Genomic DNA, 70982 nt, shown 5'->3' on the forward strand with positions numbered 1-70982 from the left:
TCTTAATTCACAAATAATCAGGAAAATTTTCAAAAATTAATTGTATCCCCTAAGCATAGTTTATCTAAACAAAGCATAACCTATCTAATTGAATCACAACTAATGAATAAAATTTTTCAAACAATTAAAAACTCTGCAAAAGCAGTATTGAGTGAATTATAAATTAGAGAAAGTAAATGATTACCAATTATTCATGCGTAAATATCTTCCCCATTTCCTTGGTTGTGAGAGAATTAGCCGCTCATCATGTTGGAAACACGCTCAAAAATCTTTATTATTGCTCAAAGGGTTTACAAATGATGAAAATTGGAGAAATATAATAAAAACCGGGTTTGTAACAGTTATAAGTGTTACAAACCGAGCTGTTACAAAGAACGATATAAGCTTTCTGTCACTGTTACTGTTGCTTTAAGACTGTCTCCTGAACTACGACCCCGGATATGGGTCGTTATCGTTGTAGCGTAAACGACTGTCCTTAGGCGTCCAATGAGTGTGGGTCGATGTTCTTCGTTTTCTTCACAACAACATAAATGGTGGTTTCCTTCCACTTGATTATCTCGACTTTCTGATGCTCTGCAACTCTCCCAATCTCTCTGTATCCTCTTCTTTGACTCCCAGCGTCTATTTATAATCAAACAGCACAAAAATATCACATCATAATTGCATATAGTTCTCCCATTACTCGGAAATGAAGAAAGAATATTTTCTCCCCTTTTTTATCTCCTCCACGAGTTCTGCCAGCTGAAAACTCTCCATATTTATCTCTTACACACTCGAAATTGTTGCTCGAGTCAACAGACATGCACAAAACACGTTCAAACTCTTCCAAAACTCAAGCAGACCCGTGAAAAACCTCTCTCGTGTACGTGTTTCTTTGAGTGTTTCAATCCCACGATGCAGCCATACTTTGACGAATCTAAGAGGATTACAAGCCCTGTTTGTTGTTAACAAGCCCAAACCAAGCTAAAACTTCGATTGAATTCCCACAAAATCTTCCCAAACTCGATTCAGCAGTTACGCAGGTGACAACATATTTCTCCCGTGCACGAAATGCCCTGGATTGATCCCTTGGATTATCTATACAAAGTCAAAACAGACAATCATACCACGCCTGTGACGCACAAACAACTCATCCCAAAGAATCTCAGCCATTGAATCTCTCTAAAACAACTCTAAATCACGAACCCTAATTCTGATAATAGTCTGCCACATTTTTACCGCCAATTTCAAATTTGAATTGTTGAAGATGAAGTGCCCCGATCCAAAACACGGGCGCCTTTAACAACTGGGGGGTGCCTGGGGTGCCCTTATCCAAAATGAGGGTGCCTTTAACACTTTATCTGAGGTCCAAAAACCACTTTTCGAGGAACTTTTTCCAACAATATTTATTTGCCAAAAATACCTAGAAACACACAAAACACCATAATGAGTACAAAAACGAGTACTAACAATATGGAACATTGAGGACAAATTAGACACATAAATGCGTCCATCAAATATCCGCAAACTTATTATTTGCTAGTCCTCGAGCAAAACTAAAAAAATAGAACCGAGTTAATCTCGGGAGGGTTTACCAGAGGTGTACCCGCAAAACCTTTACTCCAGACCCTAGTTATCTATGCGGAACCTTGGAAAGCACTAAAGAATCTCCTTGGTTGGCATACTTATTGACTACATGAGAGAAGTACCCTGATGCGAAATTCCAATTGATGTACACGAGTTTGCACTCAAGCATACTAAAATTCATATAAAGTGACAGAGCTCTACTCAGATAGTTTCTGGACATCATAAATCGGAGTCAACCAATCACATGGATAAATTAAGAAGATGGATGTAGAGAAAAACGTGGATGATGTTGACTAAGGTGAACCTATCCTAATGGACTAAGATACTGGTCTGGACTAATATCAACACACTGGCATATACAAGGGAACCAGTGGTCGATAATCCTAACTCTAGGTCAACTCAGCTGGCATATACAAGGGTACCAGTGGTCGACTTTATTGCATTTATTCCGGTTGGTCTGGTGTTCTGGTCTCCAATTTTTTTTTTTTTTGTATCTCAGTCACTCTATTTCACCCTAGCAATGGTAAGAAAAATAAAAAGAAGTGATCAGGATTCTTTCGATGTTTCCATCACGAGGATATGGCGAAACTACCATGTTTTTTTTTCTAACACCTGAGCTTTGTGCTTTTATGAATAGACTCTTCTAAATGTTTCCATTTAATCAGATTGGTTCCTAAACTCCAACAACCAAGATGTTCTCATCCACTTAGATTGGTTAGTGCCAACCTTAATAAGCATAAATTCATAGGCTCCGGAGTTTATTTATTGCAGCAAAAAGTTTCTTCCCCACCCCCAAACTTAAATCTAACATTGTCCTCAATGTTTCTAATCAAAGAGAAATACCAAAAAGTAAAGTAACATGAGGAATCAGTAAAGAGAGAAGTCGGAAAGATAGTACCTGGGTGAAAAGAGAAATCAAAGACTAATATACAACATACAATCGCCTCAATGGTCAATCAAGGGTAAACAGGATCCTCCAGAGGGACCTCCTCAACATCACCTGTAGGAAAGGGCTCTAAAAAGGGTTTCAATCTCTGACTGTTAACCTTCGAAGAACTAATACAATCCGGTGTCTCAATTTCAACAGCTCCATAAGGAAAGACAGTGCGAACAATAAAAGGACTCGTCCACCGAGAACGTAACTTCCCAGGGAAAAGATGCAAGCGGGTATCATACAGAAGAACTTTTGGACCTAGAGAAAATGATTTCCGTAAAGTATTTATATCATGCACAAGTTTCATTTTGTTCTTATATTCCTTCGCACTATCGTAAGCATCTATACGAATCTCGTCCAACTCATTGAGTTGGAGTTTCCTATGGGCTCCTGCCTTGTCAAGTGAAACATTTAGCTGCTTAACATCCCAATAAGCTCTATGTTCTAACTCAACAGGTAAATGACATGCCATTCCATACACAATCCGATAAGGAGACATTCCAATGGGGGTCTTAAACGCAGTACGGTAAGCCCATAAGGCATCAGTAAGCCTAGACGACCAGTCTTTCCGATTAGGATTAAATGTTTTCTCTAATATATGTTTTATCTTCCTATTGGAAACCTCAACCTGACCACTAGTCTTTGGATGATATGGGGTAGCTACCTTATGTGGAATACCATATTTCTTCATCAAAAGCTTAAAAGGTTCATTACAAAAGTGCGACCCTCCATCACTAATTATATCTCGCGGTGTACCAAAACGTGTAATTATATTATTTTTCAAGAACTCAATCACAACCCTATGGTCATTGTTTTTACACGCAACCGCCTCAGTCCACTTAGAGACATAGTTTACGGCGACAAGGATGTATAGGTTACCAAAAGAATTAGGAAACAGACCCATAAAGTCAATACCCCACACATCAAAGACCTCAACAACTAAAATAGGGTTCAAGGGAATCATGTTCCTACGGGAAATGGTTCCTAATTTCTGGCAACGCTCACAAGTAACACAGTAATTGTGGGAGTCTTTAAACAACGAAGGCCAATAGAATACACACTGCAATATATTAGCAGCAGTCTTCTTAGCACTAAAGTGACCTCCACAAGCATGATTATGACAAAAGGAAATAATACTGGACTGGTCACTCTCAGGTATACATCTCCTAATAATCTGTTCTGAGAAATACTTAAATAAATAAGGATCATCCCAAAAGAAGTGATTAACCTCGGCTAAAAACCTAGAACGATCTTGTTTACCGCAATGTTGGGGCATTCGACCAGTAACAAGATAATTCACTATATGCGCATACCAAGGTGTTTGGGTAACAAAGAACAGTTGTTCATCAGGAAAGCTATCCCTTATAGGAAGGGAATCATCAGGGAAATCGACAACTAATCTAGACAAGTGGTCTGCTACTACATTTTATGCACCCTTTTTGTCTCTAATGTCCGGAGAAAACTCTTGCAACAAAAGGATCCACCTAATAAATCTAGGTTTCGTATCCTTCTTAGACAAAAGATATTTCAAAGAAGCATGATCAGTATATATGACGATCTCAGAACCTAAGAGATAGGGTCTAAACTTGTCTAAGGCAAACACAATGGCTAACAGTTCCTTCTCGGTAGTGGTATAGTTCAACTGGGCATCATTCAGAGTTTTTCTAGCATAGTAAATCACATGAAGTAATTTGTTTTCTCGCTGACCTAGCACAACACCAATAGCATAATCTGAAGCATCACACATGATCTCGAAGGGTAGGTTCCAGTTGGGTGCCTGGACTATGGGGGCGGTAGTGAGTAAAGTTTTAAGCTTCTCAAAATCCTCTAAACAAGCATCATCAAAGACAAACTTAACATCTTTTGCAAGAAAATTGCAAAGAGGTCTAGCAATCAAGCTAAAATCCTTAATGAATCGACGATAAAAACCAGCATGCCCTAAGAATGACCTAATATCTCTTACGGTTTTTGGGACAAGTAAAGTTTTAATAAGGTCAACTTTGGCTCTATCTACCTCTATACCCTTCGAATATACGATATGCCCTAGAACAATTCCTGAACGAACCATGAAGTGCATTTCTCCCAATTAAGCACTAAATTCTTTTCCTTACACCTAGTCAAAACTAATGACAAATGATGCGAGCACTCATCGAAAGACGAACCAAACACTGAAAAATAATCCATAAAGACCTCTAAGAACCGTTCTACCATGTCAGAAAATATGTTCAACATACAACGCTGAAAGGTCGCAGGGGCATTACATAGCCCGAAAGGCATGCGTCTATACGCAAAGGTACCAAAGGGACAGGTAAAAGTGGTTTTTTCTTGGTCTTCTAGGGCAATAGGAACCTGATTATAACCGCATTATCCATCTAAAAATCAATAATGGCTACGTCCAGCTAATATTTCTAGCATTTGGTCGATGAAGGGAAGGGGAAAGTGGTCCTTCCTAGTGACCTTGTTCAATTTTCTATAGTCAATATAGACACGCCAACCCGTTGTCATTCGGGTTGGGATTAACTCATTGTTATCATTCTTGACTACAATAATACCAGATTTCTTGGGAACAACCTGAACGGGGATGACTCACTTACTGTATGAAATGGGGTAGATAATGCCTGCATCTAACAACTTTAGAACCTCGGTTCGAACTACTTCTTTCATATTAGGGTTCAGTCGACGTTGCATCTCCCTAGAAGGTTTGGTGTCATTTTCTAAATAGATATGATGCGTACAATCAATAGGACTTATACCCTTAATGTCTGCTATGGTCCCCCTAAAGCTTCTTTGTTATTCTGAAGGAAGGTTACTAGCCTACTTTCCTGATCACTATCTAAGTCGGATGCTATACTCACAGGTAAAGTTTCAGATGGGCCTAAAAACACATACTTCAAGGTATCTGGTAATGGTTTAAGGTCCAATTTAGGAAGCTTTTCCAACGAAGGAACTAGGGTAGACTCATAAACGGGTAGAGGTTCGAACTTAGGTTTCCATCCATTACTAGTGTCTATCAAAGGGGTTGAATCTAACATAGCATTCACCTCATTAATCACATTATCATCATCAAAATCAATCCCAAAGTGAGCTAGGCATTTCTCTAATGGATCTTCTATCAACGTGTTTGGTAATGATTCCTCGACTAATGTTCCTATCATGTTCACTTCTTCTATGATCGAATCATCCAGTTCAGAGGGTAGCTTACTAATATGAAACACGTTCAGCTCAATAGTCATATTACCAAAAGACAAATTCATAATACCAGTTCGACAATTAATGATTGCATTGGATGTTACTAAAAATGGGCGACCTAAAATCACCGGTATCTGGTTCTCTGGGTCAGGGATAGGTTGGGTATCTAGGATAACAAAATCCACTGGAAAAATAAACTTTTCGACCTCTATAACAACATCCTTGATCACACCACGAGGAATTTTAACTGACCTATCAGCTAACTGAAGTGTCATCTGGGTAGGTTTCATCTCACCAAGTCCTAGCTTAAGGTACACATGGTATGGAAGTAAATTCACACCGGTTCCTAAGTCAAGCAAACCTTTCTTAACACAGTATTTACCTATTGTGCAAGAAATAGTACCCTGGGTCTTTATACTTAGGAGTAGTGGTATTTTGAATAATGGAACTCACGTGACTAGCTAGGAAGGCTTTCTTTTGTACAGTAAGTTTACGCTTTCGTGTACACGAGTCCTTAAGAATGTTGGCATAAGCGGGAATATGCTTAATCGCATCCAACAATGGTAGGTTGATAGTTACCTCCTTAAAAACCTCCAATATATCATTAAAGTTGGACTCCCTCTTAGTTGGAACTAGCAGCTGGGGGAACGGGGCTCTGGGAACAAAGTCGGGCTCAACAGGACCCTCATTGGTCTCTTTAGAGACTCTATCAGTCTCCTCATTTTCTGGCTCAGAAGGGTGAACTACAACATGTTCACTTTCAGGCATGGTGACCTTATTGTCAACTTTCTTCCCACTCCTAAGGGTTGTAACAGAATTCACATGATTGTACGATTTCTCTCCTTTTGGATTAGGATCAATATGACTAGGGAACCTTCCATCTTCTCTCTCAGTGAGAAACTTAGCTATTTGGTCAACTTGAAGTTCTAATTTAGCAAGAGACTGAGAATTATTCTTAAAATTCTGCTTGGTTTCCTCTTGAAAATTAACCTGGCTCTTTATTAACATTTCCTGGCTTTGTGATAGCATATCGTGGCTCTTTTTTAATATACTAAGAGATTCCTCTAAGCTAGTCATTCTATTCTCAGAAGGGTTCTGGATCTGGGCCTGACCTGAAGAGTTCTTAGCATGACCAAAACCTGGGGGAGGCTGAGAACTACTAGACTGACCTTGATTCTGGCCCTTAGACCAAGAAAAATTAGGATGGTTTCTCCAACCAGGATTGTAGGTCTCTGAGTATGGGTCAAACTTCTGACGGTTCTCAAACCTAGCATTGTTATAGACAGCATGGGTTTGCTCTTTACTAACCTGACCTTACCAAATGAGTTATCGGTCTCTATTCCACAACTAGAGATTTGAGAGGCTTTATTGGGTTCAACAAGAGACCTATGTTTAGGCTGATTTAATTCCAAAGCTTCTAACCTTCTAGACAAAGCAGCAAACTTAGCATCTGACCCGATGCTTGTATCTACTACATTGGTGCTACTTTTGTTGACCAAGAATCTTTTAGGGGGTTCAACACAAGACTCCCACTGTTAGGATTTTTCAGCAATAGCTCCTAAGAAGGTAAAAGCATCATCAGCATTTTTACTGGTGAACTCACCAGCGCACATAGACTCGACCATGGCTTTGGTCGAATAGTCTAAATCATTATAAATAATCTCTACAAGTTTCATCTTATCAAATCCATGGTGAGGACACTGGGATAGGAGATCATTGAATCTCTCTAAAAACCTATAAAGAGACTCTCCCTCTTGTTGCACACTAGCACTAATTTTCTGCCTAACAGCTACAGTTTTATGCTTAGGGTAGAATTTCATATAAAAAGCAGCAACAAGTTCCTTCCATGTTTCAATGGACTCAGGTGGTAGGTTGTTCAGCCAGGTCTTGGCTTTATCTCTCAAGGAAAAGGGAAACATCTTAAGTTTCAAAACTTCATCAGTAAGGTCTTTTATTCTAATTGTCCCAAAGATTTCCTCAAAGTCCCAAATATGAAAATAAGGGTTCTCATCATCTTTCCCTAAGAATATAGGGATCATCTGAAGAATACTAGGTTTTATCTCGAAATTAGCCGTAGTGGCTGGCAATTTAATGCACGAGGCTCGGTTGTTCCTAGTTGGGAACATGTAATCTTTCAAAGTTGCCATCGCTGGCACAACTGAAGTACTAGGTGTACTTTCCTCACCAAGAGACATATTTTCAAAACTGAAGTTTCCAAAAGCAGGGCTCTCAAAAGAAGAGTCTTCGAGCTCCCCGCTTCCACAAGAATAAATACTAGGTTTTCCACTAATCAATCGACTTAGATTGTCTCTTTTCCAAGCCCGTTCTCTAATGACCTCGGGCATACACTAAAAAAAGAAAAGAAAAAAAAAATCCTAAAAGGAAGGGAAGTTTTAAGAAAACACAAAGCAGGCTGACTCCACCAAAACAAACCTAAAGATTTCTAGCAAACAAAAGGCATGATGGATCCACTTAGATTGTTTCTAGACCAGCTTTTAATCCTTCGAAAGGGAATTCTTTACAATTTAAGCAAACCCCTCTGGAATCAATCCGAGTCAAAGTAAGTTGAATAGAGGCGAGGGAAGCTCAGTGGAGCTTTGATACCCAAGGCATCACCGACATTATAAGGCGGCGCAGTCATGCATTCAACTCAAAGAAACCATCATGAACTTCGAAGTATGCTTAAAATAGTAACCAATATTTCTCGAATGACTTTCCTATTAAGATCGTTACCCTATCGGTCTCGTTCTAATCAAAATTTTAGGCTTAGGTCCACGTAGGTTACGTGTTCTTAAGGCGGCCAATAAGGAACCGGTGATGAAATCCGAGTCTTTATCTTGATTTGTCCAGGCCTTGCCTTTACTAGAAAATTAAATCCGATTTCAGGTCCTCAACATATAGGCATACAAAATCATCCAGTAAACCCGCTGACAGGGGATGAACCATTAAAGTCGACTCGGTCCACAACTCCAATGTCGTGTACGAACCCGAGGGGCCGAGACGATATTGTAATCGTCGTCCTTCTCTGCACACAGTTTATATTTAAAACTACCCTTCCGTAGGGTTTAAAAAAATAAAGTCCCAAAGTTCAATGTCCGAAAATAAAAAAATGTCCAAAAATAAAAGATTACAAAAATAAAAACCTTAATTACAGTTTCTAAATAAAATAAAATAAAATAAAATATCTATAAAAATAAAACCTAAAAACAAATCTATACACAAATCCGCGTCGGCGGCGCCAAAAATTGATGTCATTTTCAATTGAGTTGTAGTAAAAAGGTTCGTTGAAACTTGTGAAAGCAAAAGAATTTAGACTTAAAAATTAAAGAAAACTTAACTCAAAATTTGGTTTCAAGATATTGGGAATGACCAAGACACTGATTCCACTATTACACATGAATAAATTATGGTAAAAAAATCCAAACCTCTAATTATCTTTTAAGTCCCTTATTTCTTAATTCACAAATAATCAGGAAAATTTTCAAAAATTAATTGTATCCCCTAAGCATAGATTATCTAAACAAAGCATAACCTATCTAATTGAATCACAACTAATAAAGAAATTTTTTCAAACAATTAAAAACTCTGCAAAAGCAGTATTGAGTGATTTATAAATTATAAATTAGAGAAAGTAAATGATTACCAATTATTCATGCGTAAATAGCTTCCTCATTGCCTTGGTTGTGAGAGAATTAGCCGCTCATCATGTTGGAAACACGCTCAAAAATATTTATTATTGCTCAAAGGGTTTACAAATGATGAAAATTGGAGAAATATAATAAAAACCGGGTTTGTAACAGTTATAAGTGTTACAAACCGAGCTGTTACAAAGAACGATATAAGCTTTCTGTCACTGTTACTGTTGCTTTAAGACTGTCTCCTGATCTACGACCCTGACTGTGGGTCGTTTCCGCTGTAGCGTAAACGACTGTCCTTAGGCGTCCAATGAGTGTGGGTCGATGTTCTTCGTTTTCTTCACAGCAGCAGAAATGGTGGTTTCCTGCCACTTGATTATCTCGACTTTCTGATGCTATGCAACTCTCCCAATCTCTCTATATCCTTTTCTTCGACTCCCAGCGTCTATTTATAATCAAACAGCACAAAAATATCACATCATAATTGCATATAGTTCTCCCATTACTCGGAAATGAAGAAAGAATATTTTCTCCCCTTTTTTATCTCCTCCACGAGTTCTGCCAGCTGAAAACTCTCCATATTTATCTCTTACACACTCCAAACTGTTGCTCGAGTCAACAGACATGCACAAAACACGTTCAAACGCTTCCAAAACTCAAGCAGACCCGTGAAAAACCTCTCTCGTGTACGTGTTGCTCTGTGTGCTTCAATCCCACGATGCAGCCATACTTTGACGAATCTAAGAGGATTACCAGCCCTGTTTGCGGTTAACAGGCCCAAACCAAGCTAAAACTTCGATTGAATTCCCACAAAATCTTCTCAAACTCGATTCAGCAGTTACGCAGGTGACAACATATTTCTCCCATGCACGAACTTCCTTGGATTGATCCCTTGGATTATCTAGACAAATTCAGTCAAAACAGACAATCATACCACGCCTGTGACGCACAAACAACTCATCCCAAAGAATCTCAGCCATTGAATCTCTCTAAAACAACTCTAAATCAGGAACCCTAATTCTGATAATAGTCTGCCACATTTTTACCGCCAATTTCAAATTTGAATTGTTGAAGATGAAGTGCCCCGATCCAAAACACAGGCGCCTTTAACAACTGGGATGTCTGGGGTGCCCTTATCCAAAATGAGGGTGCCTTTAACACTTTTCTGAGGTCCAAAAACCACTTTTCGAGCAACTTTTTCCAATAATATTTATTTTCCAAAAATACCTAGAAACACACAAAACACCATAATAAGTACAAAAACGAGTACTAACAATATGGAACATTGAGGACAAATTAGACACATAAATGCGTCCTTCAGGTTTTTATAGGAAGAAAAAACTAGTCGTTAGAAAAATCTAGTCGTTTGGAAAGTTTATTAATTTTTTTTTATTTTTTTTAATATAAGCAGGTTTTATTATATGCTTCTAGTTCAGTAATGGTTTAAGTTTTCTAACCTAATTTGAGAGATCAAGAGTGATTGTTATTTTGATTCCACATTTGAACATATATTTCAAAACTTTTCACTTCAAAGAAAAGGAATAATATTACATTGAAACACCAATTATATCTGTGTTTTTCCTCAAACGACCTCCATATCAAAGGATGAGAGGCAAATTACAATACCACTAGGGTTATCTACCAAACAAGGAAGTTGAAAAGGGAAGAAAAATCCAAAGCCTAAACAAAACAAGACCAGGGGATCTATGGAGGATCAAATAATAGAGATTTCCAATTTGAGATGATGATGTCTTCAATATAAAGATTAGAAGTGTTGGTCTTGACAACATCTGAATGATAAGATGCAACTTTAGCATCTGTTGTGAAAAACGGGGGTCTAACAACCACACCCAATATTTTGCTTAGCAATCTTATGGACTAACTCCAATATACTTTCAAGAGAATCAACTAGACAGTCAGACTCAATCTTAAGAAAAGTATATCCAAGAGTTATATCTCAATTTCTCAATCCAATCTGCAATCAAACAAATAGGAATTTGCGAGCCCGATTGAATATAAGAAATAACTTGGACGGTATCAAAAACAAATATCCAAGTGTCAATCAATTTAATCAACAACCCAAAGCTCGGATTCACAAACTGATTGAACTTACGCATAACCTGTGATATTTCAATTATATAGAAAATATAATGCGAAAAAGAAATAACACAGACACCAGAAATTTTGTTAACGAGGAAACCGCAAATACAGAAAAAAAACCCGGGACCTAGTCCATATTTGAACACCACACTGTGTTAATCCGCTACAGACACTAGCCTACTCCAAGTTAACTTCGGATTGGAATGTAGTTGAGCCCTAACCAATCTCACATTGATCAAGGTACAGCCGCGTTCCTTACGCCTCTAGAACCACGCCGGATTCTGCGCACTTGATTCCCTTAGCTGATCTCGCCCACAACTAAGAGTTGCTATGACCCAAAGTCGAAGACTTGATAAATCAATCTGTCTCACACAGAAAAGTTTATCGAATAGATAAATTTGTCTCCCACAGATATACCTATGAGTTTTGTTCCGTGTTTTGATAAATCAAGGTAAACATGAACCAATTGATATACCGGACTTATATTCCCGAAGAACAGCCTAGAAATATCAATCGCCTCACGATAATCTTAATTGTATGGTAACGAAACAAGATATTGTGGAATCACAAACGATGAGACGAATATGTTTGTGACTACTTTTTATCTTGCCTATCGGAGATTAAATCTCGAGCAAATATTAGAGAAGATAGTACTCAACACAATAGAAAACGGCAAGATCAGAACATGCAAATACAGAGAAATAGTTGGATCTGGCTTCACAATCCCAATGAAGTCTTTAAGTCGTTAACCTACTATGTTTTGGAAAAACCTAAGGTTAAAGGAGAATCGACTCTAATCGCAACTAGTATCACACAAGAGGTGTGGAGATTAGGTTTCCTAGTTGCTAGAGTTCTTCCTTATATAGTCTTCAAATCAGGGTTTGCAATCAATGTTACCTTGGTAACGAAGCATTCAATATTCACTGTTAGATGAAAACCTTATTAGACTCAAGCTAATATCTTACAACCGTTAGATCGAACTTAGCTTGTTAGACAAAAATGAAAAGTGACTTCATTTAGATATCGGTAACCGTACCTAAATGTGCACACCTTTGTTGGCTTAACAATAGTTAACCGAAGCTATCCATATGAACACTTTCATATCAACCATATTCATCTTAAACATAACTAGTTCAAATGACTCAAACGAAACTAGTTCTAGAGTTGTTCAATTGTTTATATTCTCATAGAAGTATACAAGACACGATTGAAGAAAAATCGATTTTGATTCACTCAAATCAACTCATGAATGTTATAGCCACGGTTTGCAAATATTGCATTCCTTATTATATACAAGTACGCATACTGTGCTATATCCAATCATGGTTATTTGTTCTAAACTTCCATTTCAATCACTGAAACATTCTTAGAAGACGACAATAGTTGTCTCACACAAACTATTAGCTTCAAAGCAATTTTCAAGTGATTGAATAATCAATACAAAACATTCCGAGTCTACATCAAATGACTGTCTCACACAAATTATGTAAGATGTTACAAGGCGATTTTCACATGATCATCTTTTGGCTTTCGTCAAGAATATAAGATGAAATTGGTTAAAGCGAAAGATTACCAACACATATTTCGAGAAATATGTAAGCGAGTTAAACTCAGCTCGAAATATCAAATATGTATAATCGAAGTCTATATAGGTATACTAGTTTTGTCTCAAATAGGAGATATAGTAGATAGACTTTTGAGTGATGGATGAGTTCAAGTCTTCACATAACTTTTGTTGATGAAGTTCCACAAGCTCCCCTTGGTAGTTCTTTGTCTTCAATTAATGAACTCCGTGAAGTCTAAATCTCAACTACACTTTCTATCCTAATCCGAGTCTTAGCTACAAGTTGACTAGAAATTAAGACTGTAGATGGTGGATTTTCGACAAGGGATAAATTCGTAAACTCATAATTATACGAAGTTCTGATCCAGGAATCAGACGTGAGTATTGAGACACGGGTCTCTCATCGAATTCTCAACGGAGAGTACTTTCTCTCAGAGTACATGTAGATATGTAGTCTCACGACTAGACAACGGCATATCTCATGAATACTGAACACTTTCAGTGATTATTTCTATATAGTATCACGAGATGGACGGCTCCTAGACAGCTTGCTCTGCTAGTATAGAGTGATAACGTCTTCAGGAACAAACAACGAGTTTACCCTGACTATATAAAGGATATGACTTACCGACAAGCTCATATCGGGATAATTAATGCTCCTAGACAGCTTGCTCTGCTAGTATAGAGCCACAAAGTTAATTATTCCTAATTAAGATTAATTCTGTCGTGACGTTCACTACCGAATTCCCAGAATAATCTATTATTGCTCCTATTCCATGGTCGAATCCACGATTGGTCCCATGGAATGACAATAAACAATTGTTCTGATTCTATGATCGAATCCACGGCTTGATCTCATAGAATAGCAATAACTATATTATCTCATTTTTCATGATCGAATCCACAACTGGTCTCATAAATGGTAATAGATAAATCTTAATTACTCTGATTCTATGGTCGAATCTACGATCCCATGGAATGGTAATGCTCACTTTATTATTCTGAATTCGTATTCGAATCCTCAGATGATCATATGAATTAATAATAAACATCTTATTACTCAGTTTTGTGAATTATTCTCCACCGAATTCCACAATTAGTAATAAATAACCAACAACTGGGCGTCTGAGCTACCTCTAAGTAAGCCCCGATTCAAATGGTGAAGGTGTATTCAACGACGATACACTAACAGTCACCGCAAGAAAGAGTATTTCAAAATACAATGAAACGATGAACCTATGCAAAATAGGGAAGAAAATAATAAATAATTAAAAATATTGACCAGGGTGCTGGGAGCACGGACACACGACCGATCGACCGTGTCGTGGTTAATCCCACGCAAGTTTTATATTTTTAATGCATTTTTATTATTTTCCATGATTTGATGAAAATTCTCTCATTTTATCAAATCTCCTTCGTCTCGAGGAAACTCCTCGGTTTCATGGTATTTTCATAAATTCGTAAAAAATAATATAAAATTAAGAAAAGAAGTGTGGGGCATGACCGTTGGCCAACAGCCATGCCTTGGTCCCAGCCGGCCCCACACCTCACGGTTCCTCATTATTTTATTATTATTATTACTTCTCTAATTTCATGAAAAACTCCTTGATTTCATGGTATTTTGCACAAATCATCAAATAATAAATAAAATTATGAAAACTTGTGGGACCGGGCCACTAGCCGGCCGGCCATGCCCTAGACGGTCCCACACGCCCCTTATTTTATTATTTTATTTTATTTTTCCTTGAATTCATCAAATTCCTTGATTTCATGGTATTTCTCTCAAATTAGGAAAAATTCCCTCAAATCATGAAAAATACTTAAAAAATATAAAAAATTATGAAAACTCGTGGGACCGGGCCCCTAGCCGGACGGCCACGCCCCCACGGTCCCATATGCCCTGTTTTTATTATTTTAATATTTTTTGCTTCCTTGAACTCATGAAAACTCCTTCAATTCATGGAAACTCCCTAAATTCATCAAATTTCTTAAAATTCATGAATTCTTCATAAAATCATCAAAAATATTATAAAATTAAGGAAAATGGCATCACGGGACCGTGGTCACGACCGGCCGACCACGTCTTGGCCTCGGCGGTCTCACGCCTCCTTATTCCTTATTTTATAATTATTTTCCATCATCTCATGGTGTTTTCCTCAGTTTCGTCGAAACCCTAATTTTGGCATATTTTCTCGAATGAATGCTCAATTGCACACCAGAAAATATCAAAATTCTCAGGACTGAGACGCGGACGCCTTGGGGACACGAGCACGCTATCTTGACCGACCAAGATTGGTTCTTTGGCTTACAGAAGCCGGTCCCATCAAGTTTCACAGTTTTGACCTAATTTGCACAATTGCACGTATTAGGTCCAAGACTCTTCCAAACACTTTGGATTTTCATGAAGTGATCATCAGGAGGTCACGTGACTACCCAGGGCCGGTTTCATGACCCCATGGTCGGTCCCTCACTCCGTCATAATTAATTAGGTTTGCTCACCTAAGGCTCAGACGAACATTTTCGAATAAATGATTAAACCAGCATTTAATCATTCTTTCACCAACAAATCGTCAACTCTTCAGGAGTTCTTTGTATTTGCTCACGTGAGCATATGGAAACTACATGGTTGATCCACGGTCCCATATAGTCGTTCCCTCCTTCGTCCCATGGTTAAACTTCTGAGGAACCATGAATTGATCATCAATTAATCAAATTAGGGTTTCTGAATCCAAGGATCATCATTCCAGATTCCAACCTTAATAATTTTACGACAACCTCATGGTCATTAATTTTATTAATTATGCTCGGTTCAGCGACCAGTATTCTAATTAATATTTTTGGTACGCTTCCAATAATCCATCAGATGAGCAACACATGCTCAGACGATCAAATATTCAACAATTCATCACATGAGCAACACTTGCTCAGATGAGGAATATTCGCTCAATATTGGTTCAAAAATCAATATTCAACGATCCATCGAATGAGCAATACTTGCTCACTCCATCGTAAGAACTATACCTCTGTCTCATGACATGTTCAATTCATGAGTTTCAGAACATCATGTTCAACTCAACGACTACATGGACTCATCGTCCCATCAAACCACGAAGTCATCAATTGACTAACATATCACGTATCACTTAGGATTTTGGTCTGGCGGTTTACGACACGTGTATTCAAACACACGATGGAATGTGAGCAAGTCGTGCAATCAGTTGAAGGAATTCACGAGGTAGTGGGTGAAAAATCGACCAAGTCTCCACACGTTGAGCAACTGGTTTCAAACACGATCTCCACTTCCCCACTCCTTGATTCCATCAACTGTCACACTTCATGGGGTCATGGTGTCTAAAATTCCAGCAATATAAATAAGTCTTTGAATCATGATTGAAGGATCAGCATCAACAGTATCATCAATCTCACGTCTCATCGACAACACGAGATCATCAACTCATCAATTGAGCAATTACTCTCAATTGAGCAATTTCAATCATTCAGAGCTTATCATATTTAGAATTCACACACCCACAATCTTTGATTACCATTGATTCCACACATTTCCCAGCTTCTCTCCTACAGATCAACCCATCCTCTCTTGTGACCGAATTTACTCTGGAACGGTCATTGTCTTGATTTAGGGCGGAGTACTACAGATTGATCTCTCGAATCTAAAGAACCCCTTTTGCAGCGGTGCATCTGTGTGAGGTTTAACATTTCGCTCGGTTCGAGGAGTCTCCTCCGTACGGTCGTCTCCTCAATTCCTTAAAAACCAACAAATCATTTTTCCCCATCTACAAATACTTATAGTTTTGGAAACTAAACTTGACAAACAAGCTTGAGATAGCAACGCTTGCGAGTTCGAGCAGTGCTCTAACACGTTGAAACGACGTCCAACACTCTTTTCTTACTATCGAAACAATGAGCATCCCTTTCAAGCCAAATACTCCAACATATACTTGCAGGTAAGCATTTCCAAACAGCTTTTTAGACAGAGAAGAGCCATGAAAAGAAGGCCAATTTTTGAACAGCTCGAGCATACAACTGAAGGAAGGCACATGGGTGTTAGCCTGCACACAAAAAAGAGTCCATATTCGCGATTCCTGCGCCACGTTACAAAGAGAACATAAAGTATATATGACTGGTTGCCACCAAATTTCGTAGCTGCACAATCTCGCCTTTGAAGATTATCAATTGTTAGAAACCTATTAAGCACCAGTTCCTTAGGGGAAAAACCCACCTTATGAGGTCATAAAGTCAGTGACGGAGCTATGAGATCTCAGGGATGGCCCCCGCCTCCCCTGTTTTAGTTTAATTCCTTAGTGATCCTTTAAAATTCTTTCTAATTAAAAGAAAAATCTCCTAATAAGCCTCCCTAAATAATTTATTTTGTCAATCAGCCTCCCTGTATTAAATTTCTGGCTCCGTCCCTGCATAAAGTCGACTAGATTTTCTCACGATGAAAATTAGCAGTAGAAGTATCATGAACATCATTCAGATATGCTGACTTGACAGAAAATTCCAGACTTGTCACCTGCCCAAACCAAACTCTCTTTCGCATATACTTCAACAAGCTCAACCTCAAATTCTCTTTCGTGCTACTCTGAGAACATGCTCACCTGTGTGCAGATCAAAGAAATCTTTAATTAGCCAAGCCAAAACCAGATAAGATGCATACAAACAAAAAATTAAAAAAAAAAAAGTAAATCAATATAGAAACTTCCAGAAACAAACACAGAAATAAAAGCACCTTTTGGTGGCGCTCTATGACGCTTGGTTTTCTCATTGCACTTTTATACTTTTGAGTTTTTGAGACTTTGGGTTCTCCACGATGTGGTTACTCATTGAAGTTCTTTATCTCGGATAGTTGTACTGTGTTTCTGTTCCATGCCATTTGCTGTCCTTGGTGTTTCTGTTACGTTCTAGTCGGAGACTTTGGTCATTGAATCTGTAATGTGCTCTTTTCGGAATTTTTATCAATGAATGACCTTTCTATCTTAAAAAAAACAAATAATTATTCTGTTTTTCTCCCAACAAAAAGTTGTCACCGGAACCCACAAAGGATCGGCAAATGTCTCGATCGCCGTATGGTCTCGCATGCATCGTATTTTACTTCTACTAGCCCTGACGAACCATATTTTGTGTTATGGTGTCCAAGCAACGCAATATTAGTATTTTATGGCAGCTATTTTGGTATATGGGCGGTAAAAAATTTTAAATTATTTTTTCCAAATTTCACACAACGCCAAAGCCACCTGAAACGAGAGAGAAAGTTGGTATCAACAATCGAATGGCTAGCTTCATAATATTTTATTTTATTTTAATGCAAATGAAAAATATATCAACACTAAGAGACAGTTGGTTGAAGTTTTTCATCCAGTAATTTGGACATCCTAACATTAGGAGGTCTAGTATGCCAGTTCTTACTAGTCCCATGTTTCTAAATTTGGCTAATTTGCCTGCCACTTTACTTTTTTCCACCTAGTAAAGTTGTAACATTATGGCCAACTTTATGTGTGACAGTGTGCCCAAGGTGCGTCAATACCGAAAGATCTTATTCAGCGTGCGGGATGAGGGCACGAATAGCTATTATTACATCAAAGCGATGGGTCGATGGCGGAATTTTTCTGGACCTCGTGATTGTTTTGTTTGAGTCGTGTACAAAAACCTTAAGCGTACAAGATAGGGCTTAACTCCATCCCGAGAGTAGTTGTATGAGGCGAAAGATCCACGTACGGTTTTGAAGCCGAGCCTTTCCAGCAATTGGGCTTAGGGAATGATATGATGATTGGTTTAGATAGGGTTCTCGGCCTACTAAGGGCACCTGTAAAGATTAGTGCGTGAAACCCCGATCCACAATATTCACTTACGCATGGGACTCACCCATTAGTGTCAATCAATGGGAAACATAGCATATCACGAGACAGAGGTGAGTGGGATATTCCCTACTGCGAGAGGGACGCCTCGCGAGCCAGGCTTCTAGAGATGAGGTCTACGTTGTTACACCCTTTCCTTCCAAATGTGCCTAGAGAGCGGGCCAGATGCAGCAGAACGACGACTTGGGAGCGAATTCTCCACCGGCAGGGGGACAGAAGACGACCATATCAAGACGCGTCACAACCTACATGCAAGACCCGCGAGACTCGAGAAGGCAACCTGATTAGGAGTCAGAGGATCCATAGTACCTGCAGCCTCCTGGACATGATACCCATCATTTTATAGAGCGGGCAGAGGTAAGGGATCTCTTTTCTGCAATGTAAAAAAGGCGGAGCAGATTTGACTCGACCACAACCAAAGATACATCCAATGCCAATGATATGTACCTAGAATGTGTTGCTTTAAAGACAGGAAAGAACGAATGTGACTCGGGACTTTCCTTTCATTACTTCTTTCACGACGAGGGAACCACGTCCGCGTCAGTCAAAGTAAGGCCCTCCCTGAGTCACTTCCGCCCCGTAACTCACATGCCTTTCTTGATCGGACTAACCGAACCGGCGATTTCCGACAAGTCTTTCTGCATTTGGAAAGTGGAACTACAAGAAAGCGTTTTATGGATAACCAATCCATTTTCCAATATAGTTGGGAGACTTTACCCCAAGAAATGGGTATATCAAATGGAAAAATCAGAACATGGGAATAGATCTGAGACCAATACAGACTACTCATTTCCATTGTTATGCTTTCTCAGATTGCATATCTATGATTTTCAATACATATTTGCAGAGTTGATCATCCCCCTCGAAAACGAAGATTTGAAGTGGTCCACAATTTGCCGAGTACTCGGTATAACTCATGCATTCGTTTACAAACTAGTGTAGACGAAGTAACATGAATATCTCCGGTTAGTCAGTCAATTTCCATCAGTCGTCCAGTTGGAACGAGAAGTATGAGATATGTTTGGTGTTTCTTACATCAATCATCCGGATCTTCTACGTATATCGACGGTCATGGTTTCGAGGGTCATCCATTACGAAAAGACCTTCCTCTGAGTGGATATGTGAAAATACATTATGATGATCCAGAGAAATGCGTGGTTTCTGAACCCATTGAGATTACCTAAGAATTTCGCTATTTCGATTATGTGGGTCCTTGGGAAGAGCGCAGCGATTCTAATTTAGAATAGGTTAGAACTAAAAAAAATTATCTCCAGAACAATTAAGAACAAATGAAGTTTCATCCAAAATGTTACAATTCTACCCCCCACATTGGATTCCTTACACTATTAATAAAGAGAGCAATACTTTTCGTGTTAGTCATCATTGAAGAGTCTCATTATCTTACAAGAAAGCTTCCTAGAAAGCAAAACTCCCAGCTTGATTTGCTATTGGGCATTCTTTTAGGAACCTGGTTCTGCCTCCTTCACAATCTCATATGATCACGAGCAACCACAACAATGACACTTAAGTTAGCATCAATATCAAAAGATGCATCACTGTTAATTTGATGTATGGGTGTTCATATAATGTCCAATATTGTTTGTATTATGAGTATCCACAATAATTTCGACATGAACTTGACCTATGTAACTTATACAAATAAGATGCAAAGGTCATGATCAGCTTGATAACTACAACAGGTTCACATCTCTTTTCTTGAGATATTAGGTCGCATCTCACTTTCCAGATATACAAGATATTTGTTATAGTAAGACTCATCCAATCTTGGCCCTCAATGTCATCATCTTAATTGCTACCCTCAAACCATGCAGAACAAAAATGTTTTGAATAGCAACTTGAGTTGAATATAAGTCTCTGTTAGTCCTTGGAATACAAGGGGAAACTGTTTTTGCAAAATAAAATCGAATAGCAAATGCCACAAACACTCCTTGTGTTATTCACAGACATATCTGATTTATTTCTTGAACGAACTTAACCAATTCCATAATCAGGATGACTTCGTTGATTCTCACATAACTCCGAGGGTTTTTTTATATCATTTGTAAAGAAATGCTTTTGCTTCTGGATTTCTAGTGGATAAATTAATTTCTGACTTTTCGACTTAGAAGGTAAAAAACATTTTTTCAAGTAGTGCCCAAACTGGAAGTCTATCTTGTAAGTTGAGAAGTTAAAAGTTAATTTTGGGATTGAATCTCAAAAGAATATATTAAAAGCAAATTTGTGAAGTTAAGTTCTGATCGAAACTCTAAAACAGAGACAACTAACATAGTCCACATCTAAGACAATCAATTCAGACCTTTCATCATTCTCATCTTCACCCCACTACGTCATTCCCTCTTCACCGTTAAGATTATGACACGTCATGTTCCAAATATGAACTAACGCCTGCTAGATAAGGTGCAGCAAGGTCGAGTTTTGACCCCCCAAACAGGCTCCTGATAGGCAGTCTCGATGTCAGTTCGACGTGTCATACATGTGACACACTTCCGTACTTCCGTCCAAATACGTCTCCACTTCCCAACAGGTAGGTCCCACCTTCTTACATTATTACTCAGTTAGATTCTCCACAACCTTATCATCCAACTTAAGCTAGCACACCCCACCATACTCCTTATACCCAAACCCGTTGATATCCCTCAAAATCCACATCAAAACCTATAAATTCCAAGAGTCAAACAAATCAACAGCTCTAATATCCTAATCTGAGAGTTTAGTAGAATTTACTTGCGATGTACATTATCAAACTAAAACATTCTTGACTTTTTCCCACAACACATCACCTTTTTAAAAATTAAAAATTCCCTTCCCCAGATGTCAACTCTGCGCCACTGACTTATGCAGGGGAGGGTAGTTCTAAAAATGAATCTAGCTAAAAAACGAAAGAACTTCTCCTAAAACCCTTTTAACCATTTCATCTCTACAAATCTCTAAATTGAAGTGATTCTTTCTGGACAGTGGAGAAGAACCATGAATATGGATCCAGCTTTTGTTGAGTTCTTGAAAGGAATGGTGAAACCATTAGCAGCTACTGCTGTGGTTTTGGTGGCAGTTGTTTTATCATTTGTTCAGAATCTAGGATTAGAGAAAGAAATGTTTGTTGCAATTGTCAGAGCTTTTCTTCAGTTATCTGTCATTGGATTTGTTTTGCAGTTTATTTTCACTCAGAAAAACTCTGGATGGATTGTTCTTGCTTACTTATTCATGGTTTGCCTTTCCTTCCCCCCCTCCTCTATTGACTTTATTTGTAAACTTGTGAATTTTATTTCTGGGTTGTCCTATTGTCTTTAGCTGGTAGTTATATGATCTTGATTCCTTCAACAAAACAAAACAAAAATGATCTTGATTTATGGTCCCATGGGACTCAAATTGCTGACCTCCGACCAACTGAGCTAATTGCAGCCAGTTATGGTGTTTCTTAGTTAGATTTGTCTTTGAATTGTGCTTCATGGAATGAAAATTTTTGGTGTGCCTGCAGGTTACAATTGCTGGTTATACAGCGGGTCAACGTGCAAAACATGTTCCGCGGGGGAAGTATATTGCTGGATTATCCATTTTGGCAGGAACGGCTGTGACCATGTTCTTGCTAGTAATCTTGAATGTGTTCCCTTTTACTCCCCGGTATATAATCCCGGTGGCAGGAATGATGGTTGGTAATTCAATGACAGTTACTGGAGTTACCATGAAAAGGCTGCGGGATGATCTCAAGATTCAAAAAGCTCTGGTGCGTTGAAATTTGCTTACTTGTCCCAATTTAGCTGGAATTATTTGTGTGCTTACTCACCTTATAATCGACGTCTACGAATGTGTTTGTGCAGGTAGAGACAGCATTGGCACTTGGGGCAACGCCTACACAAGCAACGGTTGAGCAAGTAAAAAGGTCTTTGATTTTGGCGTTGTCTCCAATTCTGGATAATGCAAAAACAGTAGGATTAATATCACTTCCTGGCGCAATGACTGGACTTATAATGGGAGGAGCATCACCTATGGAAGCCATTCAATTGCAGATTGTTGTAATGAACATGTTGATTGGGGCTTCTACTATGAGTAGTATCATGTCAGTATACCTATGCCGGCCTGCTTTCTTTACTAAAGCGTACCAGTTGGAAAGCACCGTATTCCTTTCAGACTAGACACTTCTTGAATGAATGTGAGACTAACTCTGATGCTTATGAAATAGCAAATGTAATGCATAAACTCTGATGCTTATGAAATAGCAAATGTAATGCATAAACTCTGATGCTTATGAAATAGCAAATGTAATGCATAAACTTACTTGTGCAAGGCTCTGCTTGTAATAACTGTAATGAGGGTTATAAGAGTTTTTTACAACTTGGAAGCCAAGATTTGCAGTAGTTATGGTATAGAATTTGAATCACACTCACACGGTAGATTTCCACCTTGTTTGTCTGGGTCTGACTCGATAATTTGGCATCTGACTCACTCCAAGTTATAGAATAGATGCATTTATTTTTCCGTTTTTTGATATCTGATTCGAAATCTGACTCGGCACAAAAATCTGATTCGAAGACATCTGAAACAAACAACTTATTCGAGGCAACAGAATTCAGAGCACACTGCCCAACCCCAACTTTAATAAGAGTCCAGCCGAATCCAGACCAGACATAACAAAACGGTCAAAACCATTCGAAAACAGGTCAACAGTGGACGCCAATTTCAAAAAGTCGTTGTGTCCAATACAAACACTGTTTTTAAAATTCAGTTAATGGGTGACTCACGCGTTAAAACAATTGCTTCGTGACGACTCAAATTGCTAGTTGGAAACATAACGGAAGCTGCTGCTGTAAACAAAGAATATATATAATGAGTATCCCACACCTCCTTTGATTCGATTCTATTTTTTCCTGATTGTTATCACCAACTCTCTCAACTACCTAAAAATCCCTCTGACAATCAACCAAATTCAATCAATTCTTAAACCACAATTCGGGAATTATGATTCGATTTTTATCGAATTCAAAGGTGCTCCAATTCTATTTCATCTGTTCAATCTCTCTAATCTTCCTTCCAGGTAAATTTCCTCTCCAAAATTAGGGATTTTATCATAATCTGTGCCTGTTTTTCTATGGTTTTTTGGGGTGTTCTTGTATGCAAGAATGAATTTTCATGGATTTTATGATGTTGCTTTGATTTTTTGTGTCTGGCCTTTAGCTAATTTCCATTCACAAGCTTTTCTTCATCAGAAAGGTATTGTTTTTCTTAAGAGAGGTGTATTTTGTTTTCGTCTGCAGGTATATTTTCATCTGGAGCAGTTGTGACACTACAATCAATACAAATCTTCAAGACTCATGAATGGTTAAACAACAAACCAACTGTCTATTTTCGATGTCAAGACGAGAACAAGACAGTTTTACCAGACGTAAACACGGCACACTCGTTATATACTTTCAACGGCGAAGAGTCCTGGCAGGTTCGTCTGCTCAACCAACACTTGTAATTCTCATGTTGTTGTGTAGCTGGTAGCAACTGTTAACTTTGTCATTTGCAGTTTCATGCTAATATGGAGATTTTCTTGTTTGCAGCCGTTGACAGTGTTGGAAAAGAAATGTAAGAGATGCGGGTTGTATGAAGAGGACACAATAGAAACAGATGATATATTTGACGCTTGGGAATTCTGCCCTTCTGATTTTACATCTCCTGAAGGGAATTATACGCGTTTTAAGGACAAGGAGTTCAATGCAACATTCTATTGCCCGGACTGTGTTGGTCTCGGAACAAGTAAGTTCTTACCTACAGTCAGTTGTTTTACACCGTAACAGTTGCCTCAAATGTAAAATAGCTTTAACAAAAGCCGTGACCTGGTTTATATGTTCTAATCATATGCTGCAATGTTTCACATACAGGAGTTTTTAAAGGGAATGGAATGAATGTGATACTAGTGGTAGTCATTACAGTACTAGTCACAGGGGTATCAATATTTGGAGCTGTGACTGGGTACAGATACTGGCAGAAAAAGAAAAGAGAACAGGATCAAGCTCGGTTTCTGAAGTTGTTTGAAGATGACGATGAACTTGAAGAAGAATTAGGTCTTGGACCTATAGTATGATAAACTACAGCTTATGTCCTGTAACGGTAACCTATTTTTTGTTTCCTGTATAATAGTCTGAGTTAGCAGAGTACAATTTCGTTTCCAACTTAGGGTTTCACATTTTCATTCGTATACGTACATGAATCTCAAAATGATATACTTATTTTTTCTTTTGTATCCAAACTCTTCGGTATGTACAAATAGAAAAGTTAGAAGTTGACAAGTCAGTGAAATGTTGTTTTGCCTTTTCTCTGCTTTTATGTGTGAATGCAAGCATTATATAGAATCTTGAAAACTCAGACGCCGAATAAATTTCAACTCATTTAAAACACTACAAAATTGAAAGCTGAGATTCAACCTTTATAGCTTGTCAAAGTTATTTAAGACTTACAATTTGAATTCCTTACACTGCGATTGAAATTTTGCAGTTCCTGTGAACTTGCACCATATATTGCTTTGATTGTATCTCTGCAGGAGCTGCAAACAAAAGATTTTAGTGCAAGTCAGAGGCCTAAGTAGGATGCAGAAAAATAGTTGTTCTAAATGAGATTTCTGCAAGGTTGAGATAGAGTGTGAGCAGAATGTACCCGCAAGCTTCTTTGTTGAATCTCTTCCCATCAATACCATACAGCTCTTCGAATACACCAGGTTCCACCCGGCAAAAATATGGCCGATCTGGGAAATAATATGGCGTCAGGGTAAATACTGCTACTAACTATCGATAGTAGAAAAACCTGGTAAATTGTGATAGACCGTCCATAGCTTCAGACCCTCCCACTAGAGATGTGGCTAGTTAACAGCAATTGTACCATTGCGAAGCCATCCAAGGCACATATCCCTTAGGGAGCGCCCAAAGCTGATCTCTAGATTGCAGGCACCTAGTGAACGCACTTACCAGAGTATATAGAGCATGTTCTCGTTGTTTGCTCGTAATGTATACACCATCCATCTGGTCCTATCATGCTCTTATAAAGCTGAATTCATGAGAAAAAGTGAACAGTATCAAACTATCACTGAAACGAAAACATCAATTAAGCCTAAACTGAAAAATAAGAAGTCGTTTAGGATTCTGAATTCGATAACGAGAGTGCTGCAACATGCAATTGAATCATTTTAGTTTGGACATTTGAGTGTACAATTTAAGGACAACAAACCAAACTGTAGAAGGAGAGACTCTATCGATGAATCCAATACCCAAAATGAAAACTGCAATTGACATTGTTCTGCTATACAGTTTTTGCATAAATTTGAGTCCTTGAGGTGCAAACCAACGATTCTATTGAATTGGGGTTTAGGGATAAGAAATTTACTATCTATCTAAATAGTGAGAGTGGAGACGAAACCTGAATGTCGTCTGGGTTTTCAAAGATTTCTTCAGGAGTAGCAAAAGAAGGACCTTTATCAAGTTTGCAACAAGCTCCACATCCTTTGACACAACCCCAAGTTTGCTCTTTTCTTCCTCCACCAAATCCAGTTACACTAGTACTAGTTTTATTAATTTTTTTAGGTTTTACCATCGTGATTTCTTCCTTCTGTCTCATCTTTACTTTCCTCTGATGCTGTAATCTGCATATCACTGATTGGAATGATGTGCTTCCACTTGAGGTACTGAACATCACAGACATTTGTAGAGAGAGAGAGAAATTGGGAGGAGAAAAAATTTAAGAAACCAGGGAGAGAGTTTTCTAGGCTTACTGCAGCAGCAGATAAGATCAACAGGAAGGAGAACAAAAGAAGGCAAAAATAAATAAAAAAGGCAAAAAAAAATGGAGATGCAGGGTATCGAACCCTGTACCTCTCGCATGCAAAGCGAGCGCTCTACCATTTGAGCTACATCCCCACATGTCACATGAGGAAAGTAATATGGTACTTATTCAATCAAACCTACGGAGAGGAAGCTTTGTTTTTATCCAAGTAAAAACTTTGGTTATGATTATGGACGTTCTAAGATAGCAAACCAAGTCGGTAATTATGCTAGTAATCATAGTTGGAAACCACCAAATCCAGACTATAAGCAACCCCCCTCCTTTTATTTTAAGTTGTATCGATATGCCAAACTGCTAGCGGATTTCCGGTTGTGACCTTTCTGCTCCTCTTCGAAAAACATTAAAGAAGAAAAACAAGTTCCTCTCTGCCGTCTGGTAATTCTTCATTAATTCAATTTGCAACAACCTTGTTGATTTTAGGATTTTTCAGTCTTTAATTTAGGGTTTTAGGTATTTTGTATAGCTATTTTCCGTGAATAGTTATGGAAAGACCCAGAAAAAGACCGAAGAGAAGCCAGATAAAGACTTTTGTCTTGGCGTATCCTTATTACTTGATCTTTCGCCATATCGGTGAATTTGTGTCCCAACTTGAGAAACTTAGTTTGAAGATTACAGGTAAAAATGATTCTATTATAACAACTTCGGTGTTTTTCTATGTCATCTGAATTGTTTAGACTTCATGCTCACATGTCTTCTTTTTCCTTAGAAGAGATGAGATGCATGCACCTCGTTAATATTAAACGTATATCTGATGAAAATCTGGACCCTCTGAGATAGCTATACGACATAGCTTGTAATCCAGTTGTTGCTATGATTGTGGAGGGAGATAAAAACTCTGTTAATGAGTTTATTAAATTAACGGCCGAACAGCAACCTCCCTCTACCAAGTAAGCTTGTTTGCATGATTCTTTGTTGTTTGCATATGTAGCCGCCTTATTTATAAACTCTGTATGATAATATCTTCATTTCTACAGTCACGGGATAGGTACGGCTTACATCAGCGGAACAACCAAGCAGGCGGAAGAAGTTCCAGTGAGGGTAGCTCTGAAGTTCGTAACTATAAAAAGGTCTTCTTCATGCTTTCAGGGGGGAGAACATACGGGCCACTGAAGCAAGTTGAAAAAGTATTGAAGCAAAAGCAGTACTACAAGTCAAAAAGGTAATCTACTGTTTTAGAGTTCCACGCTTTTCTGAATGATATTCTTCACTTAACTGTTTCAGTTGCTCATAGGTTTATATTTCAGGGACTTGGAAGACGTTTTTCACATGAAAGACATGCGTGTCTTTTTAATCGAACCTTTAGCTTTCCAAGAGGGTTGCGTTGGTGAAATTTTATGTGCTATCGAGTCCAACTGTTTTAGCATAAGAGGTATGCTAGTATACCCCTGCATCTTTGGTTTCATCTTATCATGTGCTTAATTTTGATGCCATGCTCAAATGTTTGAACTGTATGTTAGGCTTGACGCTTGTGAAAAGGGGGGCTGACGATGATGGGTGTTGTATTGCCGTGGTTGCTCAAGGTATCAAACCATGCTTCAAAATCAAGAATGGAATGGTCAAGAATATTAAGCATGTTAAGAAATCAGTTCATATTGGCAGGTAAAACATAATTGACTAATTGTCAACTTTTAAAAATATTTGATTATTTTCTCTTTACAAATCGGTTTAGTTTTTATTCACAAAAATGACGCCCAATGTGTGAGATATTGTGACAATAAATGTGTAGGATCCTTCCTCTTTCTTATATATGCATAATAGTGTGTTTCTTTCGAGACCCCTTACATTGGTTCATTTGCTTGCGCAGCCGCTATCTTCACGAAAGCAAGGGTCAAGGAGTATTGGAAGCTGCTGAAGAGTTTTTCAAATATGGTTTCAGTTTTTGGGCAACTTCAGATCCCTATATGGTTTCTGGTTGTATGTTTCAGGCATCATTGGTCGACCTCGAGTCGATGAAGTAATCAAGTTTTTGTTCTCTTTGGTTAATTTGGCTGTTGAAAGACATTTTATTTTCCGAGTGTCAAACAGGCTCCTGTACTCTGTTTTTGATATATTCAGTATCCTTTTTTCTAACACTGGTGTGTGAACAAGCTAGCATCTTTAACTTGTACAAATAGCCCTTTGGGTAATGTATCTTGGTACCCCATTTTTTAGTGAATAAGAAATCTTCTATCTATTTTGAGTTTACTAGTACTTGCTTTAGTTAGCCTTGTGTTTTTGTCATTCACATTATATGGTCACCTCGTCTTCTATGATTACAGGCAGAGTGACTCTCAACCAACCAATACCCTCCCATCAGTATGAAGACAGTAGACGAGCCTTCCACTCTGCCTAATACTAACTAATCACTATTGATATGTACTATGTAGCAATGAAACACCAAATATAAGAAATCATCCCAAAAAAATTCGCATATTAATAATACATATATAAGGTCTCATGCCAATTCATAAACTGCAGCAATGTCACTGAAAAGGTAAAAGTAAACAAGAAAATAACAGCTCAGTACATGTCATTTGTTGCCAACGATATCATCATCATAATTCATGATGCACTTCTAATCGCTACCCCTTGGGGAATGATGATTATCATCATTATCACCAGCGACTGGGCTTTTACCATTCAATGGACTAGGGCTGTGACCTCGTCCATTTTCTTTACGAGGGCTACGACCTGTGGGGCTCTCGTCTCGGCTTATGGGGCTTCTACTCTTTGCCCTTCTAGGACTCTGACTGTAGTCAGTTCTACGGCCACCGGGTGAGACAGATCCTCTTTCACGTGGACTGTTTTCACCAGAGATTGGGCTGCGCTTTCTACCTTTGGATGGTGGTGGAGAGGTTCTCTTTGACCTCTTAGGGCTCCTGCTGTCACGGGGACTCCTTGATCTCCTTTCCTCACGCTCAATGCTACGCACTCTCTTTGCAGGAGATCTCGATCGACTGGATAACATATAAAATAAGTTAATGGAAACCAATCATGATATACAGAAAACTAAAACAGGCTTCCAAGTTGTTCTGTTATTCTCTATGAAAACACAACCATGCTTGCAGGTCATGCGCATATGCCAAACCCTCAACCAAAATAATAGTACAGTTTATGTGATATAATAACTATTAGATTGATGACTACACATTCCAGGATCTCCACATTACACACTAACAAATGATAAAGGGGAAGCATACCTGCCACTACGGCTACGGCTGAAACTACGGCTCCTACTTCTGCCACGACGAGGTGATGGTGATCTTGATGGTGACCGTGAGTAACTCTTCCCACGTCTGGCATCAAACCAATCACAAGTAAGCAAACAAGGTAGTAAACATATAAAACCTTAGAGAAGTGATTAGAAGGATTTCACACATACTTGAGGCTTTTTGGACTATTCTGGCAGTTTCTTTCGATGTGGCCTCTATCTCCACACCGGTAACACTTGTTCTTCCAGTCTCCAGCTTTACAATCCCGAGCCCAGTGACCATCAAGACCACAGTTGAAGCAACGGCCAGATCCAGGAGGAGGACCTCTACCTAGGTACTCTCTCTCTCCTCCACGAGATCCACCGCGACCACCATCTCCGCCACGTCCACCACCACCTCCACGTGGCCCCTGTAACAAAAACAAGTTAGTTACTTCGGCCACAAAGCCAATTATAGTCCAGAATATTAGCAGCTGAGATGCTATAGAAAACTAACTTTGTACATTGCATAGAATGGTTCAAAACCTTACCCCTTTCGCAAATTCGACTATAATTCGACTACCACCGACATCGCGGCCATCTAAACTGTATCTTGCATCATCAGCATCCCTTGGATCACTAAATTCCTAAGAACAGACGAGATGGACAAAGAATACACAATCTTATATTGCCACGCTTTAGATAAAGGGATTAGAGAAAGAAAAAAAGAGAGGGAAGAAAGAAAGAAAGACTATATACTACAGAGGTACTTACAACAAAAGCGAAGTCATGCTTCAAATCCACATCCCGTACTCTGCGGAAATGGTTGCCAGAAACAGTAAGGTTATATCGCCTTTCACATTCCATTAAAACATCCAACTACATTATAGATAGAACCGCCAAAGTCTCCTATACACCCTGCTAGAATAGCCACCAATTCCACCAAGGGCACTCTCACATCATACACCTCCAGGTTTGGCAAATGCATCATTTAAGTTAAAACACATACACCCTGCTAGAATAGCCACCAATTCCACCAAGGGCACTCTCACATCATACACCTCCAGGTTTGGCAAATGCCCAGAAACCTTCAACAAGATCATTTAAGTTAAAACACATGCCACTACGGGGGGAACATTGGGACACAAGATAGCGTAATGATAGTGTGAACATAATCCCAAGCACATCAAAGATGCTAGGTGACGTTCTAAATATCATCATAACACAGGAACAAGCCCACCCGTACTAATTGGCTACTTATACACTGATGAAAATTAAACTTGTCAACCATGAATCAAAATAAAAAAAAGCAACAACACACAGCAGATTGTACAAGTTTGACTTCTATGTCACATACATACAAATGGGGAACGCGAGTTAAATAAGCTATCAGATATGACATGAAGTGTGTACACCTCTGAGGACTCACTTTTGGAAGAAAATACCCCAAATGCGGACATAATGCATGGGTCTTGTATAGAATGACAAATACAAGGCTGTATAGAATGATATAAGAACCCATGTGTAACCCCCTTATGATTTAGTTTCTCGATAAGACAAGGAAACGCTAGTAGTAGTATGATTTAATTTTATATCAAAGGCCAATTGATGGTCATTGATCCAGCACCTAATTTATTTATTTTGCAACTGTAAAAGGAGATTTAGATCAAAGGTGAATTGATAAGAACTCATTTATCTGTTGCAAATAAAATAAAGTAGGTGCTGGATGAATGGCCATCAATTGGCCTTTATCAAAAAACTGAATTATGTATAAATTATCGAAATCCCCTGCAAATGCAATCCAGAGAAGTGACATAAACAAGATTCAAACATATGCAATGTTGTGTAATTACCTTCCATATCTACTGAACACATCTTCTAGATCACGTGAGCGTGTTCTCGACGACAATCGACCAACATAAAGACGGGTACCTCCACCACGGCTATCACGGCTATCCATCCTATCATCGTAACGAGGCATGTTGTAAACTGCAGCTACACCAAACAAACGAGCACCATACCATATAAGTCTTATGTACAACAAATACAACATAGTTCCGTCAACCTTGAGAATTACAGATAACAAAGAGAATCAAATACTAAATTAATCATACCTGTCCTAATAACACCCAACAAGGACGAAACTAAACCGTTAAAAAACAATCAATTACTAGGAAAATCATCAGTAAAACTACGAATACTACTAATAGCCTTCATGAGAACAATAATAACAATAATCTTCAAGAAAATCACTATTCTGTAAACTGACATTCTCAAGAAACCTTTTCTTGTGCAAATTTCAAAACCAAACCCTAATTTCTTTCACGGATCTGATTTTATTTCCAAAAGAAACAACTATTTCTTGATTTGGGCGACGATACAACAAAGAACAACTATGAAATCATAGAAAACAAACAGATGTGTAAGGTTCAGAGAAAGGCATTCTCACCTGAACGAAAACAGTCGCGAGGTTGAACGAACCCTAATTTTACTTTCTCTTTGTTTCCCGAGAGGCTCGTAAAGGTTGTCTCTATATCGAGATTTATAGGGCAAAGAGATTGAGATTGAATTTGAGTTGCCTTATAAACGGTCTAGATTTTAACTAAATAAAGAATGATGGACGACACTGCACGTGGGTCGGATGCTAGTTAGCTACTAGTAGGTCTCCGAAGTAGACGGATAAAATAGAAATTCTACAAAGAAAACTAGGTATCACACTGACTGTGGGGCTCAACCTTTCCTGGAATTTTATTAGCTGGGCCCTGGTGTGTTCACAGCAGGTCTTCCACCTTGTGTACCACCTCAGTATTTGGAATTGTTCACAAAAACATCAATTTGGAAGACATTACATTTAGATATTCCATAATTTTTCCATACTTGAAATAGCTTGAATTCCACTATAAGATGACTCAGACACGTGGTAATTTTTCTCTCATGTTGAAGTTAGCTTTGATTGGTCGGGTAAGCTAAGAATTTTAGCTTCTTTCACTTTTAGGGGGATAGCCAGAATTTACGACTCAGACACATGGTAATAAGTTGGCTATAGACGGGCTCATGGTATAATTAATGTCGTCCAAATTTGAGCGATGTTAGTCGTCCTATGTCACATGGACAAAGGTATTCTTTTTTCGATTGATGGCAACACATGTGACATGTATCTGGGACATCTTAGGGAGCTAGCTGGTACACAAGCTTTCGACTCAACGATTATGTATTGTGATTAGTTGTCAATAAGCTTTAAAAGATAAGTGTTTCCTCATCGTGTCAATTAGATAAGCATATCTAAATTCATCTTCTTAATTATGTGATTGTGGCTCGACTTAGATCCTTGGACAATATTGTTTTAAGACATAGCTTTTTAACTTTAATTCTTTAACAAAAGTAGATTGCAATTCAGTGCCATGTTAACAGAGGTTAGTCAAATAAGATTTTTTATAGATTTTTATAGATTTTCATAGATTTTTATAGATTCTCTGAAAATATAGAAGTTTTTAGTGATTCTCTGAGAGTATTGTAGCGAGTCTTTATGACTTGTAGAGATAAAAGAAAATGAGATTTGAAAAGAGTCTTTGTGATTTGTAGAGAAATAAACATTATAGTATATAATTAACAATTCAAAACATCTACTGATTTTTATTATTTATGCACGTTATAATGTTAATAAAAGTACCATGAGTACATAGAAAAATATGTGTTCATTGTCAAAATAAATCTCACTTTTTTTCTACAAATCACAAAGACACTTTTCAAATCCCATTTTCTTTTATTATGCATGTTATAATGTTAACAAAAGTACTATGAATACCTCGTAATATATATGGCATTGTCAAAATAAATCTCATTGTTGTCATATGCTTAAGCTTTCATTATCTTTATTCCGTTCATCTCACATTTTATTTGCTATGTCCGACACTGGTTAGCATCTTGTCGTTGTAAAATGGACCATTCAACTCAAAAAGGAGGGAAAAAATTGGTCATACTCTCGAAAACAAGTATTCCCCATATTTTCAAGTCTCCCGATATATCACCTCTTGGAGAGAGAATTCTACCATGCCTGTATTCTAGAAAAAGTCTCTCCAAATCTCTGAAAAACACTAATCAATGACTTTCAATTCTCCTTCGAATAATAAGAGTGTTGGAGTGATTCTTATGAAATCCTAATTCAATAACATAGAGTATAAGGGAATTTAAATGACTCAAAAAAAGTCTTTAACCAATAACGAGAGACATTATGAGACTCTCTGAAAATATCTATGGACTAATAGTAGATTTGGAAACTCCCCGGAAATCATTTGAGATCCAATTTGATTAACCCCTGTAAGGTATGAAAATAATATCTGATGATTTTAATAGTTAGCCAAAATGGCAATCACCAAAACACTAACATATTGTATGCACGTATGAATAGTTTTTTACGTATGTTTTGGTATGACAATTACCAAAACTCTAATATATCATATGTGCTTATGATAGTTTGTTGTGTATACTTTTTTTTTTGTGGAGGGGGGAGGAATAAGGAGAATTTATTCTTACCTTGAACACATAATATATTAAGGGATCATATAATCAAGGATTCAAGAAGGCAGTTTTTCGGGCTTACAAAATGACAAAACGGGTCATGAAATAGTAATAACCAAAACCCCTTATCCGACTAACTTTTGTAGTGGACAGAATTTTTTCGATTAACTAGTGTTAATAAAACTAACCAATTACACTAATTTAGGATTAGTGGTTATATTGGATTATTGATTTGATTTATATTTTGAAACTCATTTTTTTTGTTTCTTTTTAAATTTTGAGGACAACAAATTCTTTTAAAAAAAAAAAGATTTAAGCCCAAAAAAAAATGTGAAGAAACTTATGCTTTAGAGCTACTTATGACTAGGAAATCCTAATCGTAAACCCTTGCTTATGTCTGGGAATTCATTTTTCCAAACCCGACTTCACAGTTAGGGATTCCTATCTTCCCATCCGTAAACGGTTTTAATAACTGATTTTTTAACCCCTAACGTAATCGAGTCGAACCTTTTAACTAATCAAAAGCAGAAATAAATGATGGATTTTAGTGTTTTTTTTATGATCATCATCTTTATCACGATGAGATTGAGAAGAAGAGGAATATATTTATTTTACTTTATATGATCATTATTTTTATCATGATGAAATTATGATCATCATATTTATCATGATTCATGAAGGATAAGATAATGAGAAGAAGAATAACAGATTTAGTATTTTGTTTGTTATGATCATCATCTTCATCAACATTATGAAGGAGAAGTGGATAGTAGATTCATGTTGTTTTTTTTCTTTTTTAGTGAATAGTAAGATTTGGGTTTATTTATGGGTAAAAATATTTTTGATTTTGCATATAGATTACATCCCCCTATCTACGTTTAGGATATTAGAATCTATTTTTGTCATTTAGTGAGCCCTCAAAATTCCCCTCTTGAAGCCCCAATAATAAGATTCATGTTTAAGGCGATATTGTCATTGAAACTCATTCATTTTCTTTGAATTTTTAGTAGATATCCTTGGCCGGTAACATTTAAATTTCTTAGAACTTGTGGAATTACAATAGTCATCATACCTTTGTTTAATGTGACAGAAAGAGCTACGAATTGGGAGAATTTATTTTCACATTGAACACATGGTATGTTTAAGGGCGGTACTGCTATTAGAACTCATTCATTTACTTTCATTTTTTGATGGATTTCCTTGGGTAGTAACATTTAAATTGCTTATAACTTGTGAAATTACAATAGTTACCGTACCTTTGTTTAATATGACTGCAAGAGCTAAGAGTTTATCACTTGGCCACAATATATGTCTAATCTGGTTTTGCATTTGACCACTAACTTACATTTTGGTTAGTAGACTGTTTCGAGTCATATATTCATAATTTTTCTCATTTATTTTCCTCTAGCGAATTCTTTCTCACTTATCTCGACCATACATTCTCTCACCTTCGATCTCTCAAAACAACCATCTCATTGCAAAAATATGTTGGTTTTAGTTCCTTTGTCGAGAATGGACCCTGTGTTTGGAACCACATTTGTAGGATAAAAAATGCAAAGTGGAGTAAAGAGAAATGGTAATGGTAACGTTATTACTTGGATAGATTTAAGCTACTGCCTTTACATTGATTTATATAATCGATTTACAATGATAATAAAGGAAAACAAAACTACTTAAGGAAAATATTTTCTCTCTTAATTATGTACAAGAATAATGTCAACATTCTAATCCTAAATATACTAACAATTTCCTACATACTAGAATACTTTCTTCATATGTAACGGTACCGAAAGATCTGATTAACCGAGGATATTTTAATGGATATCAATATGAAATGGATGAGTCCCTAGCTTGTGAGAATATTTTCTAATCAATTTGTCGTGCATCGTTGGACGATGAATGGACGGATGGGACGTCAGTGAAAGTTTTTCATGCGAAAGGTGATGCAGGAATAGAGTTACGTGATAAAGCAACAATTAGTAGCCTTAGATCGAAGTACTTTCCTAATAGATTCCAATGAAGATTTTTCCAAATCGCCCATGTGTATTTCCCTCGAGTCTTTTATTTTTTTGAAACAACAAATTTGACTTTAAAAAATTAAAATTTTTCGAAATTGTCCCCTTTTGATTCTGATAGTTATTGATATATTCTCAAATATATTAATATAATTAAACTTGAAATTTAATATGAGAATAATTCTAGGTATATTAGTTAATTTAACTCTATTAGGGGATGAATACATAAAATACTGCATTTTCATTTAAAAAAAAAATTAAGAAAGAATATCATACACGCGTACTGTATTTATTGCTTACTCATTATATGATAAGTATCAATCCATTATATGATAAGTATCAATCCAATTCAAAACAACTTTATTTAACTATAATAGTAAGATCTATTTCAAAAACCCTACTGTAATCTTACTATGCATTTACACTTTTGGTAATGTTCATTACTTGTTGGTGCGGGATTTATCACCTTTTGGTCAAAGATGAAAACCTAAGTAAGGGAAATGTGGTGGCTGACCGACATGGTTCGATATACAAGTAAAGATCATCTATCAAAAGGAAGATAAGGATTAGGAAATCATATTGATGTGTTGTTTTCAAGATTTTCAATAAAAAAATCGTTTTGTGCTTAATTAATCAATTATTATTAGGGATTTTACGAGTTTGAAATCAATACAAAATTATACAGTTAGTTGTTGATTAAAAATATTTTTTTTATTTTGTAATTGTACATAAGGTTAGTTTTAGTATCAACTGCACATATCCACTTAAAAGACGAATTCAGGAGGCAAAAACTAAAGTTCGAACTTGGACACTGTGACTATTCGTTTTCCCGAAGTCTACGTAATGTATACAGCTCTGAGGATCTGATACTAAGTAGTATTGATACCTCCGTTGAAGCGATATTTCCAAGTAATAAATGATATCTAAGATCACAATAACAACGAAGAACACAAGTATAATGTAAAAGCTTCTAAGTTATCATGAGACACAAGAGATTTACGTGGTTCGACATTTTTCTACATCCACGGGGTAATAAGTGCTTGTTTTTGTATTAAGTTGTGGTGGTTACAAAGATCTTAAATGCTTCCTAAAGTAATAGAGAGCACTCAAGTGGAAGTAAATACTTAAGTTCTAAACATTAAAGAGGTATAAGCTTAAGACTAGATCTTTTCTCCTAGATATTGAATGCCCTTAGTTTGTTGGTAAAGCTTGATATTTATAGCCCAACTTGCTCCAGGTATATCTTTGCTGCCTGTGCGTCCATCATCTGCTGATATACCTTTCATACCAATGGTACCTTCGTCCACCGCGTACTTTCTCCAGTTATATTTCGCCACCTTAGCTGGCCCACGTTCCTTCGGGAACTACCCAACCTTAGTACAGGTTGTACCTTCGTTCACCGCCAGCTTCCGCCAATCGGTTTTTGCCACGCTTTCTCTCTCCACGTGCCTAGATTCATGCGTGTAGATAAGAGATTTGAGCATTTAATGCTGATTGGATGTTTCATCTACCTCTGTCCCCTCGCCAGATGACTCTATATAGACTACGCTTTTTCCTTCCTTATCTCGAACGTTCACGCCTTCTTTCTTGGGATGACATAAAGTAGATCTGCGGAGGTATCCCTTGTTACTCAGGCTTCTCTGTTTAGAGAAGGCTACACATTTAGGTATATATGCGGCCACTAAGATCGTGACACGTGCTCCATAGAATATTGGTATTCACAGTTTGCCCCTTTTCTTTCATCTTCTACCGTTTGGTAGAAGTGGAAGAAAACTTCCGTTACGCAGCCAATTTTGCACGTACCGATTGGGTGGTCCCTACATGTCCTTTCATGCAATAACTTCCCCTTGAATTTCGGGACATCCAAATTTTTTGGATTTTCCAGCCGCCTATAAGATGGGAACAAAGAGAATGGAATTTTATTAACTCCCTTTCCTCTTCTTCTTCGAACTGTCGCTCTCTATCCCTTTTATTGAGATACTCTTTTGCTGCTAACTGCTCCCCTTTTTCCTTCGATTCTCCGCATGCTTTGGCTCCACTGTGTCGATCATACAAGTAAGTGATACCCGTATTTAGTCTTGATTTTCTCCATGCTTGCCCCTGTTGTATCGTTGTCGGACTAGGAGATTTATTGATGTTTCTTATTATGCTTTCATGTGAGAATTCCTGCTTTCTTTTGCTTGTTTACGCTGTATGGGAACTTGGGTTTTGTTCATTTTGATTTTTGATGATGGTTTCGGTATGATAGTTCTTCGCCTGCAACTTTGATCATGTGATCAAAGGTTTTTGATTTTCCCCCATGATATGTTTAGACTGCCCCCTTTGGTTGGTTAAGTGAAACCCATGCCCAAAGTTCGTCGATTTTTTGCCCCCAATTCACTTTTGAATGAATTGCAATCTTCTTCTGCCATTGTTGATGGAGATGTTCTTCCTGCTGGTGTTAGGCATCATGAGGCTTCCAAAGAAACCTACGCGTAATGGTCCAAAGATATCTTCGTTGACTGATCCTCCTCCGTGAATGGATCATCCTGATGCTACGCCATCTCATCCTCTTGAGGATTCTGAGGTGCCTGCTGGTACTGAGGTGGCTAGGGTCGCTGAGGAGGAATTTGTTATCGAGGATCTTCCACCTCCTCCTCCTCCCTATGAGCTTTAGAGGCTCCAACTGCGTGACAAGGACAGCTTTGCTCATTTGTCTATCGATGAGATTACCAAGTCTTTTCGCCTTCATAAATTCGAGATTTTCTTCTTTAATGGCCCTGATGTTCTCACTGAGTCTCACATTCGGGATTTCCCTTATGATGAGAATAATCTTTTAATTAGCGTTGGCAAATTGGCCGCAGGTATGCTTCTTCCTCTGTATAGTAGAAAGGATCCTTTCTATTATGACGTCTTGTCCACCAGGGATGACCCGGCAAGCAAGACCCAGGTCCGAGGAATTTACCAGTATACTGGTAATTACTGGCGTGCCCTTCGCGAAAGCTGGTATCTTAGCAAGGAAAAGACTACTCTGAAGTCTTATGACCCCTTTGCTGAAGGGAGATCTAAGCAGGAGGACTATACCCCTGCCAACTTCAATGCTACATATGATGATGTTATTCAAAAAAGCAACCTTCTTCCTTGGAGTGTTGGTCCTCGTCATATTCGTGTTACTTCTAGGCAGATTAGGGAGGGTAATAGCCTTCACTTGCTGGAGGAGATTGATAAGACTGGTTTGACTACCATCCCTTATTCTGCTAGGCTGCCTTTGCCAAATTCTGACCGCATTCTTCTTGATCATGATGATCGTTGGGATCGTACTCCTTTTCGTGTAGTTGGTCCTTGGGCTTATGGTTTCACCAATGCGGACCCCTCAGTACCTCGTTCAGCTCGTTCTTTTCCTGAGAAGTATGATGGGTATCAGCCTTGGATTTTTAATCCTGCTGCTTCTCACGAGGTACCTTTGCTGTTAATATCTTCGTCTGCTTAGATATCTTTATCTGCTTTGATATCTTTGTTATGATGGTCTTCTTTTGCAGTATTCCCCTGCTTCTTCTGCTGGGACTTCTCTAGGCTCTGCTGGTAATTCTGTGGCCACAAGGATTAGGAAGAGAAAGGCTTTGGTTGAAACTCCTGCGGAGTTAAGGATCATTATCATACCTTTGTACTTGTAAGTTCCTTAGTACCTTGCCCCCGATTCTTAGCTGACGCATGTGTTTCTTTACAGTCTTCCCAGAGGAAGGGTAAGTTGAAGACCGTGATTTATCTTGATGCTTTGGATGATGATCCCAAGGCTGCTGGTGAGGGACCCGGTGACGAAGACATGGAGGATATCGAGGATACTGGCCTTAGTCCTCATTTGGATGATATTGAGGAGTATTTTGCCAAAGATAACCCTAGCCCCGTCCTAGCTGTTTCAGTTGAGGGTGAGAACCTTCTTGTTGGTATTGGTGCTCAGCTAGTAGAGCATGTTAGCGTTCAAGCCCCTGCACCTACGTTATCCTTGAAGATGCCTTCGTTTTCTGCTCCTAGCAAAGCTTTGCCCGCTATTCTGCTGCTGCTAGAGCTGTTGTTGTGTATTTTAAGAGTCTCCCTTCGTCTTCTGCTACGTCCCTTCAATCAAGTGGTTCGTTTGCTAAGGTGCGGCCAAGTAAAATCGTACGACAGCCTACCATGATGACAAATTTCGAAGGAAACCAAACCAGCACATACGGGTACATCAGTATGAATCTGTCAGTGATACCAGTCCAGTCGAATATGAAATTCGAAGTGATAGAGAAGGAGCCAGACTACCACATGATACTGGGGAGACCGTGGATCCATGATAATCGGATTCTCCCTTCAACGTATCACCAATGCCTGAAAACCATGATGAACGAAGAAGTTGTCCGTATTCCCGCGTTATTGTCTCCTTATACACCAATTTGTGGTGTAGAGTTGTTCGAGCCAAAGGAAAATTCGCGAGACTCATCAGGCGAGGTTTACTGCACTCAGCTCCCCACATGGACCTCCATTGAAGAGGGGGACATACTTGCCTCACTAAACAAAGGAACCCAATCCCGCGACATACCTCCAATGATAGGACACACTAATTCTCCCTCATCAACCAAGAGGGAGCGCGCTTTCGTTGCAAGTCGTGACAAAAAAGGGAAAACCGTATATCGGCGCCGCTGTTAGCAAGTAGCGGGGGAGACTTCCACCCAGTCTCTCCGCCCAATAGAATGCAACCACAAGAACAAGCCACAAGAATAAGTACCAGACGCACCACGACAATTACAAGACGGAACCAACTCCACCACAGATGAACTCGAAGTTGTCAACATCGGAAGTGAATAATCTCCACGACCCGTCTCCATTAGCTCGGCTCTATGCACAGATGAGCGCACAAAACTTGTAGACCTTCTTAAGGAATATCAAGATGTATTTGCATGGACGTACGAGGAAATGCCTGGATTGGATGAAAAAATGGTCACTCATCATCTACATATAATACCTGGATCCAAACCAGTCAAGCAATCCCCAAGGCAGTTCAGACACGATGTGGAAGAACAAATCAAGACCGAGATTCAGAAGTTGCTAGCTGCCGGTTTCATCAAACCTATTCACCATCCTACTTGGTTGGTCAATGTGGTTCTTGTAAAAAAGAAGAGTTGTCAAATTAGGTGTTGTGTCGATTTTAGAGATCTGAACAAATGCTCCCCCAAGGACGATTTTCCTCTTCCCAACATTGATATGCTAGTCGACGCCACCACCAGTGGACATGGCATGTACTTCTTCATGGACGGGTACATCGGCTACAATCATATAAAGACGTATGAGCACGATGCAAGTAAGACAGCTTTTCGAACTCCTCTCGGAAATTTTTATTATACTGTAATGCCTTTCGGTTTGAAAAGTGCCAGCGCTACTTACCAACGCGCCATGACTGCAATTTTCCATAATATGATGCACAAGAAAGTTGAAGATTATGTGGATGACATAGTAGTCAAATCAAAAACCCGAGCGACCCGCATAGAGGTTCTGCGGCAAGTGTTTGAAAGGTGTCGCGAGTACAAACTGAAAATGAACCCTTTGAAGTGTGCCTTTAGCGTCTCCTCGGGAAAATTTCTAGGCTTCCAGGTAACTGCTGAGGGAATAAAAGTTGATCCATCCAAGACCCAAGCCGTCCTAACGATGCCGCCTCCGCGAACTTTGAAAGAACTCCAGAGCTTCATGGGAAAGGTAAACTACATTCGGCGTTTTTATACCTGGTTTAGCCCAGCTTATTACTTCGTTCACCCCTTTGCTGAAGAAGGGAGCAAGTTTCGTCTGGACTGCACCACAACAAGAGGCGTATCGGAAGATCCAACAAATATTGTCATCCCCAGCCGTCATGAGATCTCCTGTACAAGGAAGACCATTGTGCCTCTACACTGCTTTCAGCGATACTGCTGTTGGAGCTCTCCTTGCCCAATAAGATGATGAAGGAATTGAACATCCTATATACTACTTCAATCGAACTTTGAGGTATGCTGAACTCAGATATCCTAAAGCAGAAAAAGCGTGCTTAGCCCTAATTCACTCCATTCGGAAGTTTAGGCATTATTTGTTGCCAAACAAAGTGGTGATGATATCTAAGGTTGGTCATGTGAATTTTTTGCTTTCAAAACCGACCTTGATAGGGAGGCCGGCCAAATGGCTCCTCCAAATGTCGGAGCTAGATATAACATGCGCTTCCCCAAGGGCTGTTAAAGGACAAGCAGTCGCGGATTTACTAGCAGCTTTCCCGGGAGAAGGAACCACCGCACTGCATGAATACCTTTTTGGGGAATTTCCGGAAATCTCTTTTGTCAAAGAAGAAGTGTGGCTACTCTATTTTGATGGCTCCGCCACCCCTAGCAATAATACTGGAGGAGCGGGTGTAGTTCTGGTGTCTCCAACTGGTGAAGTCTTTTCGCATTCCTTCAAGCTGGACTTTCAGTGCACCAATAATTCAGCGGAATATGAGGATTTTCTCATAGGGTTTTCACTGGCCAAACAAGCAGGCGCTACGCACCTGGAAGTAAGAGGCAACTCTAAATTACCGGTTAACCAAATGAATGGAGTTTATGCATTAAAAGAGGTAACACTAGCGCCATATAGATCTGAGGCACAAAAGTTATTGAATTATTTCGCTGGCGCGACCATAACTCATGTCGGTCGAAGCAACAACAAACACGCCGATTTCCTAGCCACATTAGCCTCGAAGCTGCAATTCGAAGGTTTAAAAGAGACTTTAGCGGTGAAGAGACAGACTGTAGCGTCGACGTGGCTTTTGCAGTCTAAGGATACTGAAGCCAATGATTGGAGGACCCCGATTATTCAAGATCTTAACAGTTCGCTTTCCCAAGGAAAGGTTAGTCTCAAAACCCTACAAAATTTCTTCATGCTTCACAGAATGTTATATCATCGAAACCCGGATGGCTCCCTGTCAAGATGTCTTAGAGACGAAGAAGCACAGCTACAGCTTAACCATGTTCATGGAGAAATTTGTGGACAAACGTTGGTGGTGACTCTTTATCGTCGCCTTTAACGCCTCGGCTACTATTGGCCAGATATGAAGACTCAATCTCGATTGCTCTAAGGATCTTGCCCCAACTGTCAAGCACCGCCACATAAATTGGAGTTATTTTACATTGGCCATGCTGGGGACTGGCGAGAGCCATACATTAGTTACCTCCACGACGGTGTACTCCCTGCCAATAAGAAGGACGCAGCCAAGATGAAGCAAAGAGCCAAAAGATTTATGTTTCATGAAGGAACTTTGTACCGTAAAAGATTTGGAGGTGATCTACTATGATGTCTGGCAAAGGTGGAAATCCCAATTATGTTGAAATAGAAGCATGAAGGTGAACACCAAGGTAAGAAGAAATTATTCCTCCAGATACACGAGAAATATTATTGGCCAATTATGGAATATGATGCAGCGGCGTTTGTTTAAAGGTGTCACGAGTGCCAAATTCACGGGAGCCTCATCCACGCACCTTCTACTACCCTGCACTCGGTGAGTAGTCCGTGGCCATTTTACATCTGGGGACTTGACATCATTGGGAAGATTAACCCGCCATCATCAAATCAGCATGAATATATCATAATTGCAACGGAGTACTTTACTAAATGGGTTGAAGTTATTCCTCTGCGAGGGACTACTGGAGCGACAATTGCAGCATTTATTAAAGAATACATCATTTGTCGTTTTGGCGTGCCTAAGCACATCATTACTGATAACAACACTCCCTTCGCCAACAAGCAAGTACAAGAATTACTCGAAGAATACGGAATTAAGCAAGTCTTCTCTACTCCTTACTATCCCCAAGGGAATGAGCAAGCTGAGTGCACCAACAAGACTTTAATTCAGATTCTCAGCCGAACGGTACATGATAATCCTCGGACATGGCACGAGCAATTGCCCATGGTGCTATGGTCATATCAGGCGGCACCTAGAAACTCTACTGGCATTTCTCCATATTCAGTCGTCTATGGCGCGGATGCAATTCTTTCAGCAGAGATTAAAATTCTGTCGGCTAGGATTGCGGCTGCAAGTGGAGTTCAATGGAACGAGGCTGAAGCATCGAATGCCAGAATAGCAGAGCTAGATACTCTAGACTCCAAGAGAACTAAGGCAGAAGAACATGCTCGGGCATACATAAATAGAGTCTCCAGAGCATATGATAAAGCCGTAAAACCTCGAATCTTTCAAGCAGGAGATCTGGTGTTGAAGACTGCTAAGCACATTCAGCAAGACATGTCCACACCAAAATTCTCTCAAAAATGGGAAGGACCTTATGTGGTCACCAAAGACTACAATAGTGGGTATTACAAGATTGTCAAAGAAAATGGAGGCAAGTTGGAAGCGGTCATCAATGGAAAATGGCTCAAGGCATACTACGCCTGACCATTGCTCCACCTCTCGCCGTTTCATAACACGGCCGACCATGCATTTTTTTCCTTCCTCCCTCATGTCGGAGTTATCAAAATTTCATTTAGTCAAGACGTATTAATGAAAATTCCATTTACTCTTTCCCAAAAACCAGTACAATTAAAAAAAAAAATATTAATTTTCAGAACCCAAAAGAAAAATCAGACGTTCTCATGGCTGCATATTCAAAATAAAAACTCAGAAAAGGCCATCCAATAAGTTGTAGTTTCTTGAAAGCGTCATCTTCAGCCTGTTTTGGTACCTTTTAGTCCTACTCTTCAAATCCCGGATTGCCTGTTCCACCTTTTGAGATTCAGCAGTCAGGGCCTTCTCCTCTTCCAAAATGGCCTTTGTAGTAGGAACAACGCTGGAAAAGATGTCGGCTCGATCAACTTTAACAATGTCAAGACGGTGTCGCAACCAACTTACGTTAAACTCCAGGGATTTGCAGGTAAATACCATGTTTTCCCACTTTGCAATAGTTGATTCAGTGACATCACGAATGGATGTGCCCTCCATTTCGACAATCATGGGCAGGAGGCAGTTCACTATGGTGACTAACGCAGACGAGCAATGCTGCACCACGTTCCTGGTTGCAATATGGCCGTATCTTCTCCATATTTTCGTGTACAAATCCACGAACTCCTTTCGCACTAAGAATCTACCTACACTTCGGTAGCTAGAAGATAAACACTTCATGTGGATATCGAACGACAAGCCTGCATTGGGATATTTGTAGCAGGAAATACCCAAATTGGCATTTTCAAGGTCTGTAGCAGTTGGCGTACTCGAGTTTGAAGGAAGAGGTGTGGCCAGATCGTCGTTATCAACCACGGTCACGCATGTTCCAACTGGGTACCTCTACACGAAAGAAAATCTCTCTTTTTACATATTGACGGTGGTGAGCAAATATTTATTCGTCAGTAAAACGCATAACGGTATGATCTTCTTGACTCGGATGATCCGGACGGGGAAGTTATCACCAGACCCAGGAGTTTGCCCACTCTAAAAAAAAGAACCAGCGGTGTTATGAGGAAAAGAAGAATTATCACTTCAAAATTAGGAGGTAATTAGAGTTATACTCTGGGAGCAAGCCGCCTGCGTTTGGCCGAGGAATCTGGATGGCTTGAGGATGATTCATTTCCGTTCGACATGATGAAGAGATATGAATTCAATAAGAAGAATCTTTATTCCGAACTGAGGAATACAGTCTAGTTTCACCTTCATATATATATATATATGATGGACACCCTAAGAAGAAACAGATGCCGAACAACCCCAGCGGGACTTATCCGATAGACAAGTATTCAACCCTGACCGGGTAACATTTCAAAACCCTAAGGAAGACCGGAAGAAAACGACCAGATAGTCAAAGGACGGATGCGTTTCTCCAACTTGAAGCCGTGGCATAAAGACATTCTTAGGATATGAGGCAGCCACTTTCCTGGTAATATTTGCTTACTCTAGATTGGCCTTTTATCTCTTCTCTGTCACCATCTCATGCTTACCCCACAACAATGCTACTGTTACGTGCTAAGCAGGGGACTTAATGTTGATGGTGGTTTTTAGTCCAGGGTTAAAATTGTAAAACCTCGCATTTAATAGGCCGTCACTCTGCAAAGGGACGGAGTCATGTAAAAGTGATGAGTGTTCAACCTCTTCGCTGGAGCATTTATTGAGCAACTCAATATATTCACATGAAATTTATCCAAAATGGTGCATGTAGATACAATCTCAGATATTCTGTAAATTTTGGCACCTTGCCTGTATTATTCAGTTAATATAAGTTTCTTTGAATGCTTTCGGTGCTATGTTCCCCGGCTGAACCCTTAATATTGATATGGCATGACAATTTGTGTTCACTCGCACCAGAGTAGCATGAATTTCCAAGTATCAAGTTTAAGGTCCTTGCATAAAAGTATTCAATCGGAAAGCATACTGCTCTCTGGCAATAAACTTAAAGAACTCTGTGTCAACACAAAAAATTCAATCAATTTTGTGATAATTCACAAGATTCAAATATTAACCTGATTTGCAAAAATTAGGGTTTTGCGCCCTTCGCAGCATATTAGACCCCGTTGGTCGAAACCAAGCTTAGGTAAACTAGGAAATTAATCCGCCATGGATTAGTGGGTGCAAAATCCTACCCAAAATCAGTAAACAAGGAGCAGCGGAATAGGAGCAACAACAAAGGGAGGTGTGGCCATGCCATATGCCAGCCGACGCCGCTTGCAAGTGGCCACACCCCATGTTGCCCGACCGACCCCTGTTTCCTGTCGACCAATCAGGTCGCCTTAAACCCGCCACACACACATGATTTGTGGCTGGCCCATACTGGTCGGCCCTATTTCCTATCGACCAATCAGGTCGCTTTAAATCCGGCACGCACAATGGAAGTGTGGCCACGCCCATGCTTGGCCGATCCCTCTTTCTATTGACCAATCAGGTCGCTCTAAACCTGCCACAGTGTTAAAAAAGGTAAATGGCTCCAGATGGTCACAAAGCCAATTAACTTTCCAAAAACCGCGCCAACATGCTAATGGCATGCCAAACGTGCATGCCAAATGTGCCATTCCGCTCCGGCGTGCTAGTGGCATGCAAAACATGCCACACCGCGCCAATACGCTAATTGGAATGCCAAATGTGCCACTTTACGGCAGCAGCATGCCGAACGTGTCAGTGTGCCATAAATAGCGCGCCTACGTGCTAACCCACCTTCTATTCGTGGCCAACGCCATAACAGACTTCAATTAGGGTTTCTTAATCAGAAAAACGGCTTTGCTTTAGTGGCATCAGTCGAAACCCTAATTTCCAGCTGTGGCCCAAATTCCGCCACTTTGGCCCCATAACATGCCATGAGCCATGTGGGACCCGACAAACCCTAACAACGACGCCATGCTATAATCACCCGTGGCCATCCTTGCGCACGTGGTTATTCCCATATTATGACCTGCCATAATTCCTTTAATGAGGCTATGACACTGATTGCATAAAGACGCCACCGTGCCGCGGCCATGCCACACGCGCTAATTAGGGTTTCGATATGCCAAACCCTAATTTAGCTAAGGTTTCCACGCCAACCAAGTCAAGTAATTATCCTAAGGCCTTAAGTTTGATATAGCAACAGGAGCCAATGTTGTCGGAACCATATTTGGGTCTAACACCAATATGCCAAAATAGCTGTCGCGGCTACGCTAGGCGCCACTATGCCATGGCTACGCCAGGCGCCACTATGCTACTGGCATGCTTCTATGCCACTGACATGCGTTAAATATGCCATCATACCATCGACATATGCCAATGACGCCACTTTGCTATTATCAGATGCCAATGGAATGTGGCCTAATCAATGACCACCCTTTCGCGCAGGCCACAATCCCAGCCGTCCAAATTCGCCGCATAATTGACAGGCCTGTGGAAAGTTTTAGGCGACCAGCCAAGACAAGCCTAATAGCATCACATGCTATTTTCCTGTGGCAAGTCTCTTGACTTTGACTTGCCACACATGGCTATCTACTACTTAGTTGGCATACAATTAATCAGAATATCTAAGTCTTGCATACAAGACTCATTCAGCAATCTGCTACACATTTTCCACGAAAATGCTCGAGACATCAAATATGTCACAAACTGGGGGATGTTCATCAGGGTATTGGTCTGGCGGTTTACAACATGCGGCGTGCAACACACCCATTATGAGAAAGTGTCAGAAAGCAGGGCAATTAATGACGGGAAGAAGTAGTGGGTGTAAACTAACCAGTTTCCTTCATAGTGGGAACGTGGTCTCTGGCATTTACACATGACCCCACTTCTCCATCACTCAATCATTCCCACTTTCTACGAGATCAGGGTGCGTTCAATATGACTTGTATAAATAGGTTTTACCTATTTTCAACCAAACAACAAGTTTTGGTTAGAACAACAACACAGTATCCATAAAAATATCAAAGAACTGATAGCTGTCATTTCGTAAGCCAGTTCCAAATTCTGATACAAGTCATAAAATAGCCACACCTTCAGAATCAACCATTCTGGTCTCAACACCTTCTTCGTTTCCTTCCATAAGACCAACCATTCTCCTTCACGTTGTGACCGAAGCAAGACTGGAACGACCATTTCTTGGTTTAGGCCAGGATTGTACAGATTTATCTCTCGAATCTAAAGTACTCCGGTGCAGTGCATTTGTTTTAGGTTTAGATTTGTTTCTCATCCACACACTCAAATTTACCAAAACCAGCAGAAACAGTTTTTACCCATAAACACTAGTCAACATATGAAGTTCCCTCATTTATTGACTTAACTCTGAACTTCACTATCTGACTCAAAAATAACTTTAGCAAAAAATTTAGTGATTGCCCATTTAATTGCACCATGCATTGCTAGACATTCCAGCTGCTCCACCTCCTGGTCCTGAATCATTCCTCAATCGAAGAACTTTCCTTTGATACCATGGTATTGACCTGTAAAATCTCTAGCTTAGTAATATTCCCACTTTCATATTTTCTTTGAGAAAATATGCATCTATATTAATTTTGAAAAATAATCGACACATTTACAATTTCGATTAATCAGCCTCCAATGGAAGGATCAATAATAAACAACGCCCGACTTCCAGGCTCAGTTTTAGACAACACCCAACTATCAAGCTCAATTTAGACACTTTAAAATGTCTAGGATCAGTTTTAAAACACCAACAATCAAGTTTAATCATTGCTCAATTTTTAGGCTCAGTTTTAAACAACCTTTAACTATCTGGTTCAGTTTTAAACACTACCCTACTTCTAGGCATGGTATTAAACACTGTCGCCACACAAAATTGGTAACATTTTAAACACCGTCCCAAATTTTAAGCTTTAATTAGTTTTGAGCCGTGTTCTGAACTCCAGTTGATTATAAGATTCCAGCTTCCCAATACGTACAAACATAAAAAATGCTATTTATATCATTTTTGTTTGACTTTTATAATTTTTCCCATGTGAATTCCCTAAAGCTTGTTTGGATAACAGTTCAGAAGTTATTTTTCGACTTTTGAAAATAAAAAAGTCAAAAAGTAGTAAACACAATTTCAGTTCTATGTGAATGCTCTAGAGCTTGTTTGGACAACGCTCCACAAGTTTTTTTCGGTTTCTAGAAGTCAAAAAATCAAAAATTGGTTTGTAATAGCACTTTTGGATACATATCCAGGAGTAACTTTTTAACTTCTGGAAGCAAGAAGTTAGTTTGGGTGTAAAATTTCAGAACGACTTCTATAAGCAAAAAAGTCGACTTTTTGTGAAGCAAAATATCTTTGCTTCTGACTTGTGCTTCTGACTTCTCCTTCTGAAGAAGCAAAAGCACTTCTCCTTCTGGTATCCAAACACGCTACAAGAATGGCTTCCAAAAACAAAAAATTTAACTTATTTGAAACAAATTGTTTTTGCTTCTGACTTCTGAGATTGACTTCTGCTTCTGGTATCCTTTTCTTTTTTCACATGAAAGATAATCTTTATTGAGAAGAAATAACACTACATAAAGTTTTTATCCTACTGGGTAAGTGTATATAACCAATCATGTATGTCATTTGTCAAATTAAAACATAAAATTTGAGACCTTGCAAACTTAGCTAAACTGTCTGCTATATGATTAGCATCTCCATGCACATATGCATATAACCAGTGTTAAGAATATCTAAAGCTTCCTTCGTTAGGTTGTAGGAGGTCCATTTCACAATAGTATGCTTCCCCTTTAGAGCTTCAATCACATTTAGGCAGTCACCTTCCGGATATACATGTCTGTCAGAAATTTCTGTTTTTCCCATAAGGCATGAGATGCACCTCCTCGCAATCCATTGCTTATGGTATCCAAACACGCTATAAATAAGTCACTGCTTCTTGTTTTCCACCATCCTACCGCCCTTGAGCTGTGTCTACAACGAAGGGAAGTTTTTTTTTTTTGATACGTGAAAGCCGGACCCAGGCCCCTACCCGAACCCAGCCAGTTGGACTGGCCCCACTGCCAGACCCAACACCGCTAAACCCACTATACAACTAAACTACTACAAACCTTTACGGCGGCGGGGATTAGACCCCTGACTTCCTCCTTACTGGAGTTTATGGGATACCACTGAGGTATGCTGTTGGACACTGAAGGATAGTTTAGTAACTAAATTTCTCGGGGGTTCTTTCGTCCTCTCGAACATATAATTATCTTCTCCCCTCTTCTCTCCATTTATCGATCTCTTTCTATATTCAACGCCACCGACCTCCCCCCGAAGCTAAAAGAAGAAAAACCCCAAAACTCGACTGTATCAGAAAAAAAGACCGAAACTTGAATCAAAATCATCAAGAATCCCTGAAATTAAAACTCAATTAAGATTGAACATAACCCCTAATTTCACATTCGAATCATCTTGACTGAAGAAGAAATCACTGAGAAGTTTTTGTTTTTATTCATTCATCCCACTAATCTCTGAAATATTCAATACAACCTTTTAATTTTTCTTGCTAGTTTTTGTTATAATTTTACTTTCTAGGTCAGAAGTTTGTGTTTGTTCTGTTGTTTTTTTTTGTTGTTGTTTCCGCCTCGACCAATTAATCAAGGAAGATTTCTCTCAAGTCCAATCGAAGGTAAAACCTTGTTCTTTTTTTTTCTAGGGTTTCTTTCGCTATGTTTATTTTATAATTTCAATCTTATTGGAATTGTAATTAGGGTATATTGATTGATGCTGCATGTGTTTACGAAATTGCGTTGTTTAAAGTATTGTTAATTTGATTGTGTTTTTGTTTTAGGATGCAATAGAGATGATGCATCAAGGAGGAGGTAATATAGATGCTTACGGTCACCAATTTGATAACAGTTTACAGGAGGTAATGATCTTTCCTCTTTTTATTCTCTTAATTTGAAGTTCAAGTTCATTGAATTGATTAGAATTATTGGATTTTGTATGTTTGAGTTTGATGAGTGATAGGTAAATCATAGACGTGCTTGAAGTGCTTAAATTTCACTTTTGATATATATATATATTTTTTTTTTGTTTTTCGTGTCGTTCTTTTTTCGTTGAAGAATACACTTAATTGGGTAGTGCATGCATATTTTTGGAGTTTTGTTTGTTGCTGCCTGACAATGTTTTGTTAAATCGTTATCCTCTTGGTACTGTGCACGTATTTTTCAGGATAATTAAACCCAAGGCAATAATTTTAATCCCTTATTATGGCTTGTCATATACTTTTTAAAACGAATTCGCTGTCAGAGGTTTTTCCTGGAGCTAGTGTGCATTTGACCTGTATACAGGTTTTGAAAATATTGATTGACACATGCTTTTTAAGATATTTCTATGCTTGAAGTTGATAGGCGGTTTCCTTCATGGTTGGTAACGAATACATGTAATTAGTTGGTCACTGGGGAAAACATCCAAGTAAGGATCGACTGAGATAGATCTGGGTGGGTAGTAAGATTGCCAATAGATTAGCTGGATTGGTCTAGTAAAAGCAGTCTCCAACCTTGCTACGCGTCTCCTTGTTCCTGCATATCTGTTAAATAATGTATCTACGCCTGCTTTATATAAACACACAATAGATCATAAGTTAATAACCACAGGAGTCATGTTACTCATCCAAATCTCTCTCTGACACACACACTAATCGAAGTCATTATGCTATAATTTTGTTGCCAAATCACTAAACATCTTTAGGTTTAGCTTCTGTTGCTATTAGGAACACTGATTATCAGCCTTATAATTTAGATCCTCACTCCTTGATACTTAATGTTGCACAATTCAGTCATGTGATAGGAAATTTATCTGTTCATACTGATGTCTTTGTGATGAAAATAGGCATATCGTAAAAATAGGGTCGCAAATACTTGTGGACTTTTCAAGGATATCTAAAATTTGTGGACAGCCTCTTCTACTCAGGACCTGCAGAAATAGTATGTGTGCTAATCCCCAGTCTCCGAATTTTGCCACATTTAGTGTCCCTTAATAGGTAATAAATAGTTAATGCTTCTGTCCCGCAAACAATCAATGCGTGCATGTTTAACTGTGGATATTAAATCAAGAAACTATCACTGTGCTAGGAGATAAACTTGGCTCACTGACTCTTGCTTGTTTGCCAATCTTTTTCATCGCTTGTTTTCATATGACACTCTCTTTTAGCTGCCTGGTTTTCTTGTCTATGAAATGTTTAACTAAGAAGCGGAAGGAAAACATAAGTTGATATTTATGTGATTTGTATATTTATCGTTGACACGTTTACCATCAAGCTAGTTAAGTTAAGGTTCATTCAAAATGTATTAGTGAATTAGTACTTCAATTTTGGAGGCCGCCAGGTCGATAGAAGTATTCTTCTATGGATGAATGTGAATTGCGATGTTCAAATCGATTTATTGTTCTGATTATCTGCAATCAGTGTAGGTTTTGGTTCTAAGTAAATGATTATGCACTTTTAGTTAAGTCTCCCTCAAGTTTTATTTTATATTTCTTAGTTCATTAGTCTTGCTCTAGTAATGATTGTTGGTATGATTACTGAAGTCCATTAATAAGTGAATAATGTAAGATCCCCTTTTTTTATGCTTGATTACAGAAAAACCAGGTTGCAGATGTAAATCAAGGACAGTCATCTGTATATCCATCCTTTATGCTGCCACCTCCACCACCACTAACAGGGTCTCAACCTGCGCCATGGGCCATGCACAGGACGGAAAACAGCTCAGTGGATAATGCAGTTCATACGAATACTGGCTATCATCCTGAGCAGAAGACTGATCCTCCACCAAGAAATGTACAAGATGGTTTGAATACTTCATCACATGCTGCAGCTTCATCTACTGTGGGAGTAGCCAATGGAACACCAGATTATTCTGGCTATGCATCGTATTCAACTTCTAACGATCCTTATGGTTATGGAACCACTGGATATCAGAATTACTACTATGGATACCAGCAGCAAGCTAATCAACCGTATACTCCTCAAGTTGGAGGGCCTCAAAACTCAGGTGCTCCTTATCAGCCTCTTACCTCATTTCAGAATTCAGGCTCTTATGCGGGGTCTGCAAGTTATTCAAGCACTTACTACAATACTGGTGATTATCAGACATCTGGAGGGTTAGCAAGCAGCGACTACGGTAGTCAAACAACTCAGGCCAACTTATGGAATGATGCTAGCTATGCAAATTATCCCTCTCATCAGTACTCAGGCTACACACCTGCAGATTCAAGCAGCGCTCGAAGTTCCAGTACTGTAGCTCCTGCTGCTGATTATTATGAACAACACTACAAACAGCAGTGGGCTGATTATTATAGTCAAACTTCATCAGATGTTACTTGTGCTCCTGGAACAGAAAACAAATCCACCACCGGTGCGTCTACTCATGGTTCTCAAATTCCTGGTGTTCCCGGTGGGTATCCTATATCACATACTCAACCACCCCCACCTCCACCCCCTGGCACCACGTCATGGCAACCCCAAGTCAATTCATCTGGCACATGGGATCCTGATCCCAGTTTGTCGGGTTCCGCATCATGGCGACCAGAGTCTATATCAGCTGCGACCACATCTTGGAAACAAGAACCTACGTCATATGGAACTACATCATGGAAACCTGAACCCACACCATCCAACACCGCATCTTGGAGACCTGAACCCACTTCATCTAACACCACATCATGGAGACCTGAACCCACTCCGTCTAACAGCACATCATGGAAACCTGACCCGCCTTCCACATCATGGAAACCTGAGCCACCTTCCTCATCATGGACACCTGAACCAACTCCATCCAGTACCACATCATGGAGACCTGAACCCACTTCAACCAGCACCATGTCATGGAGACCAGAACCCACTTCATCTGGGTTGCCTACTGTGCAGGTTTGGGGTTTCTTTATTTGCTTTTAGTAAACTGCACACAGTCACACACATGCACATGGCAAACGAGTACAGTGACAGGAACTAGTTTCCATATACTCCACTTGAGCTGCCGAACTGCACATGTTATATTTGTTCCGAGGTTTTATGAATTTGAATTGCAGGCTTCCCTTTCGAAATCTGTGTACTTAAAGTCACATTGTGATACTAATGCCAGATCAGTAATTGAGAAGCTATTCGATAGAATCTTCTGGACTAGATTAAGCAGGTTCATAAATCAAGTTTATGGTTAATTGGAGATGTAGCCATATAGTTATAAGAGGCATTTAGGCAACAATGCAAGTACTTTCTGTGACACAGTAGGACCCTTTAGAAGAGCTCGTGGAAGTTCACTTGCAAAGAGAAACCAGAATTAGATGTCAGTTTGATAATGCTGCACTGGACCATAGAAATGAATAGACATTCTGCATAGGTAGAAACTATGTTATTGTTTAGTTTTTGTTTTGAGAAGAAGGTAGAACTAGAAATGTTGGGGTTGTAGCTCGGTGATGGTTTAGTAGGCAGCTTGTCAATATTCTTTGTGGTAGGATTGGTTTAGAAGTTGCTGATTTTCTTCTATATCTTCATCTTTTAAGTAGAGATAGATGTTTTGCCACTTATTTACTCCATTGCTAAGTAGTAGTGGAGTTTCAATATGCTGTGGTCACTGAATTGTCTTAATTAGCTTCTAAATTGTTAATTAAATGCTCCAAACACCCTATTTAACTATTAAAAAGGGATTCTTATAAAAGCCATCAATCCTAGTCGATGTCTTTCGTATTGATAATATAACAGTGTTTCATTAATATCTTTGACAGACCTGAATATCATGTTATGTTATAAGTACTGCCAACTAGGTGCTATATGTGCTTTGTTTATTTTGTGTGCTTACATGACATAAGTAATGGGAACTGTTGTCACGGTGAATTTATATATAACATTGGTTCTACTTGAGAATTGGCAGCCTCTTTTGGTTCTTTGTGGATATATTTTCGTTCATCTCTTGGTGGTGGCTTTTTGACAGCAAACTGTACATAAATATTACCATTTCTTGTTATTCCTCCCCCCCATCCCCCCAAACTGCATATGATCTAGATTTGCATGTTTTAAGGTAATAAACTGTGGCTTTTGTTTAGGTAAAGTGTGATAAGTGCGAAAATCCAGAGTCTGGTTTGGTTGGTCATTACTCATTAGCATAAGACGGCCCATAATTTAATTCCTGCATCTGTATGCCGTTTTCAGGCTGAAACTAAACTGAACTATTTGTATCATTATGAGTCTTTATAGCAGGTGAGTCAAGTAACAGGTGATGCATATGACGGTTACTGGAGACAGGGTTCAGCTGCTTTCCAAAATCATCATGTCAGCCATACTCCATCACATTTCCAGAAACCTTTGGACCCAAATCCAGTTCCACACGAAAATTCCCATAATATTCAGCAGACTGCTTGTTCTCAAGGACCTACTTCACATTTTCCTGCTACACATCATGGTGCTCAGACTTATGCCTCAGTGTTGCAATCTGGTTCTTCAATGGATACACGGCGAGCAAACAAACTGCAGATCGCCACAAATCCCAGAATCGCACAGAACGTGGCCGTAGGCTTGCCGAAAACTGACAAGGATGGCTCCACAAATGATGCAGCAGCAAAACCGGCCTATATCAGTGTTTTGATGTCAAAGCCTGGTTCAGCAGCTTCTTCTCGTGGTCCTGCTGATTCTGTGCTTAAGGTGGGAATTACTTTGTCCTAAGATTTAGCTGTAACTAGTATATAGAATGCGACCATGTATCCTTAGCATAGAATTGGTCCTTCTCCTTAATGGATAAAGCTTTCTGTATAAGGCTCGAAACGGTGAATTAAGGACTCCGTGGATAGTGTCATCCGACTTCGTGATGGAGGACATAGCTTAGGATCCCCGGCTTTGATCATCCCTTAGGCAGTGTTTAGAATGTTAGATCTCACCAACTAGCCTTGTTTAGGATGCTGGTTTTCATTTATTTTTTTCAGAGAACATGACTTCCTGTTCATTAGGTCTTTTTTATTGTACTCTAAAGTTGAGTTTTTATGCTGGTTGCAGCCCGGAGCATTCCCTGTATCATTACGTGCTTATGTGGAAAGAGCTTTATCTCGGTGTAAGGATGATTTACAAAAGGCAGCTTGTCAGAATATAATGAAGGAGGTAAAAAAACATTGTATTTTTAGGATTCTGATTTACAGCACATGAGTCAGTGTCCTGATTGAAGTTGACTACTGGTTCATACTATTTCACTTCCTAAGCTGTGATTTGCTATTTAGATCTTAATTATTTTTTAAGAATATTTCAGATGATTACAAGGACGTCATCTGATGGTACACTTTTCACTAAAGATTGGGATACAGAACCACTTTTCCCATTACCGGAGATGGCCGCAATGAGTAAAGAGTACGTCACTTATTTGGCCTTTTAATAGTCCGAGGTTTATTAGTCGTTTTTAAAAGTCTGATGATGGCAGGTCAAGTTATAACTTGCCAATGCAATCATTTTACTTTAAGTTACAGGAGTGTAGCTCAAATTGGGTCTCCTTCTTTGATTCACTCTCCTAGTTGTTGACATACTCTAATAGAATTGATTTGCCCCCGAAATAATTCGTTGGCTATTTTTCACCTGAAAGAACACTCTGTTTTGCATTAGGTTGCAGAGTTCAAGTGTTGTTTCTTCTTTACCAAAGTACAAACAAAGTCCAAGTAGACGCACCAAAAGTAGGTGGGAGCCAATAGCTGAGGAAAAGTTGGTTGAGAAAATGCCATCTGTTACTCCTGTTTCAGTAAAATCTGCTACCTGGAATCATGCTAAAGAAAAGGACAAAACGGTAATCTTCTTGTCCTTTTTCTTTTTGGGATTATGCTTTGGACAGTAGTATACAGTTGATTTAGGTTGAAATAGGATTATAATATTATATGTGTGACTCTAAAGTCTTCTTTGCAGGTTTCTAATGGAAAATGGGAGAGCAAGGATAATAGCTGGACTAATGGGAAGTTTGTTCCATCACGTCAGCAAACTCCTGGTAAAAGTAATAAGAGGTCAGGGAAGAAGCCACGGCTTGGTGGTGGTGGTTTTAATGCTGCTCAAAATAATGATGCTAGTGATAGTGATAAGGAGCAAGGTTTGACGGCATATTACTCGGGCGCAGCAGCATTAGCAAATCATCCAGATGAGAAGAAAAAGCGGGAGGATCGCTGTAAGCGTTTCGATAGAGGACCTCGAGCAGAGATGAAGCATTTCAGACCAAAAAACGCTTCTGCTACCGCGAACCTGTATACTAGGAAGGCCAGCGCTCTGGTGCTTAGCAAAAGTTATGAAGACAGTGAAAGCAGAGCAGTGGAAGATATTGATTGGGATTCTCTTACTGTGAAGGGAACCTGCCAGGAAATTGAGAAGCGTTACCTGCGCCTTACTTCTGCACCTGATCCAACCACTGTAAATACCCTCTCATGTCAAACTCTGTTTAGATTGTGTTATTGACTAGCTTTGGGTTTCAATCAGTAAAAATAATAGGTGAGTGTTTGTTGATGTCCTTGACTAAGATTGTATATTTATTTGCTTATAGGTGAGACCAGAGAATGTGCTAGAAAAAGCTCTTCTGATGGTTCAGAATTCTCAAAAGAACTATCTTTACAAATGCGATCAGTTGAAATCAATACGTCAAGATTTGACCGTTCAACGAATTATCAATGTGCTCACAGTCAAGGTACGTCCTTACTCTAAAGAGTTGAAATTGCCGTGACAATTCCCGTTTTATCTCTTAGCTTTTAGCTTATGTTCTCTTAAACTGATCATGCAAAATGTGTAGATTCCCTATATTCACGCCATGTTTCTTGTGGTTCCAGGTATATGAAACTCATGCCCGTTTAGCTCTAGAAGCTGGGGACTTGCCGGAGTTTAATCAGGTTGGTTACTGATTTTGATGTGCTATGCTTCTTTGCAATGGTTATTTCCCCGTTATTTAGGTGTTACCCTCTTTTGTTCTTTTCGCAGTGCCAATCACAATTACAGACCCTTTACTCAGAAGGAATTAAGGGGTGTCAGATGGAGTTTTCTGCTTACAGCTTACTTTGCGTGATCTTGCACTCTAATAACAACCGAGATCTCGTGGCGTCAATGGCAAGGTGAGTTGCATGTTCTTTACCTGTGTTGTTGGATGCATTGCTTAATCAGCTTTCTTGAATACAAATTGTTTGCACCTAACTTTCAGAGAAGGGAAAATAAAGGTTTCAGATTTTCTCTTGGTAAATGATTGTCTACTGTCTTTTGGACAGTAACATGCAGAAACATATCACTGTTCATCATAAAGATTATCGAATTTCTATTATCATGAAATCATTGAAGTCATTCTCTACACAAATTCTAGTTCATTTGAATTATTTAAGTTCCTGTTTAATCACGTTGTGAAACACATGTTGTGGGCAGAGTTATGTTAACATCCACATGAAGATAATTCATCCATCTTTGTTATAATCTGTTTTGGGGATTGATCTTGTATATCTCCTGTACCAGATTGCCGAAGGAAGCAAAAAAACATGAGGCGGTAAAGCACGCACTTGCAGTCCGCACAGCCGTTACGTCAGGAAATTATGTGCTATTTTTCAGACTTTACAAGGCAGCACCAAACTTGAGTACCTGTCTTATGGGTGTGTGACAGTAGAACTGCATTGACATGTATTTCAGGTTCTCTTGTTTGAATATTTTCTTACTTCCTAGTAATCTCTGTGCAGATCTTTATGTTGAGAAGATGCGGTTTGAAGCAGTGAAATGCATGTCGAAATCATATCGCCCTACAGTCCCAGTCAGTTTTGTCGCACAGGTTCTTGGGTTTACCAGTTCGTCGCAATCAACTGAAGGAAAAATTGATGAGAAAGACACTGATGGGTTGGAGGAGTGTGAGGAGTGGTTGAAGGCACATGGTGCGTGCCTTAATGCTGACAGTGGTGGGGAGTTGCAGTTTGATACAAAGGTATGTATATGATGAAACTTCAATATCCTAACTTCTAGGGGATATCTTATCGTATTTTTATCCGGTCCTAGGATTTTACTGCTGGTGGTACTTGGTAGTACTGTTGTTTCAAGAGATTGTAGGTTTGCTTTAGTTTTGTTACTCATTTTAAGTTTTTTTTTTCTTCTCTCACCCAGTTTATGCTTTGTGTTGATGCACAGGCGTCATCCTCAAGCCTTTTCATGCCAGAACCAGAAGATGCAGTTGCCCATGGAGATACGAGTCTTGCTGTTAACGATTTTATGACTCGGACATCCTAGAAAGAAACATTTTAGTTTGTAACTGAGTAGTGTATCATCATCTCACACAGAAATATAGAAATGTAGAACATTTTAGTTTGTAACGGCAGTATAGACCTCTTCAAATTTTAGAGGTTAAATGACTAGAAATGTACATTCTATGTAGCATCGGTTCTAAAAAGGGGTTCCAATTTTGATGCCCCTGCTAAATTTTCTTTCATTATTTGGTGCATTATTTGAACGCCCCTCAAATCTGACCACTTCCTAAAAGTAGGACATGAGTCATTACTGAAATATTTGACCTCCTGGATCCGACTCCTGCCATTTAAAAACTTTAGAGCTGGAAAAGGACACCCCTTTCAGAGGAAGTAAAAAGAAAGAAAAAAGAAAGAAAAAAAAAAGATCACAATCAATCCGCTGGTGTGTGAAACGCCCTAGCACCAAACTCAAAGCCTTTTATGTATCTCCTGTCCAAGTTGAGGGGAAAAAATAACAGTGTTCGGTTACGGTGAATGGCGCATGTTAGGTAAAATATACATCCAACTTAGCAGAATTAAATGACGTAAAGATACCGAAACAAAATCAAGAGTTATAAAAAAGTGTCTCTTCATTTTAGAAAGTAGCTAACCTTGGGTTGCTTCATGATGGGCCATGGATGTGCCTGAAATAATGTTTGTAATGATAAGGATTTACCTGCATCACTTTCTCATATCATTGATCTAAATGTCTCTATGATTCTATATATTGTTTGATGACCAGTTCATCTTTATCGTGATAAATTATCAGAGAATTATTTTCGCGAAAAGTTCTCAAAGTTTGAGCACAAGTATGCATGCATGTTCTTCAAGGTCCACTCATGTATACGTCTCCTGTAAATTTGAATCTATGTCGTCGACTTTGAGCAAATCATGCTAACCTACGTTGCTGTGTTTAGATAAAAATATAACCCTTTGACTTTCTAAAAGTAGGATATATTTTGACTTTCCAAAATATTACTGAACGGTCCGAACCGACTGATGATACCTTTCGAAAGTCAAGTGAGAGTAGGAAAAGGATTTTCCAGTAGGAAGAGGATTTTCCATGCACACTATATAAGAGATCTATTATTCTGTAGGCTCTATTCATATTAGCTTTGTGAAGAAAGAAGAGAAAACAAGAAAAATCATCAATCCATTCTTATTCTTATTCTTATTATTCCATGTCGAGACTCGCAGGAGATTATTGGAGACTCCCAGGTGATATTATTATTGAGATTCTTACGAGGTTACCAGTGAAATCCGTCTCAAAATTTTAGTGTGTATGCAAATCTTGGCGTCTTCTATTCAACGACATAAAATTTTGCAAGAGGCACGATGATATCCAGAAGAAAAGCCATCTGATTAAGATTATTGCTGGTAAGGGAAACGTCCTCTATTCAATATATGCTTATAGTAAGTCTCATGACACAATATTATCCGGGGTTGATAAAATTGTCGATTACCCGTTGTATGATAAAAAGTATGAAGAACCTTATTGTAGGCTTGGTATTGTGGGTTCTTGTAATGGCCTAGTTTGCATACGTGCAAGGTTAGATCGTATTTGCTTTTGGAACGTATCTACTAAAGAGCACAAGATTGTATCAGAGGTGAAAGTGCATGTGCATGATCAATGGAAATCTTCATGGTGTAAGTATGGTTTCGGTTATGACATCAAGACTCAGGATTATAAGTTAGTGAGATTTAGATGCTTCGAAGATAAACGCCTTGGTACTCAAATTAAGGTCTACTCGTTAGAATCGAATTCGTGGAGTAGTGCTCTTTACATGCCGTATACACTTTCTCTCGAACCACGGCCGACAGCATTGTACATGAGTGGTGCTCTTCATTGGCTAACGGACGACTCAAAACTTCTCGTCTCTTTTGATCTTGGAGACGAGATAATTCGTGAAGTTCCAGGACCAGCAAGGGATAGCTTTTTCGATAATGACAGCTATCAGTACAAGTACGTGGATGTGTTGGGAGGGTGTCTTTGCATCGTATGTGTTGTTCTTGGGGATCGTGGCGACGTATGGGTTATGAAGGATTATGGAGTGAGAGAATCTTGGACTAAAGAGTTCACAGTTCCTTGGCAAGTAATAAAGTTTGATTACTTTAGGCCGATTGGGTATGTAGGAAATGGAAAACAAGTTTTGCTGAATATTGGATTCAAGCAAGAAACAAACAAGGGTAATTTTTTAGTTCGCTATAACCCAAAGCGTAAAATGGCGACAACTCTGAAGACCCATGACATTACTGATCCGGAATGGCGCCATGCCTATACTTACCAGGAGAGTTTGTTTTCAGTACTTGGTAAGAAGAATTCAGTTGGTATTCTTCATTATTTGGAACCTGATCAAGTCGAACAAGAAGAAGCAACGTTTTCAGAACCTGACCACAAGAGAAGAAAGATTGCAGTATGAAGAGTGCATGTGTGGTAGTTTATGAAGATAAATTTTTGTTATGCGTGTTTGCATTGTTTTACATTCAAACTCGCACCTTTCCTTTCTTCTTTTTGACAGTTGAAACTTCATGTTATGTGCATGATCGTACGTATGTAATTGATTATTTAGTCTCGTGTCTGGTCTTATGGTACTTGTTTGTAGAGGCATTGGTTATTAATAGATAGTTGGGTCAGTTGTTTCATTCGTAAAGTTTAATGTGAACATGAAGAAACTTTTGTAAGTATATACACCAGAAGAAACAGCGTAACAGCACCTGCATTAAACCTGGCTTCTATATAATTTGAATATCTTCTATACAATTTGAATATTGTCCAAAATTTTGTAATATAGATCTTTTGTTGTTGGTATATCGTTGTCAGATGAATGTATTCGTACATTATATATATAAGTGCTGGTTGCGACTGATAAGAATTTACTTGCATCAGTTTCTGACATCTTTGATCTTAAATGTGTCCATCTACTGCTTGATGAGAAGTTCATCTTTATTACAAACTATTCCCTAGTTAGCAATTCGGGGTACGGGTAGTAGTTCGGGACGGCATACATATGGGAATTATACGGATTCGGATAGGTTGGATTCGGTAAAAAATCCGGTCAACGGTTCGTTGTTCGGACAGTAGTTCGGAACGTCATACGTACATGTATATTCGTTTTATAAATGTGATTTCGACACTTAAAATTCGGGTTACATATATGATAAATTGATAAGTATTATGACCTTATTACAAGACTAATTTTATTTGTATATGATTTATAAGATGGAAAAAAACATTTTAGCGTGATTATTTAACAAGAAGTAAACAATTTAATCGCATAATGTATTGTAAAATGAGTTTATAGACTTTTAAACAAAAATCAAAACATAAAACACTGGTTAAACAACTATCAATAGAAAATTTTAACTGAATAATTGTATTTAAATATAAAGTATATACAAAATCAAACAAAAACCTATCAACAGAACTTTGGTCAGAGAGTTATCTATGGGAGAGCGAGGTTGGGCGTTCAAACTAGGTTCCGAGTTCTAGTTCGGAAATATCATTCGGATTCGGTCAATTCGGATGCGTTCGCGAATCATTCGTGAGGTCCATATAATCCGGGAACTAGATTCGGAGTTCAAATAGTTCGGAAGTATCATTCGGATTCGGTCAGTTCGGATACGTTCGTGAATCATCCGGGAATGATTCGGAGAATTACTAATTAGGAACTATTCTTGAGCCCTCGTGACTTATTATGTATTACCATTGTCATAAAATTTAGGAATATTTTGACTTTGGTGCCCATAAAATGGCATGCCTTTGCGTTTGGTGCCTAACTTTGTCCAACTTTGAGTTTGGTGCCCAGTCAACCGATTGACTTTATTTGACCGTGTTGACCATCCACTTTATAGTTAAAATTGTAAAATTCAAGGTCCTTCAAATAGTTTATGCATTCATATACGTTCAACCATTTTTGGCCAACAAATAACGATACTTTCATGCATTCATCTAGTCATTTCACAATAAAGTGGATGGTCAACACGGTCAAACAAATTCAATCGGTTGACTGGGCACCCAACTCAAAGTTGGACAAAATTAGGCTTAGTTTGGTATTGCTGCGACTTTTGTAAAAGCACTTTTCTGTTGTGCGTTGCTGTGCTGTGCTGTGAGAAAAAACCAGTTAGACGTTTGGTAAAATATCAATTAAAGCTAAAGCTGATTAAAAAAGCAATCAAAGTGCGTTTGGTAAGATATCAAATTAAACCATTGTTATTGTGGCAAATGACAAAAACAGACGTATCTCTTAAAATAGATTTATTCAATTTTATTGAGTTTAAAAATAATTAATTCTTTTTACTATTAAATATAAATAAATTAAATATTAAATTTACTAATTGCTACTATTATTATAATTGTTAAAAAAATTTATTTTACTTAACCACTTTTAATGTATATATAATTTTCAAACAAAAAATCAAACTAAAATTAATTAATTATTTAATATTTTTTTATTTTATTTTGGACAAATTAAATGAAATGGTATCATAAAATAGTTTGAAAATAAAATATAATAATATTTAAAGAATAAAATATAAGAAATAAAAAATTAATTGTATATATATTTAACGATAATCTTTGTCATTTACAAAATAAAATAGGGACAAAAAGGATAAATCAAGCATTAAATTTTGGTGGGACCAAAACTTATGTTTTTGTAGCTTTTAAAAGCTCTTCCTCCCCAGCTTTTGAAATTTGAGGAATTTGGGAAGTGCTTTGGGTGAAAAGCACTTTGATTTTTTTTAACCAAACATCAATTTCAAAAATTATTGACATATATAGGTTTTGAAAGTGATTTTGAAAAAATAAAGGGGGTTTTAATAAAGTGCCACACTTCCTATTTCATGTTTAAGAAAATGCCACCATTTTTTTCAAAGTTTATTAAATGCCACACTCTTGACTTTTCCCGTCACTTTTTTTTGAGAAAACAGTTAACTGGCGTTAGTATCCGTTAGTGCATATGTGGCATTAAATCAACATCGTAAAATGACATTGAAGCCCCTGAATCAGTAACTGGAACGAGTTAGCCAGTGATTGAGCAGAGAGTTAACTCGCGACTCGGTGCAGTGAAGAAAACAAGTTAACCTGAATCCTATTCCTATTTCTCCTTACTTTTCTGCTATTGATCCACTCAAATCCAAGATCATCAAGCTACTTAAAGAGAACTGTTGCTGCGCTTTTGAAGAAGAGAGCCATTGCTACAATGAATGCCCGCTGCATAAACAAGAATGCTACAAAGAACAATGCAAATCAGAAATGCATCTGAGAATATGTAAAAATTAACTTGAAAAGACAATTAACATGTAATCTGAATATTAGTTCTAACTAATATCATTTTCATTCATAAAGCAAGATTATCCCATCAAAATAAAACTGATTTCTTGTACATATACATGTCCAGACCAGAATCAGTGTCTAAAGCAACCAAAAAAACTAACCATCAATTAGATACTTGTCCACAACATATCTAAAACAAACAATAAAGCACACACACTTCTACTTCCTAGTCTTCTTAGACTTGGTTTGCTTTCCCTTTGTGACAGAAAGATGTTGACTGACAGATCCAATACCAGCAAAATTCTGATTGAAATTTTGATTATCTTGTGTAGATCCATGAGTGTTAGGTCCTGCTACTGGTCTTCCTTGAGTGCTAGGTCCTGCAGATGACTCACCAACAGAATTTAATATCTTCAAATGTAAACATATGAATCCTTTATCATCAGGTACTGCATGCTCCCAAAACTTAAACAAGTCCTCATTACTATCCATAATCTCAGGCAAACATGGTTCTATCATCCAATATAAACTAGAAATTTCATTTTCAGTTAAGCGCAACTTAACACGCAACATCTGCTCAAATTCCTTGAGGTCAATTTTTTCTCTATCCATGTGAGGGAAGAACAAAGTCATATTACTGTCCATAAACAACACGCTGATGTCTCTGTATGGATAATATGTTTCATCACTGCATCATAAGTAAACAAATGAACTTCAGTAAACTTCAGAAATTGAACTCATGCTTCGATTCACTATGAACTTTACTGAAACAATCAAACCCTAATTAAAAACTACCGAAAATTTTCAGAGAAAATTTAACCCTAACTAAATCAGAAAACAAACCAAACATCAACTCATGCTTAGATTCAAAACCCTAACATGCAACAATATCGATTTAAGTAACAAAATGAAAAGAAGACAAAAAAAGATGAAAAAAGAGATGGGTTTCTTCAGAAATTGAAAAAAACGAAGTTAGGGTTTTAGTAAAACATACAACTGGTTGTTCTTCCCGTTCTTTTTCTTCTTCATCTTGAACTTTACAAAACCCTTCACTCAGATTCACAAACTAAACCAAATCCCTCTGTAGAACCCTAGTTTTCTCTAACCTAAGTTTCTCCGCTGGAAAAGAGAGACACGGAGAGAACGAAATGAATGAGAAAGTAAAAGCCTTGTTGTGGTTTCATTCCGTGAAGGATATGATAGTAAATTAACACACTGCCACGTGTAATAATCTCGTGATGCTATTCTTGAGCCGTCGATATATAGACAGGTGTAAGAATCTTGACCTGGTCAGTGAACTTTTGACCAATTAGGTGGGTCTGGACGGAAACACTAACATTTGTGGCATTTAATAAACTTTGAAAAAAACGGTGGCAGTTTTTGAAACATGAAATTGGAAGTGTGGCAGTTTGTTAAAATTCCCAAAAATAAAAACATTACCAAACTCAGCCTTAGGCACCAAACGCAAAGGTATACCAATTTATGGACGTTAAAGTCAAAATATCCATTAAATCTATTTTTGCCTGATGAATTTCATTCAAGGAAAGACATACCATTGTCATCATTGATCTTAAATGGCTTCAGAGGATGATGTATAATAATTCATCAAGAATTATATATATATAACCGATTGAATAAATCAGAAGCAAAAGAAAACACAAGTAGTAATTATAAGGAGTCTTCAGAAAACCTACTCTGTTGTTTTGAAGGTCATGAGAATCCCCATTCGTAATTGACTCAACGACTCTCTATATTCCTTTGGTTAATCTTTGTTGTGTGCGATTACATACATATGTAAAAAATCAATAAATTAAAGCTTTTTAATACCAGATTCACAGTAGTAATACATTCTTAAATTTTTCTTGATAGGCAGTGCCAAAACTAGTTTCCACTTGTGAGTTTGTAAAACTATTAACTCTTTCAGTTTTTTTCTATTGCAGGTGGGATTGCAAAAGTAAAACCCTGAACGAACTAGATCTAGATTCCTCACTATATGAATCTTTTTTTCTTAGCACTTTTTAATACCGCCAACGAAATGGCCTTTAAGATAATAAAAGAACTAGACTGAGCCATACTAATTTGAGGATTTGATTTCAATACAAGAAAACGATGAAACCCCAAGTCATCCAAAAAAGTAAAAACATGAAACGAAAGTTTAAAGTTTGCTCGTGCAAAATAAAAATTCAACTGTTGACAGTGGGATTTGAACCCACGCCCTTTCGGACCAGCGCCTTAAGCTGGCGCCTTAGACCAACTCGGCCATATCAACGTTGTTGTGGTTGCAATCGGATAAACAAAAGTAAGCAAATAGATGTGAAAGCTGCGCAACTTCCAAAAGCAGTTCGTTCAAAAAACCATACTTTGCGGGATATACTTCTCTCTGCCTCATTCTTATCGGTGCACATATACTAATAGAGTTCCATGCTCAAACGAAAAATAATGTACATACAGATCTATAGGTTGACTTCCTAAATCGAAAATAAACTAATAACGTTTCAACTTTCTTTTTCTTTCAAGAAGATAAAAAACATTCTTTCACATAACATGGGTTATAATTGCAAACTAAAATAACATAATTTGGATTTAATTTGAAAGGAAAAGCTACTAAACTATTACCCAAACATAGAACTTGATAAGGATAACTTTCAAGAAATTAGATTGACTCATAATCTTTTACACGCAATGAGCGCGATGACCGAAAAACAGAGGTACCAAGTACAACGCCAACTTTTTTGTTCGAAAATCTGTATGGACAAAACCCAATACAATTGCAAGTAGATCTAAAACAACGATCCTTGAACAATATGTATGTAGAGATTTTTTCTTTTCTCTTCCACAATCAATATGTTTAGACTAAAAATTCGTGTTAGAAATATTACGTCAAGTCAAGTCTAGTCTGTTTGACTTGACTTGATGAATCACACCAATACAGCTCTTCCAGCTGTATTCCTTTGTCTCTCTGGTATTAATACTGTCTGAGTCTGTCTGTAAAAGTTATCTGAAAAATCTGACATTAATTCCAATATCATTACTTCTTTTACTGTGCCATTCTTTACATGGTATCAGATACCAAAGATCGATCCAATTATTCTTCATCATTTTCATTCATCAATCAATTAAACATCATCAAATCAATTCAACATTACTATCAATTCAATACCTGTGTTGTTCTTTTATCAATTAAACATCTGATTCTCTTCAAAAATTCAGTTCTTGATTTTCTTGATTTAGATCTGGTTTCTTTCTTCATCAAGTTTCTTATTTCTTAAATGGCAACTACTAGAAGTATGAAACATCACAATCTAAACAATGTTAACAACAATAACATCAACAACTTTACTCAAAATCCATGGGGAACTCAATCAAATTCTTCCGCTGCAAATCAATCACATCCCCCTCTTCAGTTGTTTCTACCTTTCACCAACATAACAAATTTGTTTCTGCTAAACTAGGTCCTGATAAGTACTTGATCTGGAGAGATCAATTCGAAACTATCTTAATATAGTTGATTTGTTTGGTTATGTTGATGGTGAAATTCATGAACCTCTTTGAGAAATAATTGTTGATGGATCTGCCGTTATCAATCCTAGATGGCTATATTGACGCAAGTTTGATAGATTTGTTGCAAGTTGCTTCAAGGCTACATTCACAGATACTATCTCAGGTGATATTCTTGGTCTTTCTTCAGCTAGGGAAATCTGGATTTACTTAGAAACTAGCTTTAAAAATCAATTTTCTGATCGAAGAAATATGCTTCGAAATCAGTTAAGTGGTATTAGAAAAGGAAATTTGTCAATTCTTGTTTACCTGCAAACTATTAAAACCTTGGTTGATTCTATTGCGGCAATTGGTGAACGAGTCAGTGAAGCAGATCTTACTATGTATGTTCTCAATGGTATAGAAAGAACTTATGACATTTTGTCATCTCTACAAACAATAGGGAAACACCTTTCACATTTGCTGAGCTCAAACCTCAACTGTTGAATCATGAGAAGTGGTTACTTGATCAAGAACAAGATATGTCTAGTAATTTTGATCCACAATATCCTTCAACATTTTACAGTCGAAATAGCAACAACTTTGGTGGTGGTAATAAAAATAAACCAAAATTTAATCCTAGTAATTTTGCAAATAGTCAATTTCAATCTGGTTCATCTTCGAACTCACATTCTCAAGGAGGTTACTCTGGTGGCTATTCTGGTGGATCTACAAGCATTGGTGGTGCTCCAAATATTGGTAGAAGAACTCAATTGATTTTTCAAAAGTTGAATGTCAAATATGTAGAAAATTTGGTCATTTTGCAAATAGGTTTTACTATAGATATGCTCCTGATAAGAAGCAAAACAACAATCACTCTGCTCATATTGCTTCTGAAGAAGATGGTTTTCAGTATATGGATTCTTCTGCAAATATAGCTACTATGGATCAAGATTTTTAGAAATATCATGTCAAGTCAAGTCAAGTCTGTTTGACTTGACTTGATGAGTCACACTAATACAACTATTCCAGCTGTATTTCTTTGTCTCTATGGTATTAATACTGTCTGAGTCTAGTGCTAATACACACTTGACTGGAGATCAAAACTTAATGAAAAATATTTCTCCTTATGTTGTCAAGGAAAGAGTTATGGTATGGTAATTTCTTATCGATATCCCTTACTGGTACTTCAACTTTATCTACACCAACTGCCTCTTTCATATTGAAGAATGTTCTGTATGTTCCTATGATGAAACATAACTTGTTATCTATTGCTAGGTTTACTAGGGATAACAAGTGTTACTTCAAATTTTATCCATATAGATATGAGATTAGGGATATAAAACATCATACTCTTTTGGATCCGGGTGCTATGCTCAATAATTTGTATCCCATTACAAATCTTCATAAATTCAGATTTCCTCACTATTCATAAAAGCTACCTTATCTGCTTCTCCTACTGTGTGGCATGATAGATTAGGTCATCCATCTCATCATATTGTTAAAATTTTGCATGATTCACATCATATTACTCTAAACTCATCTCCTACATCTTCTTTGTGAATCATGTCAACTTTCCAAAAGTAAAAGACTGCCTTTTCATCATCCACCACTCAATCTCTCACTCCACTTTCTTTTATTCAATGTGATATATGGGGACCTTCCCCTTTCTTCTATTCTTAGATATATATTACATTGTTTTCATTGATGACTATAGTAGATTTACTCGGGTCTATCCAATGCAACAAAAATCTGATGTTGTTCAATGTTTCTCTCATTTTAAAAATCTCACTGAAAATCTATTTTCCACAAAAATTATTTCTTTGCAAACAGATGGTGCATCTGAGTTAGTGAAAGGCCATTTTAAACCTTTTCTCGTGTCTCATGGTATTCAACTTAAGATATCCTGTCCTAAGACACCTGAACAAAATGGTCTTGCTGAACGAAAGCATCGCCATATCACTGAAATGGGCAACTCACTTTTGTTCAAAGCTTCTTGTCCTAAAGAATTTTTGTTTGATGTTTTATCTACTGCTTCTCATCTCATTAATATCACTCCCACTAAGCTCCTGAATTATAAAAGTCCCTTTGAAGTTCTGTTTAACTCTGCTCCAAATTATTCTCTCTTAAAAGTGTTTGGTTCTATTTGTTATCCCTTCTTAGGTCATTCTAGAGCAGACAAGCTATCACCTAAATATGTAAAATGTGTGTTTATTGGTTATAGCTTACTCCATAAAGGCTATAAG

General features: G+C 38.2%; 6 protein-coding genes, 1 long non-coding RNA gene and 2 other non-coding genes across 15 annotated transcripts; 5 read left to right on the forward strand and 4 right to left on the reverse strand.

Moving 5' to 3' along the window:
• Window positions 1–21706: 21706 nt before the first annotated feature.
• LOC113307542 (protein ALUMINUM SENSITIVE 3-like) lies at window positions 21707–23273 on the forward strand. 2 transcript variants are annotated; one of them, XM_026555979.1, is made up of 4 exons: window positions 21707–22089; window positions 22361–22606; window positions 22701–23058; window positions 23096–23273. In XM_026555979.1, exons 1-3 carry the CDS (start codon window positions 21853–21855, stop codon window positions 23013–23015), a joined length of 798 nt encoding a protein of 265 aa, XP_026411764.1. In that variant the 5' UTR covers window positions 21707–21852; the 3' UTR covers window positions 23016–23058; window positions 23096–23273. The 2 variants fall into 2 exon arrangements, with proteins under 2 accessions (XP_026411764.1, XP_026411763.1); XM_026555978.1 differs by having other exon boundaries at window positions 21708–22089; window positions 22701–23266.
• Window positions 23274–23664: 391 nt separating this feature from the next.
• LOC113309081 lies at window positions 23665–25179 on the forward strand. Its single transcript, XM_026557510.1, has 4 exons — window positions 23665–23914; window positions 24135–24313; window positions 24426–24621; window positions 24747–25179. The coding sequence occupies exons 1-4, from the start codon at window positions 23839–23841 to the stop codon at window positions 24947–24949; spliced, it is 654 nt and encodes a 217-aa protein (XP_026413295.1). The 5' UTR covers window positions 23665–23838; the 3' UTR covers window positions 24950–25179.
• Window positions 25180–25212: 33 nt separating this feature from the next.
• Window positions 25213–26626, reverse strand: LOC113309082. The gene is made up of 4 exons (XM_026557511.1): window positions 26275–26626; window positions 25827–25905; window positions 25519–25606; window positions 25213–25408 (listed from the first exon to the last, which is right to left on the reverse strand). The coding sequence occupies exons 1-4, from the start codon at window positions 26554–26556 to the stop codon at window positions 25312–25314; spliced, it is 546 nt and encodes a 181-aa protein (XP_026413296.1). The 5' UTR covers window positions 26557–26626; the 3' UTR covers window positions 25213–25311.
• Window positions 26627–26698: 72 nt separating this feature from the next.
• TRNAA-UGC lies at window positions 26699–26771 on the reverse strand. The gene has a single exon. It is a non-coding gene; the product is annotated as a tRNA-Ala (tRNA).
• A 2307-nt stretch (window positions 26772–29078) lies between these two features.
• LOC113310851 (serine/arginine-rich splicing factor RS2Z33-like) lies at window positions 29079–32448 on the reverse strand. 2 transcript variants are annotated; one of them, XM_026559651.1, is made up of 7 exons: window positions 32316–32448; window positions 31720–31861; window positions 30641–30680; window positions 30418–30513; window positions 30059–30297; window positions 29877–29972; window positions 29079–29633 (listed from the first exon to the last, which is right to left on the reverse strand). In XM_026559651.1, the coding sequence occupies exons 2-7, from the start codon at window positions 31845–31847 to the stop codon at window positions 29252–29254; spliced, it is 981 nt and encodes a 326-aa protein (XP_026415436.1). In that variant the 5' UTR covers window positions 31848–31861; window positions 32316–32448; the 3' UTR covers window positions 29079–29251. The 2 variants fall into 2 exon arrangements, with proteins under 2 accessions (XP_026415436.1, XP_026415437.1); XM_026559652.1 differs by having other exon boundaries at window positions 31720–31855; window positions 32316–32440.
• Window positions 30680–31166, forward strand: LOC113310852. Its single transcript, XR_003341424.1, has 2 exons — window positions 30680–30839; window positions 30934–31166. It is a non-coding gene; the product is annotated as an uncharacterized LOC113310852 (long non-coding RNA).
• Window positions 32449–51036: 18588 nt separating the features above from the next.
• LOC113310812 (SAC3 family protein A-like) lies at window positions 51037–60194 on the forward strand. Of its 5 annotated transcripts, none has more exons than XM_026559600.1 (14): window positions 51037–51420; window positions 51583–51660; window positions 53374–54660; window positions 55984–56427; window positions 56776–56877; window positions 57023–57120; window positions 57370–57547; window positions 57664–58155; window positions 58286–58426; window positions 58566–58625; window positions 58714–58844; window positions 59233–59366; window positions 59451–59689; window positions 59890–60194. In XM_026559600.1, the coding sequence occupies exons 2-14, from the start codon at window positions 51595–51597 to the stop codon at window positions 59986–59988; spliced, it is 3471 nt and encodes a 1156-aa protein (XP_026415385.1). In that variant the 5' UTR covers window positions 51037–51420; window positions 51583–51594; the 3' UTR covers window positions 59989–60194. The 5 variants fall into 5 exon arrangements, with proteins under 5 accessions (XP_026415385.1, XP_026415387.1, XP_026415386.1 ...); XM_026559602.1 differs by having other exon boundaries at window positions 55987–56427; XM_026559601.1 differs by having other exon boundaries at window positions 51593–51660.
• Window positions 60195–61165: 971 nt separating this feature from the next.
• LOC113311731 (F-box protein CPR1-like) lies at window positions 61166–62404 on the forward strand. The gene is made up of 2 exons (XM_026560534.1): window positions 61166–61230; window positions 61315–62404. Exons 1-2 carry the CDS (start codon window positions 61166–61168, stop codon window positions 62402–62404), a joined length of 1155 nt encoding a protein of 384 aa, XP_026416319.1.
• Window positions 62405–67447: 5043 nt separating this feature from the next.
• On the reverse strand, window positions 67448–67528 carry TRNAL-AAG. Its single transcript has one exon. It is a non-coding gene; the product is annotated as a tRNA-Leu (tRNA).
• Window positions 67529–70982: the final 3454 nt, after the last annotated feature.

Source organism: Papaver somniferum, chromosome 9, assembly GCF_003573695.1.
Source record: "Papaver somniferum cultivar HN1 chromosome 9, ASM357369v1, whole genome shotgun sequence".
Taxonomy (NCBI): Eukaryota; Viridiplantae; Streptophyta; class Magnoliopsida; order Ranunculales; family Papaveraceae; genus Papaver; species Papaver somniferum.

Coding starts and splice junctions, on each gene's coding strand:
- LOC113307542 (XM_026555979.1), top strand. CDS start 21,853: ATGAATATGGATCCAGCTTTTGTTGAGTTCTTGAAAGGAATGGTGAAA. Junction 22,090..22,360: donor TTCTTGCTTACTTATTCATG/GTTTGCCTTTCC, acceptor GTGTGCCTGCAG/GTTACAATTGCTGGTTATAC. Junction 22,607..22,700: donor TCAAGATTCAAAAAGCTCTG/GTGCGTTGAAAT, acceptor GTGTTTGTGCAG/GTAGAGACAGCATTGGCACT.
- LOC113309082 (XM_026557511.1), bottom strand. CDS start 26,556: ATGTCTGTGATGTTCAGTACCTCAAGTGGAAGCACATCATTCCAATCA. Junction 25,906..26,274: donor AAAACCCAGACGACATTCAG/GTTTCGTCTCCA, acceptor TCATGAATTCAG/CTTTATAAGAGCATGATAGG. Junction 25,607..25,826: donor AACATGCTCTATATACTCTG/GTAAGTGCGTTC, acceptor ATTATTTCCCAG/ATCGGCCATATTTTTGCCGG.
- LOC113310812 (XM_026559600.1), top strand. CDS start 51,595: ATGATGCATCAAGGAGGAGGTAATATAGATGCTTACGGTCACCAATTT. Junction 54,661..55,983: donor CTGGGTTGCCTACTGTGCAG/GTTTGGGGTTTC, acceptor GAGTCTTTATAG/CAGGTGAGTCAAGTAACAGG. Junction 56,878..57,022: donor GTCAGAATATAATGAAGGAG/GTAAAAAAACAT, acceptor AGAATATTTCAG/ATGATTACAAGGACGTCATC.
- LOC113310851 (XM_026559651.1), bottom strand. CDS start 31,847: ATGCCTCGTTACGATGATAGGATGGATAGCCGTGATAGCCGTGGTGGA. Junction 30,298..30,417: donor TAGTCGAATTTGCGAAAGGG/GTAAGGTTTTGA, acceptor TTTTTGTTACAG/GGGCCACGTGGAGGTGGTGG. Junction 29,973..30,058: donor AATAGTCCAAAAAGCCTCAA/GTATGTGTGAAA, acceptor GTTTGATGCCAG/ACGTGGGAAGAGTTACTCAC.
- LOC113309081 (XM_026557510.1), top strand. CDS start 23,839: ATGATTCGATTTTTATCGAATTCAAAGGTGCTCCAATTCTATTTCATC. Junction 23,915..24,134: donor CTCTCTAATCTTCCTTCCAG/GTAAATTTCCTC, acceptor TTTCGTCTGCAG/GTATATTTTCATCTGGAGCA. Junction 24,314..24,425: donor ACGGCGAAGAGTCCTGGCAG/GTTCGTCTGCTC, acceptor TCTTGTTTGCAG/CCGTTGACAGTGTTGGAAAA.
- LOC113311731 (XM_026560534.1), top strand. CDS start 61,166: ATGTCGAGACTCGCAGGAGATTATTGGAGACTCCCAGGTGATATTATT. Junction 61,231..61,314: donor ATTATTGAGATTCTTACGAG/GTTACCAGTGAA, acceptor ATTTTGCAAGAG/GCACGATGATATCCAGAAGA.